Genomic DNA, 69,487 nt, shown 5'->3' with positions numbered 1-69,487 from the left:
CGTGTTGGAAGCAGCAGGGCCTTAGCCTGCACTTTACGTAGAGCTTGCAACTTGGCGTAGAGTCCGCCTTGGTTCTAAGTTCTTGCCTGAGCTGCGAACACGCTGCCGCTTATGAGGCTTCACCTGAAGAGCGAGGCTACCGTTTGGAAGCCTAATGGACTTGGCATGCACTTCACACAGAGAGTCCAAGTCGGCTTCAGGCCGCCCTTGTTCTCACTTCTTTCCTCACCTGCGAGAACACGGCCAGAAGGCGGTTGCGTCGTACGCGGCGCTTGGCGTTTTGGACGCAGAGGCGCATTGGCGAGCACTTCCCTCAGAGTCTCCAACCTGCCTTGGCGTCCGCCTTTGTTCTAACACCTTTCCGCAACTGGGAGAACACTGCCCTCTAGTAGTGTTCGTCTTCGCTGCGTTTGTAGGTTTGGGAAGCCTAAGGGCCTTCCCTGGAACTCAACTCGGTGTAGCCAACAGGCTTCTAGTCCGACCCTGTTCTAAGGTCTTTCCTCCCCTGGGATCTCACGGACCCCCCCCCCCAGGAGACGTCACCTGAGGAGCGATGATACGTTTTGGAAGCAAAAGGGGACCTGGGGTGCCCTGCCCTGAGAGTGTCCAACTTGCCTCCAGTGCGGCCTTGCTCTAACTTCTTTCCGCAGCAGGGAACACGCTGCCACATAGGAAACTTCACTTCAGGTCGAGTTTACGTTGTGGAAGCCTAAGGGTCTGGGCCTGCACTTAACTCGCAGTGTGCAACTTGCCTAGGCTGCGCCCCAGGTTCCAACTTCTTTCCACAGCCGGGAACAAACTGCCCCTTGGGAATCCTCCCTTTGAAGGTCGCGTTCACGTTTTGGAAGCCGCAGCGTCTTTGCGTGCCCTTAACTCGGAGTATCCAACAAGCTTCTAGTACGCCCTTCTTCTCAAGTCTTCCCTTCGCTTGGGAACACACTGCCACTGAGGAGACTTCACCTGAAGCGCGATGACACGCTTTGCAGCCCAAGGGACTGGACGGGCAACTTAACTCAGAAGCTCCAACTGCCTTCTAGTCGGCCTTGGTTCTAAGTTCTTTCCTTCCTGCAATGGGAACACACGGCCGCATAGGCCTCTTGGCCTTCGGAGCGTTTCTACGTGTTGGAAGCTGCAGGGCCTTAGCCTGCACTTTACGTAGAGCTTGCAACTTGGCGTAGAGTCCGCCTTGGTTCTAAGTTCTTGCCTGAGCTGCGAACACGCTGCCGCTTATGAGGCTTCACCTGAAGAGCGAGGCTACCTTTTGGAAGCCTAATGGACTTGGCGTGCACTTCACACAGAGAGTCCAAGTCGGCTTCAGGCCGCCCTTGTTCTCACTTCTTTCCTCACCTGCGAGAACACGGCCAGAAGGCGGTTGCGTCGTACGCGGCCCTTGGCGTTTTGGACGCAGAGGCGGATTGGCGAGCACTTCACTCAGAGTCTCCAACCTGCCTTGGCGTCCGCCTTTGTTCTAACACCTTTCTGCAACTGGGAGAACACTGCCCTCTAGTAGTGTTCGTCTTCGCTGCGTTTGTAGGTTTGGGAAGCCTAAGGGCCTTCCCTGGAACTCAACTCGGTGTAGCCAACAGGCTTCTAGTCCACCCCTGTTCTAAGGTCTTTCCTCCCCTGGGATATCACGCCCCCCCCCCAAGAGACGTCACCTGAGGAGCGATGATACGTTTTGGAATCAAAAGGGGACCTGGGGTGCCCTGCCCTGAGAGTGCCCAACTTGCCTCCAGTGCGGCCTTGCTCTAACTTCTTTCCGCAGCAGGGAACACGCTGCCACATAGGAAACTTCACTTCAGGTCGAGTTTACGTTGTGGAAGCCTAAGGGTCTGGGCCTGCACTTAACTCGCAGTGTGCAACTTGCCTAGGGTGCGCCCCAGGTTCCAACTTCTTTCCACAGCCGGGAGCAAACTGCCCCTTGGGAATCCTCCCTTTGAAGGTCGCGTTCACGTTTTGGAAGCCGCAGCATCTTTGAGTGCCCTTAACTCGGATTATCCAACAAGCTTCTAGTACGCCCTTCTTCTCAAGTCTTCCCTTCGCTTGGGAACACACTGCCACTGAGGAGACTTCACCTGAAGCGCGAAGACACGCTTTGCAGCCCAAGGGACTGGACGGGCAACTTAACTCAGAAGCTCCAACTGCCTTCTAGTCGGCCTTGGTTCTAAGTTCTTTCCTTCCTGCAATGGGAACACACGGCCGCATAGGCCTCTTGGCCTTCGGAGCGTTTCTACGTGTTGGAAGCAGCAGGGCCTTAGCCTGCACTTTACGTAGAGCTTGCAACTTGGCGTAGAGTCCGCCTTGGTTCTAAGTTCTTCCCTGAGCTGCGAACACGCTGCCGCTTATGAGGCTTCACCTGAAGAGCGAGGCTACCTTTTGGAAGCCTAATGGACTTGGCGTGCACTTCACACAGAGAGTCCAAGTCGGCTTCAGGCCGCCCTTGTTCTCACTTCTTTCCTCACCTGCGAGAACACGGCCAGAAGGCGGTTGCGTCGTACGCGGCGCTTGGCGTTTTGGACGCAGAGGCGCATTGGCGAGCACTTCCCTCAGAGTCTCCAACCTGCCTTGGCGTCCGCCTTTGTTCTAACACCTTTCCGCAACTGGGAGAACACTGCCCTCTAGTAGTGTTCGTCTTCGCTGCGTTTGTAGTTTTGGGAAGCCTAAGGGCCTTCCCTGGAACTCATCTCGGTGTAGCCAACAGGCTTCTAGTTCGCCCCTGTTCTAAGTTCTTTCCTCCCCTGGGATCTCACGGCCCCACCCACAGGAGACGTCACCTGAGGAGCGATGATACGTTTTGGAAGCAAAAGGGGACCTGGGGTGCCCTGCCCTGAGAGTTTCCAACTTGCCTCCAGTGCGGCCTTTCTCTAACTTCTTTCCGCAGCAGGGAACACGCTGCCACATAGGAAACTTCACTTCAGGTCGAGTTTACGTTGTGGAAGCCTAAGGGTCTGGGCCTGCACTTAACTCGCAGTGTGCAACTTGCCTAGGCTGCGCCCCAGGTTCCAACTTCTTTCCACAGCCGGGAGCAAACTGCCCCTTGGGAATCCTCCCCTGAAGGTCGCGTTCACGTTTTGGAAGCCGCAGCGTATTTGCGTGCCCTTAACTCGGAGTATCCAACAAGCTTCTAGTACGCCCTTCTTCTCAAGTCTTCCCTTCGCTTGGGAACACACTGCCACTGAGGAGACTTCACCTGAAGCGCGATGACACGCTTTGCAGCCCAAGGGACTGGACGGGCAACTTAACTCAGAAGCTCCAACTGCCTTCTAGTCGGCCTTGGTTCTAAGTTCTTTCCTTCCTGCAATGGGAACACACGGCCGCATAGGCCTCTTGGCCTTCGGAGCGTTTCTACGTGTTGGAAGCAGCAGGGCCTTAGCCTGCACTTTACGTAGAGCTTGCAACTTGGCGTAGAGTCCGCCTTGGTTCTAAGTTCTTGCCTGAGCTGCGAACACGCTGCCGCTTATGAGGCTTCACCTGCAGAGCGAGGCTACCGTTTGGAAGCCTAATGGACTTGGCATGCACTTCACACAGAGAGTCCAAGTCGGCTTCAGGCCGCCCTTGTTCTCACTTCTTTCCTCACCTGCGAGAACACGGCCAGAAGGCGGTTGCGTCGTACGCGGCGCTTGGCGTTTTGGACGCAGAGGCGCATTGGCGAGCACTTCCCTCAGAGTCTCCAACCTGCCTTGGCGTCCGCCTTTGTTCTAACACCTTTCCGCAACTGGGAGAACACTGCCCTCTAGTAGTGTTCGTCTTCGCTGCGTTTGTAGGTTTGGGAAGCCTAAGGGCCTTCCCTGGAACTCAACTCGGTGTAGCCAACAGGCTTCTAGTCCACCCCTGTTCTAAGGTCTTTCCTCCCCTGGGATATCACGCCCCCCCCCCAAGAGACGTCACCTGAGGAGCGATGATACGTTTTGGAATCAAAAGGGGACCTGGGGTGCCCTGCCCTGAGAGTGCCCAACTTGCCTCCAGTGCGGCCTTGCTCTAACTTCTTTCCGCAGCAGGGAACACGCTGCCACATAGGAAACTTCACTTCAGGTCGAGTTTACGTTGTGGAAGCCTAAGGGTCTGGGCCTGCACTTAACTCGCAGTGTGCAACTTGCCTAGGGTGCGCCCCAGGTTCCAACTTCTTTCCACAGCCGGGAGCAAACTGCCCCTTGGGAATCCTCCCTTTGAAGGTCGCGTTCACGTTTTGGAAGCCGCAGCGTCTTTGAGTGCCCTTAACTCGGATTATCCAACAAGCTTCTAGTACGCCCTTCTTCTCAAGTCTTCCCTTCGCTTGGGAACACACTGCCACTGAGGAGACTTCACCTGAAGCGCGAAGACACGCTTTGCAGCCCAAGGGACTGGACGGGCAACTTAACTCAGAAGCTCCAACTGCCTTCTAGTCGGCCTTGGTTCTAAGTTCTTTCCTTCCTGCAATGGGAACACACGGCCGCATAGGCCTCTTGGCCTTCGGAGCGTTTCTACGTGTTGGAAGCAGCAGGGCCTTAGCCTGCACTTTACGTAGAGCTTGCAACTTGGCGTAGAGTCCGCCTTGGTTCTAAGTTCTTGCCTGAGCTGCGAACACGCTGCCGCTTATGAGGCTTCACCTGAAGAGCGAGGCTACCTTTTGGAAGCCTAATGGACTTGGCGTGCACTTCACACAGAGAGTCCAAGTCGGCTTCAGGCCGCCCTTGTTCTCACTTCTTTCCTCACCTGCGAGAACACGGCCAGAAGGCGGTTGCGTCGTACGCGGCGCTTGGCGTTTTGGACGCAGAGGCGCATTGGCGAGCACTTCCCTCAGAGTCTCCAACCTGCCTTGGCGTCCGCCTTTGTTCTAACACCTTTCCGCAACTGGGAGAACACTGCCCTCTAGTAGTGTTCGTCTTCGCTGCGTTTGTAGGTTTGGGAAGCCTAAGGGCCTTCCCTGGAACTCAACTCGGTGTAGCCAACAGGCTTCTAGTCCGCCCCTGTTCTAAGTTCTTTCCTCCCCTGGGATCTCACGGCCCCACCCCCAGGAGACGTCACCTGAGGAGCGATGATACGTTTTGGAAGCAAAAGGGGACCTGGGGTGCCCTGCCCTGAGAGTGTCCAACTTGCCTCCAGTGCGGCCTTTCTCTAACTTCTTTCCGCAGCAGGGAACACGCTGCCACATAGGAAACTTCACTTCAGGTCGAGTTTACGTTGTGGAAGCCTAAGGGTCTGGGCCTGCACTTAACTCGCAGTGTGCAACTTGCCTAGGCTGCGCCCCAGGTTCCAACTTCTTTCCACAGCCGGGAGCAAACTGCCCCTTGGGAATCCTCCCCTGAAGGTCGCGTTCACGTTTTGGAAGCCGCAGCGTATTTGCGTGCCCTTAACTCGGAGTATCCAACAAGCTTCTAGTACGCCCTTCTTCTCAAGTCTTCCCTTCGCTTGGGAACACACTGCCACTGAGGAGACTTCACCTGAAGCGCGATGACACGCTTTGCAGCCCAAGGGACTGGACGGGCAACTTAACTCAGAAGCTCCAACTGCCTTCTAGTCGGCCTTGGTTCTAAGTTCTTTCCTTCCTGCAATGGGAACACACGGCCGCATAGGCCTCTTGGCCTTCGGAGCGTTTCTACGTGTTGGAAGCAGCAGGGCCTTAGCCTGCACTTTACGTAGAGCTTGCAACTTGGCGTAGAGTCCGCCTTGGTTCTAAGTTCTTGCCTGAGCTGCGAACACGCTGCCGCTTATGAGGCTTCACCTGAAGAGCGAGGCTACCTTTTGGAAGCCTAATGGACTTGGCGTGCACTTCACACAGAGAGTCCAAGTCGGCTTCAGGCCGCCCTTGTTCTCACTTCTTTCCTCACCTGCGAGAACACGGCCAGAAGGCGGTTGCGTCGTACGCGGCCCTTGGCGTTTTGGACGCAGAGGCGGATTGGCGAGCACTTCACTCAGAGTCTCCAACCTGCCTTGGCGTCCGCCTTTGTTCTAACACCTTTCCGCAACTGGGAGAACACTGCCCTCTAGTAGTGTTCGTCTTCGCTGCGTTTGTAGGTTTGGGAAGCCTAAGGGCCTTCCCTGGAACTCAACTCGGTGTAGCCAACAGGCTTCTAGTCCACCCCTGTTCTAAGGTCTTTCCTCCCCTGGGATATCACGCCCCCCCCCCAAGAGACGTCACCTGAGGAGCGATGATACGTTTTGGAAGCAAAAGGGGACCTGGGGTGCCCTGCCCTGAGAGTGCCCAACTTGCCTCCAGTGCGGCCTTACTCTAACTTCTTTCCGCAGCAGGGAACACGCTGCCACATAGGAAACTTCACTTCAGGTCGAGTTTACGTTGTGGAAGCCTAAGGGTCTGGGCCTGCACTTAACTCGCAGTGTGCAACTTGCCTAGGGTGCGCCCCAGGTTCCAACTTCTTTCCACAGCCGGGAGCAAACTGCCCCTTGGGAATCCTCCCTTTGAAGGTCGCGTTCACGTTTTGGAAGCCGCAGCGTCTTTGAGTGCCCTTAACTCGGATTATCCAACAAGCTTCTAGTACGCCCTTCTTCTCAAGTCTTCCCTTCGCTTGGGAACACACTGCCACTGAGGAGACTTCACCTGAAGCGCGATGACACGCTTTGCAGCCCAAGGGACTGGACGGGCAACTTAACTCAGAAGCTCCAACTGCCTTCTAGTCGGCCTTGGTTCTAAGTTCTTTCCTTCCTGCAATGGGAACACACGGCCGCATAGGCCTCTTGGCCTTCGGAGCGTTTCTACGTGTTGGAAGCAGCAGGGCCTTAGCCTGCACTTTCCGTAGAGCTTGCAACTTGGCGTAGAGTCCGCCTTGGTTCTAAGTTCTTGCCTGAGCTGCGAACACGCTGCCGCTTATGAGGCTTCACCTGAAGAGCGAGGCTACCTTTTGGAAGCCTAATGGACTTGGCGTGCACTTCACACAGAGAGTCCAAGTCGGCTTCAGGCCGCCCTTGTTCTCACTTCTTTCCTCACCTGCGAGAACACGGCCAGAAGGCGGTTGCGTCGTACGCGGCGCTTGGCGTTTTGGACGCAGAGGCGCATTGGCGAGCACTTCCCTCAGAGTCTCCAACCTGCCTTGGCGTCCGCCTTTGTTCTAACACCTTTCCCCAACTGGGAAAACACTGCCCTCTAGTAGTGTTCGTCTTCGCTGCGTTTGTAGGTTTGGGAAGCCTAAGGGCCTTCCCTGGAACTCAACTCGGTGTAGCCAACAGGCTTCTAGTCCGCCCCTGTTCTAAGTTCTTTCCTCCCCTGGGATCTCACGGCCCCACCCCCAGGAGACGTCACCTGAGGAGCGATGATACGTTTTGGAAGCAAAAGGGGACCTGGGGTGCCCTGCCCTGAGAGTGTCCAACTTGCCTCCAGTGCGGCCTTTCTCTAACTTCTTTCCGCAGCAGGGAACACGCTGCCACATAGGAAACTTCACTTCAGGTCGAGTTTACGTTGTGGAAGCCTAAGGGTCTGGGCCTGCACTTAACTCGCAGTGTGCAACTTGCCTAGGGTGCGCCCCAGGTTCCAACTTCTTTCCACAGCCGGGAGCAAACTGCCCCTTGGGAATCCTCCCCTGAAGGTCGCGTTCACGTTTTGGAAGCCGCAGCGCCTTTGCGTGCCCTTAACTCGGAGTATCCAACAAGCTTCTAGTACGCCCTTCTTCTCAAGTCTTCCCTTCGCTTGGGAACACACTGCCACTGAGGAGACTTCACCTGAAGCGCGATGACACGCTTTGCAGCCCAAGGGACTGGACGGGCAACTTAACTCAGAAGCTCCAACTGCCTTCTAGTCGGCCTTGGTTCTAATTTCTTTCCTTCCTGCAATGGGAACACACGGCCGCATAGGCCTCTTGGCCTTCGGAGCGTTTCTACGTGTTGGAAGCAGCAGGGCCTTAGCCTGCACTTTCCGTAGAGCTTGCAACTTGGCGTAGAGTCCGCCTTGGTTCTAAGTTCTTGCCTGAGCTGCGAACACGCTGCCGCTTATGAGGCTTCACCTGAAGAGCGAGGCTACCTTTTGGAAGCCTAATGGACTTGGCGTGCACTTCACACAGAGAGTCCAAGTCGGCTTCAGGCCGCCCTTGTTCTCACTTCTTTCCTCACCTGCGAGAACACGGCCAGAAGGCGGTTGCGTCGTACGCGGCCCTTGGCGTTTTGGACGCAGAGGCGGATTGGCGAGCACTTCACTCAGAGTCTCCAACCTGCCTTGGCGTCCGCCTTTGTTCTAACACCTTTCCGCAACTGGGAGAACACTGCCCTCTAGTAGTGTTCGTCTTCGCTGCGCTTGTAGGTTTGGGAAGCCTAAGGGCCTTCCCTGGAACTCAACTCGGTGTAGCCAACAGGCTTCTAGTCCGCCCCTGTTCTAAGGTCTTTCCTCCCCTGGGATCTCACGGCCCCACCCCCACGAGACGTCACCTGAGGAGCGATGATACGTTTTGGAAGCAAAAGGGGACCTGGGGTGCCCTGCCCTGAGAGTGTCCAACTTGCCTCCAGTGCGGCCTTTCTCTAACTTCTTTCCGCAGCAGGGAACACGCTGCCACATAGGAAACTTCACTTCAGGTCGAGTTTACGTTGTGGAAGCCTAAGGGTCTGGGCCTGCACTTAACTCGCAGTGTGCAACTTGCCTAGGCTGCGCCCCAGGTTCCAACTTCTTTCCACAGCCGGGAGCAAACTGCCCCTTGGGAATCCTCCCCTGAAGGTCGCGTTCACGTTTTGGAAGCCGCAGCGTATTTGCGTGCCCTTAACTCGGAGTATCCAACAAGCTTCTAGTACGCCCTTCTTCTCAAGTCTTCCCTTCGCTTGGGAACACACTGCCACTGAGGAGACTTCACCTGAAGCGCGATGACACGCTTTGCAGCCCAAGGGACTGGACGGGCAACTTAACTCAGAAGCTCCAACTGCCTTCTAGTCGGCCTTGGTTCTAAGTTCTTTCCTTCCTGCAATGGGAACACACGGCCGCATAGGCCTCTTGGCCTTCGGAGCGTTTCTACGTGTTGGAAGCAGCAGGGCCTTAGCCTGCACTTTACGTAGAGCTTGCAACTTGGCGTAGAGTCCGCCTTGGTTCTAAGTTCTTGCCTGAGCTGCGAACACGCTGCCGCTTATGAGGCTTCACCTGCAGAGCGAGGCTACCGTTTGGAAGCCTAATGGAATTGGCATGAACTTTACACAGAGAGTCCAAGTCGGCTTCAGGCCGCCCTTGTTCTCACTTCTTTCCTCACCTGCGAGAACACGGCCAGAAGGCGGTTGCGTCGTACGCGGCGCTTGGCGTTTTGGACGCAGAGGCGCATTGGCGAGCACTTCCCTCAGAGTCTCCAACCTGCCTTGGCGTCCGCCTTTGTTCTAACACCTTTCCGCAACTGGGAGAACACTGCCCTCTAGTAGTGTTCGTCTTCGCTGCGCTTGTAGGTTTGGGAAGCCTAAGGGCCTTCCCTGGAACTCAACTCAGTGTAGCCAACAGGCTTCTAGTCCGACCCTGTTCTAAGGTCTTTCCTCCCCTGGGATCTACGGACCCCCCCCCCCCCCCAGGAGACGTCACCTGAGGAGCGATGATACGTTTTGGAAGCAAAAGGGGACCTGGGGTGCCCTGCCCTGAGAGTGTCCAACTTGCCTCCAGTGCGGCCTTGCTCTAACTTCTTTCCGCAGCAGGGAACACGCTGCCACATAGGAAACTTCACTTCAGGTCGAGTTTACGTTGTGGAAGCCTAAGGGTCTGGGCCTGCACTTAACTCGCTGTGTGCAACTTGCCTAGGGTGCGCCCCAGGTTCCAACTTCTTTCCACAGCCGGGAACAAACTGCCCCTTGGGAATCCTCCGTTTGATGGTCGCGTTCACGTTTTGGAAGCCGCAGCGTCTTTGCGTGCCCTTAACTCGGAGTATCCAACAAGCTTCTAGTACGCCCTTCTTCTCAAGTCTTCCCTTCGCTTGGGAACACACTGCCACTGAGGAGACTTCACCTGAAGCGCGATGACACGCTTTGCAGCCCAAGGGACTGGACGGGCAACTTAACTCAGAAGCTCCAACTGCCTTCTAGTCGGCCTTGGTTCTAAGTTCTTTCCTTCCTGCAATGGGAACACACGGCCGCATAGGCCTCTTGGCCTTCGGAGCGTTTCTACGTGTTGGAAGCAGCAGGGCCTTAGCCTGCACTTTACGTAGAGCTTGCAACTTGGCGTAGAGTCCGCCTTGGTTCTAAGTTCTTGCCTGAGCTGCGAACACGCTGCCCCTTATGAGGCTTCACTTGAAGAGCGAGGCTACCTTTTGGAAGCCTAATGGACTTGGCGTGCACTTCACACAGAGAGTCCAAGTCGGCTTCAGGCCGCCCTTGTTCTCACTTCTTTCCTCACCTGCGAGAACACGGCCAGAAGGCGGTTGCGTCGTACGCGGCGCTTGGCGTTTTGGACGCAGAGGCGCATTGGCGAGCACTTCCCTCAGAGTCTCCAACCTGCCTTGGCGTCCGCCTTTGTTCTAACCCCTTTCCGCTACTGGGAGAACACTGCCCTCTAGTAGTGTTCGTCTTCGCTGCGTTTGTAGGTTTGGGAAGCCTAAGGGCCTTCCCTGGAACTCAACTCGGTGTAGCCAACAGGCTTCTAGTCCGCCCCTGTTCTAAGGTCTTTCCTCCCCTGAGATCTCACGCCACCGCCCCCCCGCAGGAGACGTCACCTTAGGAGCGATGATACGTTTTGGAAGCAAAAGGGGACCTGGGCTGCCCTGACCTGAGAGTGTCCAACTTGCCTCCAGTGCGGCCTTTCTCTAACTTCTTTCCGCAGCAGGGAACACGCTGCCACATAGGAAACTTCACTTCAGGTCGAGTTTACGTTGTGGAAGCCTAAGGGTCTGGGCCTGCACTTAACTCGCAGTGTGCAACTTGCCTAGGGTGCGCCCCAGGTTCCAACTTCTATCCTCAGCCGGGAGCAAACTGCCCCTTGGGAATCCTCCCTTTGAAGGTCGCGTTCACGTTTTGGAAGCCGCAGCGTCTTTGCGTGCCCTTCACTCGGAGTATCCAACAAGCTTCTAGTACGCCCTTCTTCTCAAGTCTTCCCTTCGCTTGGGAACACACTGCCACTGAGGAGACTTCACCTGAAGCGCGATGACACGCTTTGCAGCCCAAGGGACTGGACGGGCAACTTCACTGAGAAGCTCCAACTGCCTTCTAGTCGGCCTTGGTTCTAAGTTCTTTCCTTCCTGCAATGGGAACACACGGCCGCATAGGCCTCTTGGCCTTCGGAGCGTTTCTACGTGTTGGAAGCAGCAGGGCCTTAGCCTGCACTTTCCGTAGAGCTTGCAACTTGGCGTAGAGTCCGCCTTGGTTCTAAGTTCTTGCCTGAGCTGCGAACACGCTGCCGCTTATGAGGCTTCACCTGCAGAGCGAGGCTACCGTTTGGAAGCCTAATGGACTTGGCATGCACTTCACACAGAGAGTCCAAGTCGGCTTCAGGCCGCCCTTGTTCTCACTTCTTTCCTCACCTGCGAGAACACGGCCAGAAGGCGGTTGCGTCGTACGCGGCGCTTGGCGTTTTGGACGCAGAGGCGCATTGGCGAGCACTTCCCTCAGAGTCTCCAACCTGCCTTGGCGTCCGCCTTTGTTCTAACACCTTTCCGCAACTGGGAGAACACTGCCCTCTAGTAGTGTTCGTCTTCGCTGCGTTTGTAGGTTTGGGAAGCCTAAGGGCCTTCCCTGGAACTCAACTCGGTGTAGCCAACAGGCTTCTAGTCCGACCCTGTTCTAAGTTCTTTCCTCCCCTGGGATCTCACGGCCCCACCCCCAGGAGACGTCACCTGAGGAGCGATGATACGTTTTGGAAGCAAAAGGGGACCTGGGGTGCCCTGCCCTGAGAGTGTCCAACTTGCCTCCAGTGCGGCCTTTCTCTAACTTCTTTCCGCAGCAGGGAACACGCTGCCACATAGGAAACTTCACTTCAGGTCGAGTTTACGTTGTGGAAGCCTAAGGGTCTGGGCCTGCACTTAACTCGCAGTGTGCAACTTGCCTAGGCTGCGCCCCAGGTTCCAACTTCTTTCCACAGCCGGGAGCAAACTGCCCCTTGGGAATCCTCCCCTGAAGGTCGCGTTCACGTTTTGGAAGCCGCAGCGTATTTGCGTGCCCTTAACTCGGAGTATCCAACAAGCTTCTAGTACGCCCTTCTTCTCAAGTCTTCCCTTCGCTTGGGAACACACTGCCACTGAGGAGACTTCACCTGAAGCGCGATGACACGCTTTGCAGCCCAAGGGACTGGACGGGCAACTTAACTCAGAAGCTCCAACTGCCTTCTAGTCGGCCTTGGTTCTAAGTTCTTTCCTTCCTGCAATGGGAACACACGGCCGCATAGGCCTCTTGGCCTTCGGAGCGTTTCTACGTGTTGGAAGCAGCAGGGCCTTAGCCTGCACTTTCCGTAGAGCTTGCAACTTGGCGTAGAGTCCGCCTTGGTTCTAAGTTCTTGCCTGAGCTGCGAACACGCTGCCGCTTATGAGGCTTCACCTGAAGAGCGAGGCTACCTTTTGGAAGCCTAATGGACTTGGCGTGCACTTCACACAGAGAGTCCAAGTCGGCTTCAGGCCGCCCTTGTTCTCACTTCTTTCCTCACCTGCGAGAACACGGCCAGAAGGCGGTTGCGTCGTACGCGGCGCTTGGCGTTTTGGACGCAGAGGCGCATTGGCGAGCACTTCCCTCAGAGTCTCCAACCTGCCTTGGCGTCCGCCTTTGTTCTAACACCTTTCCGCAACTGGGCGAACACTGCCCTCTAGTAGTGTTCGTCTTCGCTGCGTCTGTAGGTTTGGGAAGCCTAAGGGCCTTCCCTGGAACTCAACTCGGTGTAGCCAACAGGCTTCTAGTCCGCCCCTGTTCTAAGGTCTTTCCTCCCCTGGGATCTCACGGGCCCCCCCCCCAAGGAGACGTCACCTGAGGAGAGATGATACGTTTTGGAAGCAAAAGGGGACCTGGGGTGCCCTGCCCTGAGAGTGTCCAACTTGCCTCCAGTGCGGCCTTGCTCTAACTTCTTTCCGCAGCAGGGAACACGCTGCCACATAGGAAACTTCACTTCAGGTCGAGTTTACATTGTGGAAGCCTAAGGGTCTGGGCCTGCACTTAACTCGCAGTGTGCAACTTGCCTAGGGTGCGCCCCAGGTTCCAACTTCTTTCCACAGCCGGGAGCAAACTGCCCCTTGGGAATCCTCCCTTTGAAGGTCGCGTTCACGTTTTGGAAGCCGCAGCGTCTTTGCGTGCCCTTAACTCGGAGTATCCAACAAGCTTCTAGTACGCCCTTCTTCTCAAGTCTTCCCTTCGCTTGGGAACACACTGCCACTGAGGAGACTTCACCTGAAGCGCGATGACACGCTTTGCAGCCCAAGGGACTGGACGGGCAACTTCACTGAGAAGCTCCAACTGCCTTCTAGTCGGCCTTGGTTCTAAGTTCTTTCCTTCCTGCAATGGGAACACACGGCCGCATAGGCCTCTTGGCCTTCGGAGCGTTTCTACGTGTTGGAAGCAGCAGGGCCTTAGCCTGCACTTTACGTAGAGCTTGCAACTTGGCGTAGAGTCCGCCTTGGTTCTAAGTTCTTGCCTGAGCTGCGAACACGCTGCCGCTTATGAGGCTTCACCTGCAGAGCGAGGCTACCGTTTGGAAGCCTAATGGACTTGGCATGCACTTCACACAGAGAGTCCAAGTCGGCTTCAGGCCGCCCTTGTTCTCACTTCTTTCCTCACCTGCGAGAACACGGCCAGAAGGCGGTTGCGTCGTACGCGGCGCTTGGCGTTTTGGACGCAGAGGCGCATTGGCGAGCACTTCCCTCAGAGTCTCCAACCTGCCTTGGCGTCCGCCTTTGTTCTAACACCTTTCCGCAACTGGGAGAACACTGCCCTCTAGTAGTGTTCGTCTTCGCTGCGTTTGTAGGTTTGGGAAGCCTAAGGGCCTTCCCTGGAACTCAACTCGGTGTAGCCAACAGGCTTCTAGTCCGACCCTGTTCTAAGTTCTTTCCTCCCCTGGGATCTCACGGCCCCACCCCCAGGAGACGTCACCTGAGGAGCGATGATACGTTTTGGAAGCAAAAGGGGACCTGGGGTGCCCTGCCCTGAGAGTGTCCAACTTGCCTCCAGTGCGGCCTTGCTCTAACTTCTTTCCGCAACAGGGAACACGCTGCCACATAGGAAACTTCACTTCAGGTCGAGTTTACGTTGTGGAAACCTAAGGGTCTGGGCCTGCACTTAACTCGCAGTGTGCAACTTGCCTAGGCTGCGCCCCAGGTTCCAACTTCTTTCCACAGCCGGGAGCAAACTGCCCCTTGGGAATCCTCCCTTTGAAGGTCGCGTTCACGTTTTGGAAGCCGCAGCGTCTTTGCGTGCCCTTAACTCGGAGTATCCAACAAGCTTCTAGTACGCCCTTCTTCTCAAGTCTTCCCTTCGCTTGGGAACACACTGCCACTGAGGAGACTTCACCTGAAGCGCGATGACACGCTTTGCAGCCCAAGGGACTGGACGGGCAACTTAACTCAGAAGCTCCAACTGCCTTCTAGTCGGCCTTGGTTCTAAGTTCTTTCCTTCCTGCAATGGGAACACACGGCCGCATAGGCCTCTTGGCCTTCGGAGCGTTTCTACGTGTTGGAAGCAGCAGGGCCTTAGCCTGCACTTTACGTAGAGCTTGCAACTTGGCGTAGAGTCCGCCTTGGTTCTAAGTTCTTGCCTGAGCTGCGAACACGCTGCCGCTTATGAGGCTTCACCTGAAGAGCGAGGCTACCTTTTGGAAGCCTAATGGACTTGGCGTGCACTTCACACAGAGAGTCCAAGTCGGCTTCAGGCCGCCCTTGTTCTCACTTCTTTCCTCACCTGCGAGAACACGGCCAGAAGGCGGTTGCGTCGTACGCGGCGCTTGGCGTTTTGGACGCAGAGGCGCATTGGCGAGCACTTCCCTCAGAGTCTCCAACCTGCCTTGGCGTCCGCCTTTGTTCTAACCCCTTTCCGCAACTGGGAGAACACTGCCCTCTAGTAGTGTTCGTCTTCGCTGCGTTTGTAGGTTTGGGAAGCCTAAGGGCCTTCCCTGGAACTCAACTCGGTGTAGCCAACAGGCTTCTAGTCCGCCCCTGTTCTAAGGTCTTTCCTCCCCTGGGACCTCACGCCCCCCCCCCCAGGAGACGTCACCTGAGGAGCGATGATACGTTTTGGAAGCAAAAGGGGACCTGGGGTGCCCTGCCCTGAGAGTGTCCAAATTGCCTCCAGTGCGGCCTTGCTCTAACTTCTTTCCGCAGCAGGGAACACGCTGCCACATAGGAAACTTCACTTCAGGTCGAGTTTACGTTGTGGAAGCCTAAGGTCTGGGCCTGCACTTAACTCGCAGTGTGCAACTTGCCTAGGCTGCGCCCCAGGTTCCAACTTCTTTCCACAGCCGGGAGCAAACTGCCCCTTGGGAATCCTCCCTTTGAAGGTCGCGTTCACGTTTTGGAAGCCGCAGCGTCTTTGCGTGCCCTTAACTCGGAGTATCCAACAAGCTTCTAGTACGCCCTTCTTCTCAAGTCTTCCCTCCGCTTGGGAACACACTGCCACTGAGGAGACTTCACCTGAAGCGCGATGACACGCTTTGCAGCCCAAGGGACTGGACGGGCAACTTAACTCAGAAGCTCCAACTGCCTTCTAGTCGGCCTTGGTTCTAAGTTCTTTCCTTCCTGCAATGGGAACACACGGCCGCATAGGCCTCTTGGCCTTCGGAGCGTTTCTACGTGTTGGAAGCAGCAGGGCCTTAGCCTGCACTTTACGTAGAGCTTGCAACTTGGCGTAGAGTCCGCCTTGGTTCTAAGTTCTTGCCTGAGCTGCGAACACGCTGCCGCTTATGAGGCTTCACCTGAAGAGCGAGGCTACCTTTTGGAAGCCTAATGGACTTGGCGTGCACTTCACACAGAGAGTCCAAGTCGGCTTCAGGCCGCCCTTGTTCTCACTTCTTTCCTCACCTGCGAGAACACGGCCAGAAGGCGGTTGCGTCGTACGCGGCGCTTGGCGTTTTGGACGCAGAGGCGCATTGGCGAGCACTTCACTCAGAGTCTCCAACCTGCCTTGGCGTCCGCCTTTGTTCTAACCCCTTTCCGCAACTGGGAGAACACTGCCCTCTAGTAGTGTTCGTCTTCGCTGCGTTTGTAGGTTTGGGAAGCCTAAGGGCCTTCCCTGGAACTCAACTCGGTGTAGCCAACAGGCTTCTAGTCCGCCCCTGTTCTAAGGTCTTTCCTCCCCTGGGATCTCACGGCCCCCCCCCCCCCCAGGAGACGTCACCTTAGGAGCGATGATACGTTTTAGAAGCAAAAGGGGACCTGGGGTGCCCTGCCCTGAGAGTGTCCAACTTGCATCCAGTGCGGCCTTGCTCTAACTTCTTTCCGCAGCAGGGAACACGCTGCCACATAGGAAACTTCACTTCAGGTCGAGTTTACGTTGTGGAAGCCTAAGGGTCTGGGCCTGCACTTAACTCGCAGTGTGCAACTTGCCTAGGCTGCGCCCCAGGTTCCAACTTCTTTCCACAGCCGGGAGCAAACTGCCCCTTGGGAATCCTCCCTTTGAAGGTCGCGTTCACGTTTTGGAAGCCGCAGCGTCTTTGCGTGCCCTTAACTTGGAGTATCCAACAAGCTTCTAGTACGCCCTTCTTCTCAAGTCTTCCCTTCGCTTGGGAACACACTGCCACTGAGGAGACTTCACCTGAAGCGCGATGACACGCTTTGCAGCCCAAGGGACTGGACGGGCAACTTAACTCAGAAGCTCCAACTGCCTTCTAGTCGGCCTTGGTTCTAAGTTCTTTCCTTCCTGCAATGGGAACACACGGCCGCATAGGCCTCTTGGCCTTCGGAGCGTTTCTACGTGTTGGAAGCAGCAGGGCCTTAGCCTGCACTTTACGTAGAGCTTGCAACTTGGCATAGAGTCCGCCTTGGTTCTAAGTTCTTGCCTGAGCTGCGAACACGCTGCCGCTTATGAGGCTTCACCTGAAGAGCGAGGCTACCTTTTGGAAGCCTAATGGACTTGGCGTGCACTTCACACAGAGAGTCCAAGTCGGCTTCAGGCCGCCCTTGTTCTCACTTCTTTCCTCACCTGCGAGAACACGGCCAGAAGGCGGTTGCGTCGTCCGCGGCGCTTGGCGTTTTGGACGCAGAGGCGCATTGGCGAGCACTTCCCTCAGAGTCTCCAACCTGCCTTGGCGTCCGCCTTTGTTCTAACACCTTTCCGCAACTGGGAGAACACTGCCCTCTAGTAGTGTTCGTCTTCGCTGCGTTTGTAGGTTTGGGAAGCCTAAGGGCCTTCCCTGGAACTCAACTCGGTGTAGCCAACAGGCTTCTAGTCCGCCCCTGTCCTAAGGTCTTTCCTCCCCTGGGATCTCACGCCCCCCCCCCCAGGAGACGTCACCTTAGGAGCGATGATACGTTTTGGAAGCAAAAGGGGACCTGGGATGCCCTGCCCTGAGAGTGTCCAACTTGCCCCAGTGCGGCCTTGCTCTAACTTCTTTCCGCAGCAGGGAACACGCTGCCACATAGGAAACTTCACTTCAGGTCGAGTTTACGTTGTGGAAGCCTAAGGGTCTGGGCCTGCACTTAACTCGCAGTGTGCAACTTGCCTAGGCTGCGCCCCAGGTTCCAACTTCTTTCCACAGCCGGGAGCAAACTGCCCCTTGGGAATCCTCCCTTTGAAGGTCGCGTTCACGTTTTGGAAGCCGCAGCGTCTTTGCGTGCCCTTAACTCGGAGTATCCAACAAGCTTCTAGTACGCCCTTCTTCTCAAGTCTTCCCTTGGCTTGGGAACACACTGCCACTGAGGAGACTTCACCTGAAGCGCGATGACACGCTTTGCAGCCCAAGGGACTGGACGGGCAACTTAACTCAGAAGCTCCAACTGCCTTCTAGTCGGCCTTGGTTCTAAGTTCTTTCCTTCCTGCAATGGGAACACACGGCCGCATAGGCCTCTTGGCCTTCGGAGCGTTTCTACGTGTTGGAAGCAGCAGGGCCTTAGCCTGCACTTTACGTAGAGCTTGCAACTTGGCGTAGAGTCCGCCTTGGTTCTAAGTTCTTGCCTGAGCTGCGAACACGCTGCCGCTTATGAGGCTTCACCTGAAGAGCGAGGCTAGCTTTTGGAAGCCTAATGGACTTGGCGTGCACTTCACACAGAGAGTCCAAGTCGGCTTCAGGCCGCCCTTGTTCTCACTTCTTTCCTCACCTGCGAGAACACGGCCAGAAGGCGGTTGCGTCGTACGCGGCGCTTGGCGTTTTGGACGCAGAGGCGCATTGGCGAGCACTTCACTCAGAGTCTCCAACCTGCCTTGGCGTCCGCCTTTGTTCTAACACCTTTCCGCAACTGGGAGAACACTGCCCTCTAGTAGTGTTCGTCTTCGCTGCGTTTGTAGGTTTGGGAAGCCTAAGGGCCTTCCCTGGAACTCAACTCGGTTTAGCCAACAGGCTTCTAGTCCGCCCCTGTTCTAAGGTCTTTCCTCCCCTGGGATCTCACGTCCCCCCCTCCGCAGGAGACGTCACCTTAGGAGCGATGATACGTTTTGGAAGCAAAAGGGGACCTGGGGTGCCCTGCCCTGAGAGTGTCCAACTTGCCTCCTGTGCGGCCTTGCTCTAACTTCTTTCCGCAGCAGGGAACACGCTGCCACATAGGAAACTTCACTTCAGGTCGAGTTTACGTTGTGGAAGCCTAAGGGTCTGGGCCTGCACTTAACTCGCAGTGTGCAACTTGCCTAGGCTGCGCCCCAGGTTCCAACTTCTTTCCACAGCCGGGAGCAAACTGCCCCTTGGGAATCCTCCCTTTGAAGGTCGCGTTCACGTTTTGGAAGCCGCAGCGTCTTTGCGTGCCCTTAACTCGGAGTATCCAACAAGCTTCTAGTACGCCCTTCTTCTCAAGTCTTCCCTTCGCTTGGGAACACACTGCCACTGAGGAGACTTCACCTGAAGCGCGATGACACGCTTTGCAGCCCAAGGGACTGGAAGGGCAACTTAACTCAGAAGCTCCAACTGCCTTCTAGTCGGCCTTGGTTCTAAGTTCTTTCCTTCCTGCAATGGGAACACACGGCCGCATAGGCCTCTTGGCCTTCGGAGCGTTTCTACGTGTTGGAAGCAGCAGGGCCTTAGCCTGCACTTTACGTAGAGCTTGCAACTTGGCGTAGAGTCCGCCTTGGTTCTAAGTTCTTGCCTGAGCTGCGAACACGCTGCCGCTTATGAGGCTTCACCTGAAGAGCGAGGCTACCTTTTGGAAGCCTAATGGACTTGGTGTGCAATTCACACAGAGAGTCCAAGTCGGCTTCAGGCCGCCCTTGTTCTCACTTCTTTCCTCACCTGCGAGAACACGGCCAGAAGGCGGTTGCGTCGTACGCAGCGCTTGGCGTTTTGGACGCAGAGGCGCATTGGCGAGCACTTCCCTCAGAGTCTCCAACCTGCCTTGGCGTCCGCCTTTGTTCTAACACCTTTCCGCAACTGGGAGAACACTGCCCTCTAGTAGTGTTCGTCTTCGCTGCGTTTGTAGGTTTGGGAAGCCTAAGGGCCTTCCCTGGAACTCAACTCGGTGTAGCCAACAGGCTTCTAGTCCGCCCCTGTTCTAAGGTCTTTCCTCCCCTGAGATCTCACGCCCCCCCCCCCCCGCAGGAGACGTCACCTTAGGAGCGATGATACGTTTTGGAAGCAAAAGCGGACCTGGGGTGCCCTGCCCTGAGAGTGTCCAACTTGCCTCCAGTGCGGCCTTGCTCTAACTTCTTTCCGCAGCAGGGAACACGCTGCCACATAGGAAACTTCACTTCAGGTCGAGTTTACGTTGTGGAAGCCTAAGGGTCTGGGCCTGCACTTAACTCGCAGTGTGCAACTTGCCTAGGCTGCGCCCCAGGTTCCAACTTCTTTCCACAGCCGGGAGCAAACTGCCCCTTGGGAATCCTCCCTTTGAAGGTCGCGTTCACGTTTTGGAAGCCGCAGCGTCTTTGCGTGCCCTTAACTCGGAGTATCCAACAAGCTTCTAGTACGCCCTTGTTCTCAAGTCTTCCCTCCGCTTGGGAACACACTGCCACTGATGAGACTTCACCTGAAGCGCGATGACACGCTTTGCAGCCCAAGGGACTGGACGGGCAACTTAACTCAGAAGCTCCAACTGCCTTCTAGTCGGCCTTGGTTCTAAGTTCTTTCCTTCCTGCAATGGGAACACACGGCCGCATAGGCCTCTTGGCCTTCGGAGCGTTTCTACGTGTTGGAAGCAGCAGGGCCTTAGCCTGCACTTTACGTAGAGCTTGCAACTTGGCGTAGAGTCCGCCTTGGTTCTAAGTTCTTGCCTGAGCTGCGAACACGCTGCCGCTTATGAGGCTTCACCTGAAGAGCGAGGCTACCTTTTGGAAGCCTAATGGACTTGGCGTGCACTTCACACAGAGAGTCCAAGTCGGCTTCAGGCCGCCCTTGTTCTCACTTCTTTCCTCACCTGCGAGAACACGGCCAGAAGGCGGTTGCGTCGTACGCGGCGCTTGGCGTTTTGGACGCAGAGGCGCATTGGCGAGCACTTCACTCAGAGTCTCCAACCTGCCTTGGCATCCGCCTTTGTTCTAACACCTTTCCGCAACTGGGAGAACACTGCCCTCTAGTAGTGTTCGTCTTCGCTGCGTTTGTAGGTTTGGGAAGCCTAAGGGCCTTCCCTGGAACTCAACTCGGTTTAGCCAACAGGCTTCTAGTCCGCCCCTGTTCTAAGGTCTTTCCTCCCCTGGGATCTCACGTCCCCCCTCCGCAGGAGACGTCACCTTAGGAGCGATGATACGTTTTGGAAGCAAAAGGGGACCTTGGGTGCCCTGCCCTGAGAGTGTCCAACTTGCCTCCTGTGCGGCCTTGCTCTAACTTCTTTCCGCAGCAGGGAACACGCTGCCACATAGGAAACTTCACTTCAGGTCGAGTTTACGTTGTGGAAGCCTAAGGGTCTGGGCCTGCACTTAACTCGCAGTGTGCAACTTGCCTAGGCTGCGCCCCAGGTTCCAACTTCTTTCCACAGCCGGGAGCAAACTGCCCCTTGGGAATCCTCCCTTTGAAGGTCGCGTTCACGTTTTGGAAGCCGCAGCGTCTTTGCGTGCCCTTAACTCGGAGTATCCAACAAGCTTCTAGTACGCCCTTCTTCTCAAGTCTTCCCTTGGCTTGGGAACACACTGCCACTGAGGAGACTTCACCTGAAGCGCGATGACACGCTTTGCAGCCCAAGGGACTGGACGGGCAACTTAACTCAGAAGCTCCAACTGCCTTCTAGTCGGCCTTGGTTCTAAGTTCTTTCCTTCCTGCAATGGGAACACACGGCCGCATAGGCCTCTTGGCCTTCGGAGCGTTTCTACGTGTTGGAAGCAGCAGGGCCTTAGCCTGCACTTTACGTAGAGCTTGCAACTTGGCGTAGAGTCCGCCTTGGTTCTAAGTTCTTGCCTGAGCTGCGAACACGCTGCCGCTTATGAGGCTTCACCTGAAGAGCGAGGCTAGCTTTTGGAAGCCTAATGGACTTGGCGTGCACTTCACACAGAGAGTCCAAGTCGGCTTCAGGCCGCCCTTGTTCTCACTTCTTTCCTCACCTGCGAGAACACGGCCAGAAGGCGGTTGCGTCGTACGCGACGCTTGGCGTTTTGGACGCAGAGGCGCATTGGCGAGCACTTCACTCAGAGTCTCCAACCTGCCTTGGCGTCCGCCTTTGTTCTAACACCTTTCCGCAACTGGGAGAACACTGCCCTCTAGTAGTGTTCGTCTTCGCTGCGTTTGTAGGTTTGGGAAGCCTAAGGGCCTTCCCTGGAACTCAACTCGGTTTAGCCAACAGGCTTCTAGTCCGCCCCTGTTCTAAGGTCTTTCCTCCCCTGGGATCTCACGTCCCCCCCTCCGCAGGAGACGTCACCTTAGGAGCGATGATACGTTTTGGAAGCAAAAGGGGACCTGGGGTGCCCTGCCCTGAGAGTGTCCAACTTGCCTCCTGTGCGGCCTTGCTCTAACTTCTTTCCGCAGCAGGGAAGACGCTGCCACATAGGAAACTTCACTTCAGGTCGAGTTTACGTTGTGGAAGCCTAAGGGTCTGGGCCCGCACTTAACTCGCAGTGTGCAACTTGCCTAGGCTGCGCCCCAGGTTCCAACTTCTTTCCACAGCCGGGAGCAAACTGCCCCTTGGGAATCCTCCCTTTGAAGGTCGCGTTCACGTTTTGGAAGCCGCAGCGTCTTTGCGTGCCCTTAACTCGGAGTATCCAACAAGCTTCTAGTACGCCCTTCTTCTCAAGTCTTCCCTTCGCTTGGGAACACACTGCCACTGAGGAGACTTCACCTGAAGCGCGATGACACGCTTTGCAGCCCAAGGGACTGGAAGGGCAACTTAACTCAGAAGCTCCAACTGCCTTCTAGTCGGCCTTGGTTCTAAGTTCTTTCCTTCCTGCAATGGGAACACACGGCCGCATAGGCCTCTTGGCCTTCGGAGCGTTTCTACGTGTTGGAAGCAGCAGGGCCTTAGCCTGCACTTTACGTAGAGCTTGCAACTTGGCGTAGAGTCCGCCTTGGTTCTAAGTTCTTGCCTGAGCTGCGAACACGCTGCCGCTTATGAGGCTTCACCTGAAGAGCGAGGCTACCTTTTGGAAGCCTAATGGACTTGGTGTGCAATTCACACAGAGAGTCCAACTCGGCTTCAGGCCGCCCTTGTTCTCACTTCTTTCCTCACCTGCGAGAACACGGCCAGAAGGCGGTTGCGTCGTACGCAGCGCTTGGCGTTTTGGACGCAGAGGCGCATTGGCGAGCACTTCCCTCAGAGTCTCCAACCTGCCTTGGCGTCCGCCTTTGTTCTAACACCTTTCCGCAACTGGGAGAACACTGCCCTCTAGTAGTGTTCGTCTTCGCTGCGTTTGTAGGTTTGGGAAGCCTAAGGGCCTTCCCTGGAACTCAACTCGGTGTAGCCAACAGGCTTCTAGTCCGCCCCTGTTCTAAGGTCTTTCCTCCCCTGAGATCTCACGCCCCCCCCCCCGCAGGAGACGTCACCTTAGGAGCGATGATACGTTTTGGAAGCAAAAGCGGACCTGGGGTGCCCTGCCCTGAGAGTGTCCAACTTGCCTCCAGTGCGGCCTTGCTCTAACTTCTTTCCGCAGCAGGGAACACGCTGCCACATAGGAAACTTCACTTCAGGTCGAGTTTACGTTGTAGAAGCCTAAGGGTCTGGGCCTGCACTTAACTCGCAGTGTGCAACTTGCCTAGGCTGCGCCCCAGGTTCCAACTTCTTTCCACAGCCGGGAGCAAACTGCCCCTTGGGAATCCTCCCTTTGAAGGTCGCGTTCACGTTTTGGAAGCCGCAGCGTCTTTGCGTGCCCTTAACTCGGAGTATCCAACAAGCTTCTAGTACGCCCTTCTTCTCAAGTCTTCCCTCCGCTTGGGAACACACTGCCACTGAGGAGACTTCACCTGAAGCGCGATGACACGCTTTGCAGCCCAAGGGACTGGACGGGCAACTTAACTCAGAAGCTCCAACTGCCTTCTAGTCGGCCTTGGTTCTAAGTTCTTTCCTTCCTGCAATGGGAACACACGGCCGCATAGGCCTCTTGGCCTTCGGAGCGTTTCTACGTGTTGGAAGCAGCAGGGCCTTAGCCTGCACTTTCCGTAGAGCTTGCAACTTGGCGTAGAGTCCGCCTTGGTTCTAAGTTCTTGCCTGAGCTGCGAACACGCTGCCGCTTATGAGGCTTCACCTGAAGAGCGAGGCTACCTTTTGGAAGCCTAATGGACTTGGCGTGCACTTCACACAGAGAGTCCAAGTCGGCTTCAGGCCGCCCTTGTTCTCACTTCTTTCCTCACCTGCGAGAACACGGCCAGAAGGCGGTTGCGTCGTACGCGGCGCTTGGCGTTTTGGACGCAGAGGCGCATTGGCGAGCACTTCACTCAGAGTCTCCAACCTGCCTTGGCATCCGCCTTTGTTCTAACACCTTTCCGCAACTGGGAGAACACTGCCCTCTAGTAGTGTTCGTCTTCGCTGCGTTTGTAGGTTTGGGAAGCCTAAGGGCCTTCCCTGGAACTCAACTCGGTTTAGCCAACAGGCTTCTAGTCCGCCCCTTTTCTAAGGTCTTTCCTCCCCTGGGATCTCACGTCCCCCCCTCCGCAGGAGACGTCACCTTAGGAGCGATGATACGTTTTGGAAGCAAAAGGGGACCTTGGGTGCCCTGCCCTGAGAGTGTCCAACTTGCCTCCTGTGCGGCCTTGCTCTAACTTCTTTCCGCAGCAGGGAACACGCTGCCACATAGGAAACTTCACTTCAGGTCGAGTTTACGTTGTGGAAGCCTAAGGGTCTGGGCCTGCACTTAACTCGCAGTGTGCAACTTGCCTAGGCTGCGCCCCAGATTCCAACTTCTTTCCACAGCCGGGAGCAAACTGCCCCTTGGGAATCCTCCCTTTGAAGGTCGCGTTCACGTTTTGGAAGCCGCAGCGTCTTTGCGTGCCCTTAACTCGGAGTATCCAACAAGCTTCTAGTACGCCCTTCTTCTCAAGTCTTCCCTTCGCTTGGGAACACACTGCCACTGAGGAGACTTCACCTGAAGCGCGATGACACGCTTTGCAGCCCAAGGGACTGGAAGGGCAACTTAACTCAGAAGCTCCAACTGCCTTCTAGTCGGCCTTGGTTCTAAGTTCTTTCCTTCCTGCAATGGGAACACACGGCCGCATAGGCCTCTTGGCCTTCGGAGCGTTTCTACGTGTTGGAAGCAGCAGGGCCTTAGCCTGCACTTTACGTAGAGCTTGCAACTTGGCGTAGAGTCCCCCTTGGTTCTAAGTTCTTGCCTGAGCTGCGAACACGCTGCCGCTTATGAGGCTTCACCTGAAGAGCGAGGCTACCTTTTGGAAGCCTAATGGACTTGGTGTGCAATTCACACAGAGAGTCCAAGTCGGCTTCAGGCCGCCCTTGTTCTCAATTCTTTCCTCACCTGCGAGAACACGGCCAGAAGGCGGTTGCGTCGTACGCAGCGCTTGGCGTTTTGGACGCAGAGGCGCATTGGCGAGCACTTCCCTCAGAGTCTCCAACCTGCCTTGGCGTCCGCCTTTGTTCTAACACCTTTCCGCAACTGGGAGAACACTGCCCTCTAGTAGTGTTCGTCTTCGCTGCGTTTGTAGGTTTGGGAAGCCTAAGGGCCTTCCCTGGAACTCAACTCGGTGTAGCCAACAGGCTTCTAGTCCGCCCCTGTTCTAAGGTCTTTCCTCCCCTGAGATCTCACGCCCCCCCCCCCCCGCAGGAGACGTCACCTTAGGAGCGATGATACGTTTTGGAAGCAAAAGGGGACCTGGGGTGCCCTGCCCTGAGAGTGTCCAACTTGCCTCCAGTGCGGCCTTGCTCTAACTTCTTTCCGCAGCAGGGAACACGCTGCCACATAGGAAACTTCACTTCAGGTCGAGTTTACGTTGTGGAAGCCTAAGGGTCTGGGCCTGCACTTAACTCGCAGTGTGCAACTTGCCTAGGCTGCGCCCCAGGTTCCAACTTCTTTCCACAGCCGGGAGCAAACTGCCCCTTGGGAATCCTCCCTTTGAAGGTCGCGTTCACGTTTTGGAAGCCGCAGCGTCTTTGCGTGCCCTTAACTCGGAGTATCCAACAAGCTTCTAGTACGCCCTTCTTCTCAAGTCTTCCCTTCGCTTGGGAACACACTGCCACTGAGGAGACTTCACCTGAAGCGCGATGACACGCTTTGCAGCCCAAGGGACTGGACGGGCAACTTAACTCAGAAGCTCCAACTGCCTTCTAGTCGGCCTTGGTTCTAAGTTCTTTCCTTCCTGCAATGGGAACACACGGCCGCATAGGCCTCTTGGCCTTCGGAGCGTTTCTACGTGTTGGAAGCAGCAGGGCCTTAGCCTGCACTTTCCGTAGAGCTTGCAACTTGGCGTAGAGTCCGCCTTGGTTCTAAGTTCTTGCCTGAGCTGCGAACACGCTGCCGCTTATGAGGCTTCACCTGAAGAGCGAGGCTACCTTTTGGAAGCCTAATGGACTTGGCGTGCACTTCACACAGAGAGTCCAAGTCGGCTTCAGGCCGCCCTTGTTCTCACTTCTTTCCTCACCTGCGAGAACACGGCCAGAAGGCGGTTGCGTCGTACGCGGCGCTTGGCGTTTTGGACGCAGAGGCGCATTGGCGAGCACTTCCCTCAGAGTCTCCAACCTGCCTTGGCGTCTGCCTTTGTTCTAACACCTTTCCGCAACTGGGAGAACACTGCCCTCTAGTAGTGTTCGTCTTCGCTGCGTTTGTAGGTTTGGGAAGCCTAAGGGCCTTCCCTGGAACTCAACTCGGTGTAGCCAACAGGCTTCTAGTCCGCCCCTGTTCTAAGGTCTTTCCTCCCCTGAGATCTCACGCCACTCCCCCCGCAGGAGACGACACCTTAGGAGCGATGATACGTTTTGGAAGCAAAAGGGGACCTGGGGTGCCCTGCCCTGAGAGTGTCCAACTTGCCTCCTGTGCGGCCTTGCTCTAACTTCTTTCCGCAGCAGGGAACACGCTGCCACATAGGAAACTTCACTTCAGGTCGAGTTTACGTTGTGGAAGCCTAAGGGTCTGGGCCTGCACTTAACTCGCAGTGTGCAACTTGCCTAGGGTGCGCCCCAGGTTCCAACTTCTTTCCACAGCCGGGAGCAAACTGCCCCTTGGGAATCCTCCCTTTGAAGGTCGCGTTCACGTTTTGGAAGCCGCAGCGTCTTTGCGTGCCCTTAACTCGGAGTATCCAACAAGCTTCTAGTACGCCCTTCTTCTCAAGTCTTCCCTTCGCTTGGGAACACACTGCCACTGAGGAGACTTCACCTGAAGCGCGATGACACGCTTTGCAGCCCAAGGGACTGGACGGGCAACTTAACTCAGAAGCTCCAACTGCCTTCTAGTCGGCCTTGGTTCTAAGTTCTTTCCTTCCTGCAATGGGAACACACGGCCGCATAGGCCTCTTGGCCTTCGGAGCGTTTCTACGTGTTGGAAGTAGCAGGGCCTTAGCCTGCACTTTCCGTAGAGCTTGCAACTTGGCGTAGAGTCCGCCTTGGTTCTAAGTTCTTGCCTGAGCTGCGAACACGCTGCCGCTTATGAGGCTTCACCTGAAGAGCGAGGCTACCTTTTGGAAGCCTAATGGACTTGGCGTGCACTTCACACAGAGAGTCCAAGTCGGCTTCAGGCCGCCCTTGTTCTCACTTCTTTCCTCACCTGCGAGAACACGGCCAGAAGGCGGTTGCGTCGTACGCGGCGCTTGTTGTTTTGGACGCAGAGGCGCATTGGCGAGCACTTCCCTCAGAGTCTCCAACCTGCCTTGGCGTCCGCCTTTGTTCTAACACCTTTCCGCAACTGGGAGAACACTGCCCTCTAGTAGTGTTCGTCTTCGCTGTGTTTGTAGGTTTGGGAAGCCTAAGGGCCTTCCCTGGAACTCAACTCGGTGTAGCCAACAGGCTTCTAGTCCGCCCCTGTTCTAAGGTCTTTCCTCCCCTGAGATCTCACGCCCCCACCCCCGCAGGGGACGTCACCTTAGGAGCGATGATACGTTTTGGAAGCAAAAGGGGACCTGGGGTGCCCTGCCCTGAGAGTGTCCAACTTGCCTCCAGTGCGGCCTTGCTCTAACTTCTTTCCGCAGCAGGGAACACGCTGCCACATAGGAAACTTCACTTCAGGTCGAGTTTACGTTGTGGAAGCCTAAGGGTCTGGGCCTGCACTTAACTCGCAGTGTGCAACTTGCCTAGGGTGCGCCCCAGGTTCCAACTTCTTTCCACAGCCGGGAGCAAACTGCCCCTTGGGAATCCTCCCTTTGAAGGTCGCGTTCACGTTTTGGAAGCCGCAGCGTCTTTGCGTGCCCTTAACTCGGAGTATCCAACAAGCTTCTAGTACGCCCTTCTTCTCAAGTCTTCCCTTCGCTTGGGAACACACTGCCACTGAGGAGACTTCACCTGAAGCGCGATGACACGCTTTGCAGCCCAAGGGACTGGACGGGCAACTTAACTCAGAAGCTCCAACTGCCTTCTAGTCGGCCTTGGTTCTAAGTTCTTTCCTTCCTGCAATGGGAACACACGGCCGCATAGGCCTCTTGGCCTTCGGAGCGTTTCTACGTGTTGGAAGCAGCAGGGCCTTAGACTGCACTTTACGTAGAGCTTGCAACTTGGCGTAGAGTCCGCCTTGGTTCTAAGTTCTTGCCTGAGCTGCGAACACGCTGCCGCTTATGAGGCTTCACCTGAAGAGCGAGGCTACCTTTTGGAAGCCTAATGGACTTGGCGTGCACTTCACACAGAGAGTCCAAGTCGGCTTCAGGCCGCCCTTGTTCTCACTTCTTTCCTCACCTGCGAGAACACGGCCAGAAGGCGGTTGCGTCGTACGCGGCGCTTGGCGTTTTGGACGCAGAGGCGCATTGGCGAGCACTTCCCTCAGAGTCTCCAACCTGCCTTGGCGTCCGCCTTTGTTCTAACACCTTTCCGCAACTGGGAGAACACTGCCCTCTAGTAGTGTTCATCTTCGCTGCGTCTGTAGGTTTGGGAAGCCTAAGGGCCTTCCCTGGAACTCAACTCGGTGTAGCCAACAGGCTTCTAGTCCGCCCCTGTTCTAAGGACTTTCCTCCCCTGGGATCTCACGGGCCCCCCCCCCAAGGAGACGTCACCTGAGGAGAGATGATACGTTTTGGAAGCAAAAGGGGACCTGGGGTGCCCTGCCCTGAGAGTGTCCAACTTGCCTCCAGTGCGGCCTTGCTCTAACTTCTTTCCGCAGCAGGGAACACGCTGCCACATAGGAAACTTCACTTCAGGTTGAGTTTACATTGTGGAAGCCTAAGGGTCTGGGCCTGCACTTAACTCGCAGTGTGCAACTTGCCTAGGCTGCGCCCCAGGTTCCAACTTCTTTCCACAGCCGGGAGCAAACTGCCCCTTGGGAATCCTCCCTTTGAAGGTCGCGTTCACGTTTTGGAAGCCGCAGCGTCTTTGCGTGCCCTTAACTCGGAGTATCCAACAAGCTTCTAGTACGCCCTTCTTCTCAAGTCTTCCCTTCGCTTGGGAACACACTGCCACTGAGGAGACTTCACCTGAAGCGCGATGACACGCTTTGCAGCCCAAGGGACTGGACGGGCAACTTAACTCAGAAGCTCCAACTGCCTTCTAGTCGGCCTTGGTTCTAAGTTCTTTCCTTCCTGCAATGGGAACACACGGCCGCATAGGCCTCTTGGCCTTCGGAGCGTTTCTACGTGTTGGAAGCAGCAGGGCCTTAGCCTGCACTTTACGTAGAGCTTGCAACTTGGCGTAGAGTCCGCCTTGGTTCTTAGTTCTTGCCTGAGCTGCGAACACGCTGCCGCTTATGAGGCTTCACCTGAAGAGCGAGGCTAACTTTTGGAAGCCTAATGGACTTGGCGTGCACTTCACACAGAGAGTCCAAGTCGGCTTCAGGCCGCCCTTGTTCTCACTTCTTTCCTCACCTGCGAGAACACGGCCAGAAGGCGGTTGCGTCGTACGCGGCGCTTGGCGTTTTGGACGCAGAGGCGCATTGGCGAGCACTTCCCTCAGAGTCTCCAACCTGCCTTGGCGTCCGCCTTTGTTCTAACCCCTTTCCGCAACTGGGAGAACACTGCCCTCTAGTAGTGTTCGTCTTCGCTGCGTTTGTAGGTTTGGGAAGCCTAAGGGCCTTCCCTGGAACTCAACTCGGTGTAGCCAACAGGCTTCTAGTCCGCCCCTGTTCTAAGGTCTTTCCTCCCCTGGGACCTCACGCCCCCCCCCCCAGGAGACGTCACCTGAGGAGCGATGATACGTTTTGGAAGCAAAAGGGGACCTGGGGTGCCCTGCCCTGAGAGTGTCCAACTTGCCTCCAGTGCGGCCTTGCTCTAACTTCTTTCCGCAGCAGGGAACACGCTGCCACATAGGAAACTTCACTTCAGGTCGAGTTTACGTTGTGGAAGCCTAAGGTCTGGGCCTGCACTTAACTCGCAGTGTGCAACTTGCCTAGGGTGCGCCCCAGGTTCCAACTTCTTTCCACAGCCGGGAGCAAACTGCCCCTTGGGAATCCTCCCTTTGAAGGTCGCGTTCACGTTTTGGAAGCCGCAGCGTCTTTGCGTGCCCTTAACTCGGAGTATCCAACAAGCTTCTAGTACGCCCTTCTTCTCAAGTCTTCCCTTCGCTTGGGAACACACTGCCACTGAGGAGACTTCACCTGAAGCGCGATGACACGCTTTGCAGCCCAAGGGACTGGACGGGCAACTTAACTCAGAAGCTCCAACTGCCTTCTAGTCGGCCTTGGTTCTAAGTTCTTTCCTTCCTGCAATGGGAACACACGGCCGCATAGGCCTCTTGGCCTTCGGAGCGTTTCTACGTGTTGGAAGCAGCAGGGCCTTAGCCTGCACTTTACGTAGAGCTTGCAACTTGGCGTAGAGTCCGCCTTGGTTCTAAGTTCTTGCCTGAGTTGCGAACACGCTGCCGCTTATGAGGCTTCACCTGAAGAGCGAGGCTACCTTTTGGAAGCCTAATGGACTTGGCGTGCACTTCACACAGAGAGTCCAAGTCGGCTTCAGGCCGCCCTTGTTCTCACTTCTTTCCTCACCTGCGAGAACACGGCCAGAAGGCGGTTGCGTCGTACGCGGCGCTTGGCGTTTTGGACGCAGAGGCGCATTGGCGAGCACTTCCCTCAGAGTCTCCAACCTGCCTTGGCGTCCGCCTTTGTTCTAACACCTTTCCGCAACTGGGAGAACACTGCCCTCTAGTAGTGTTCGTCTTCGCTGCGTTTGTAGGTTTGGGAAGCCTAAGGGCCTTCCCTGGAACTCAACTCGGTGTAGCCAACAGGCTAGTCCGCCCCTGTCCTAAGGTCTTTCCTCCCCTGGGATCTCACGCCCCCCCCCCCAGGAGACGTCACCTTAGGAGCGATGATACGTTTTGGAAGCAAAAGGGGACCTGGGATGCCCTGCCCTGAGAGTGTCCAACTTGCCTCCAGTGCGGCCTTGCTCTAACTTCTTTCTGCAGCAGGGAACACGCTGCCACATAGGAAACTTCACTTCAGGTCGAGTTTACGTTGTGGAAGCCTAAGGGTCTGGGCCTGCACTTAACTCGCAGTGTGCAACTTGCCTAGGCTGCGCCCCAGGTTCCAACTTCTTTCCACAGCCGGGAGCAAACTGCCCCTTGGGAATCCTCCCTTTGAAGGTCGCGTTCACGTTTTGGAAGCCGCAGCGTCTTTGCGTGCCCTTAACTCGGAGTATCCAACAAGCTTCTAGTACGCCCTTCTTCTCAAGTCTTCCCTTCGCTTGGGAACACACTGCCACTGAGGAGACTTCACCTGAAGCGCGATGACACGCTTTGCAGCCCAAGGGACTGGACGGGCAACTTAACTCAGAAGCTCCAACTGCCTTCTAGTCGGCCTTGGTTCTAAGTTCTTTCCTTCCTGCAATGGGAACACACGGCCGCATAGGCCTCTTGGCCTTCGGAGCGTTTCTACGTGTTGGAAGCAGCAGGGCCTTAGCCTGCACTTTACGTAGAGCTTGCAACTTGGCGTAGAGTCCGCCTTGGTTCTAAGTTCTTGCCTGAGCTGCGAACACGCTGCCGCTTATGAAGCTTCATCTGAAGAGCGAGGCTATCTTTTGGAAGCCTAATGGACTTGGCGTGCACTTCACACAGAGAGTCCAAGTCGGCTTCAGGCCGCCCTTGTTCTCACTTCTTTCCTCACCTGCTAGAACACGGCCAGAAGGCGGTTGCGTCGTACGCGGCGCTTGGCGTTTTGGACGCAGAGGCGCATTGGCGAGCACTTCCCTCAGAGTCTCCAACCTGCCTTGGCGTCCGCCTTTGTTCTAACACCTTTCCGCAACTGGGAGAACACTGCCCTCTAGTAGTGTTCGTCTTCGCTGCGTTTGTAGTTTTGGGAAGCCTAAGGGCCTTCCCTGGAACTCAACTCGGTTTAGCCAACAGGCTTCTAGTCCGCCCCTGTTCTAAGGTCTTTCCTCCCCTGGGATCTCACGTCCCCCCCTCCGCAGGAGACGTCACCTTAGGAGCGATGATACGTTTTGGAAGCAAAAGGGGACCTGGGGTGCCCTGCCCTGAGAGTGTCCAACTTGCCTCCTGTGCGGCCTTGCTCTAACTTCTTTCCGCAGCAGGGAACACGCTGCCACATAGGAAACTTCACTTCAGGTCGAGGTTACGTTGTGGAAGCCTAAGGGTCTGGGCCTGCACTTAACTCGCAGTGTGCAACTTGCCTAGGGTGCGCCCCAGGTTCCAACTTCTTTCCACAGCCGGGAGCAAACTGCCGTTGGGAATCCTCCCTTTGAAGGTCGCGTTCACGTTTTGGAAGCCGCAGCGTCTTTGCGTGCCCTTAACTCGGAGTATCCAACAAGCTTCTAGTACGCCCTTCTTCTCAAGTCTTCCCTTCGCTTGGGAACACACTGCCACTGAGGAGACTTCACCTGAAGCGCGATGACACGCTTTGCAGCCCAAGGGACTGGAAGGGCAACTTAACTCAGAAGCTCCAACTGCCTTCTAGTCGGCCTTGGTTCTAAGTTCTTTCCTTCCTGCAATGGGAACACACGGCCGCATAGGCCTCTTGGCCTTCGGAGCGTTTCTACGTGTTGGAAGCAGCAGGGCCTTAGCCTGCACTTTACGTAGAGCTTGCAACTTGGCGTAGAGTCCGCCTTGGTTCTAAGTTCTTGCCTGAGCTGCGAACACGCTGCCGCTTATGAGGCTTCACCTGAAGAGCGAGGCTAACTTTTGGAAGCCTAATGGACTTGGCGTGCCCTTCACACAGAGAGTCCAAGTCGGCTTCAGGCCGCCCTTGTTCTCACTTCTTTCCTCACCTGCGAGAACACGGCCAGAAGGCGGTTGCGTCGTACGCGGCGCCTGGCTTTGTGGACGCAGAGACGCATTGGCGAGCACTTCCCTCAGAGTCTCCAACCTGCCTTGGCGTCCGCCTTTGTTCTAACACCTTTCCGCAACTGGGAGAACACTGCCCTCTAGTAGTGTTCGTCTTCGCTGCGTTTGTAGGTTTGGGAAGCCTAAGGGCCTTCCCTGGAACTCAACTCGGTGTAGCCAACAGGCTTCTAGTCCGCCCCTGTTCTAAGGTCTTTCCTCCCCTGGGATCTCACGGCCCCCCCCCCAGGAGACGTCACCTTAGGAGCGATGATACGTTTTGGAAGCAAAAGTGGACCTGGGGTGCCCTGCCCTGAGAGTGTCCAACTTGCCTCCAGTGCGGCCTTGCTCTAACTTCTTTCCGCAGCAGGGAACACGCTGCCACATAGTAAAATTCACTTCAGGTCGAGTTTACGTTCTGGAAGCCTAAGGGTCTGGGCCTGCACTTAACTCGCAGTGTGCAACTTGCCTAGGGTGCGCCCCAGGTTCCAACTTCTTTCCACAGCCGGGAGCAAACTGCCCCTTGGGAATCCTCCCTTTAAGGGTCGCGTTCACGTTTTGGAAGCCGCAGCGTCTTTGCGTGCCCTTAACTCGGAGTATCCAACAAGCTTCTAGTATGCCCTTTTTCTCAAGTCTTCCCTTCGCTTGGGAACACACTGCCACTGAGGAGACTTCACCTGAAGCGCGATGACACGCTTGCAGCCCAAGGGACTGGACGGGCAACTTAACTCAGAAGCTCCAACTGCCTTCTAGTCGGCCTTGGTTCTAAGTTCTTTCCTTCCTGCAATGGGAACACACGGCCGCATAGGCCTCTTGGCCTTCGGAGCGTTTCTACGTGTTGGAAGCAGCAGGGCCTTAGCCTGCACTTTACGTAGAGCTTGCAACTTGGCGTAGAGTCCGTCTTGGTTCTAAGTTCTTGCCTGAGCTGCGAACACGCTGCCGCTTATGAGGCTTCACCTGAAGAGCGAGGCTACCTTTTGGAAGCCTAATGGACTTGGTGTGCAATTCACACAGAGAGTCCAAGTCGGCTTCAGGCCGCCCTTGTTCTCACTTCTTTCCTCACCTGCGAGAACACGGCCAGAAGGCGGTTGCGTCGTACGTGGCGCTTGGCGTTTTGGACGCAGAGGCGCATTGGCGAGCACTTCACTCAGAGTCTCCAACCTGCCTTGGCGTCCGCCTTTGTTCTAACACCTTTCCGGAACTGGGAGAACACTGCCCTCTAGTAGTGTTCGTCTTCGCTGCGTTTGTAGGTTTGGGAAGCCTAAGGGCCTTCCCTGGAACTCAACTCGGTGTAGCCAACAGGCTTCTAGTCCGCCCCTGTTCTAAGGTCTTTCCTCCCCTGAGATCTCACGCCCCCCCCCCCCGCAGGAGACGTCACCTTAGGAGCGATGATACGTTTTCGAAGCAAAAGGGGACCTGGGGTGCCCTGCCCTGAGAGTGTCCAACTTGCCTCCAGTGCGGCCTTGCTCTAACTTCTTTCCGCAGTAGGGAACACGCTGCCACATAGGAAACTTCACTTCAGGTCGAGTTTACGTTGTGGAAGCCTAAGGGTCTGGGCCTGCCCTTAACTCGCAGTGTGCAACTTGCCTAGGCTGCGCCCCAGGTTCCAACTTCTTTCCACAGCCAGGAGCAAACTGCCCCTTGGGAATCCTCCCTTTGAAGGTTGCGTTCACGTTTTGGAAGCCGCAGCGTCTTTGCGTGCCCTTAACTCGGAGTATCCAACAAGCTTCTAGTACGCCCTTCTTCTCAAGTCTTCCCTTCGCTTGGGAACACACTGCCACTGAGGAGACTTCACCTGAAGCGCGATGACACGCTTTGCAGCCCAAGGGACTGGACGGGCAACTTAACTCAGAAGCTCCAACTGCCTTCTAGTCGGCCTTGGTTCTAAGTTCTTTCCTTCCTGCAATGGGAACACACGGCCGCATAGGCCTCTTGGCCTTCGGAGCGTTTCTACGTGTTGGAAGCAGCAGGGCCTTAGCCTGCACTTTCCGTAGAGCTTGCAACTTGGCGTAGAGTCCGCCTTGGTTCTAAGTTCTTGCCTGAGCTGCGAACACGCTGCCGCTTATGAGGCTTCACCTGAAGAGCGAGGCTACCTTTTGGAAGCCTAATGGACTTGGCGTGCACTTCACACAGAGAGTCCAAGTCGGCTTCAGGCCGCCCTTGTTCTCACTTCTTTCCTCACCTGCGAGAACACGGCCAGAAGGCGGTTGCGTCGTACGCGGCGCTTGGCGTTTTGGACGCAGAGGCGCATTGGCGAGCACTTCCCTCAGAGTCTCCAACCAGCCTTGGCGTCCGCCTTTGTTCTAACACCTTTCCGCAACTGGGAGAACACTGCCCTCTAGTAGTGTTCGTCTTCGCTGTGTTTGTAGGTTTGGGAAGCCTAAGGGCCTTCCCTGGAACTCAACTCGGTGTAGCCAACAGGCTTCTAGTCCGCCCCTGTTCTAAGGTCTTTCCTCCCCTGAGATCTCACGCCCCCACCCCCGCAGGAGACGTCACCTTAGGAGCAATGATACGTTTTGGAAGCAAAAGGGGACCTGGGGTGCCCTGCCCTGAGAGTGTCCAACTTGCCTCCAGTGCGGCCTTGCTCTAACTTCTTTCCGCAGCAGGGAACACGCTGCCACATAGGAAACTTCACTTCAGGTCGAGTTTACGTTGTGGAAGCCTAAGGGTCTGGGCCTGCACTTAACTCGCAGTGTGCAACTTGCCTAGGGTGCGCCCCAGGTTCCAACTTCTTTCCACAGCCGGGAGCAAACTGCCCCTTGGGAATCCTCCCTTTGAAGGTCGCGTTCACGTTTTGGAAGCCGCAGCGTCTTTGCGTGCCCTTAACTCGGAGTATCCAACAAGCTTCTAGTATGCCCTTTTTCTCAAGTCTTCCCTTCGCTTGGGAACACACTGCCACTGAGGAGACTTCACCTGAAGCGCGATGACACGCTTGCAGCCCAAGGGACTGGACGGGCAACTTAACTCAGAAGCTCCAACTGCCTTCTAGTCGGCCTTGGTTCTAAGTTCTTTCCTTCCTGCAATGGGAACACACGGCCGCATAGGCCTCTTGGCCTTCGGAGCGTTTCTACGTGTTGGAAGCAGCAGGGCCTTAGCCTGCACTTTACGTAGAGCTTGCAACTTGGCGTAGAGTCCGCCTTGGTTCTAAGTTCTTGCCTGAGCTGCGAACACGCTGCCGCTTATGAGGCTTCACCTGAAGAGCGAGGCTACCTTTTGGAAGCCTAATGGACTTGGTGTGCAATTCACACAGAGAGTCCAAGTCGGCTTCAGGCCGCCCTTGTTCTCACTTCTTTCCTCACCTGCGAGAACACGGCCAGAAGGCGGTTGCGTCGTACGCGGCGCTTGGCGTTTTGGACGCAGAGGCGCATTGGCGAGCACTTCCCTCAGAGTCTCCAACCTGCCTTGGCGTCCGCCTTTGTTCTAACACCTTTCCGCAACTGGGAGAACACTGCCCTCTAGTAGTGTTCGTCTTCGCTGCGTTTGTAGGTTTGGGAAGCCTAAGGGCCTTCCCTGGAACTCAACTCGGTGTAGCCAACAGGCTTCTAGTCCGCCCCTGTTCTAATGTCTTTCCTCCCCTGAGATCTCACGCCCCCCCCCCCCCCGCAGGAGACGTCACCTTAGGAGCGATGATACGTTTTGGAAGCAAAAGGGGACCTGGGGTGCCCTGCCCTGAGAGTGTCCAACTTGCCTCCAGTGCGGCCTTGCTCTAACTTCTTTCCGCAGCAGGGAACACGCTGCCACATAGGAAACTTCACTTCAGGTCGAGTTTACGTTGTGGAAGCCTAAGGGTCTGGGCCTGCACTTAACTCGCAGTGTGCAACTTGCCTAGGCTGCGCCCCAGGTTTCAACTTCTTTCCACAGCCAGGAGCAAACTGCCCCTTGGGAATCCTCCCTTTGAAGGTCGCGTTCACGTTTTGGAAGCCGCAGCGTCTTTGCGTGCCCTTAACTCGGAGTATCCAACAAGCTTCTAGTACGCCCTTCTTCTCAAGTCTTCCCTTCGCTTGGGAACACACTGCCACTGAGGAGACTTCACCTGAAGCGCGATGACACGCTTTGCAGCCCAAGGGACTGGACGGGCAACTTAACTCAGAAGCTCCAACTGCCTTCTAGTCGGCCTTGGTTCTAAGTTCTTTCCTTCCTGCAATGGGAACACACGGCCGCATAGGCCTCTTGGCCTTCGGAGCGTTTCTACGTGTTGGAAGCAGCAGGGCCTTAGCCTGCACTTTACGTAGAGCTTGCAACTTGGCGTCGAGTCCGCCTTGGTTCTAAGTTCTTGCCTGAGCTGCGAACACGCTGCCGCTTATGAGGCTTCACCTGAAGAGCGAGGCTACCTTTTGGAAGCCTAATGGACTTGGCGTGCACTTCACACAGAGAGTCCAAGTCGGCTTCAGGCCGCCCTTGTTCTCACTTCTTTCCTCACCTGCGAGAACACGGCCAGAAGGCGGTTGCGTCGTACGCGGCGCTTGGCGTTTTGGACGCAGAGGCGCATTGGCGAGCACTTCCCTCAGAGTCTCCAACCTGCCTTGGCGTCCGCCTTTGTTCTAACACCTTTCCGCAACTGGGAGAACACTGCCCTCTAGTAGTGTTCGTCTTCGCTGCGTTTGTAGGTTTGGGAAGCCTAAGGGCCTTCCCTGGAACTCAACTCGGTGTAGCCAACAGGCTTCTAGTCCGCCCCTGTTCTAAGGTCTTTCCTCCCCTGAGATCTCACGCCCCTCCCCCCGCAGGAGACGACACCTTAGGAGCGATGATACGTTTTGGAAGCCTAAGGGGACCTGGGGTGCCCTGCCCTGAGAGTGTCCAACTTGCCTCCTGTGCGGCCTTGCTCTAACTTCTTTCCGCAGCAGGGAACACGCTGCCACATAGGAAACTTCACTTCAGGTCGAGTTTACGTTGTGGAAGCCTAAGGGTCTGGGCCTGCACTTAACTCGCAGTGTGCAACTTGCCTAGGGTGCGCCCCAGGTTCCAACTTCTTTCCACAGCCGGGAGCAAACTGCCCCTTGGGAATCCTCCCTTTGAAGGTCGCGTTCACGTTTTGGAAGCCGCAGCGTCTTTGCGTGCCCTTAACTCGGAGTATCCAACAAGCTTCTAGTACGCCCTTCTTCTCAAGTCTTCCCTTCGCTTGGGAACACACTGCCACTGAGGAGACTTCACCTGAAGCGCGATGACACGCTTTGCAGCCCAAGGGACTGGACGGGCAACTTAACTCAGAAGCTCCAACTGCCTTCTAGTCGGCCTTGGTTCTAAGTTCTTTCCTTCCTGCAATGGGAACACACGGCCGCATAGGCCTCTTGGCCTTCGGAGCGTTTCTACGTGTTGGAAGCAGCAGGGCCTTAGCCTGCACTTTCCGTAGAGCTTGCAACTTGGCGTAGAGTCCGCCTTGGTTCTAAGTTCTTGCCTGAGCTGCGAACACGCTGCCGCTTATGAGGCTTCACCTGAAGAGCGAGGCTACCTTTTGGAAGCCTAATGGACTTGGCGTGCACTTCACACAGAGAGTCCAAGTCGGCTTCAGGCCGCCCTTGTTCTCACTTCTTTCCTCACCTGCGAGAACACGGCCAGAAGGCGGTTGCGTCGTACGCGGCGCTTGGCGTTTTGGACGCAGAGGCGCATTGGCGAGCACTTCCCTCAGAGTCTCCAACCTGCCTTGGCGTCCGCCTTTGTTCTAACACCTTTCCGCAACTGGGAGAACACTGCCCTCTAGTAGTGTTCGTCTTCGCTGTGTTTGTAGGTTTGGGAAGCCTAAGGGAATTCCCTGGAACTCAACTCGGTGTAGCCAACAGGCTTCTAGTCCGCCCCTGTCCTAAGGTCTTTCCTCCCCTGGGATCTCACGCCCCCCCCCCCCCAGGAGACGTCACCTTAGGAGCGATGATACGTTTTGGAAGCAAAAGGGGACCTGGGATGCCCTGCCCTGAGAGTGTCCAACTTGCCTCCAGTGCGGCCTTGCTCTAACTTCTTTCCGCAGCAGGGAACACGCTGCCACATAGGAAACTTCACTTCAGGTCGAGTTTACGTTGTGGAAGCCTAAGGGTCTGGGCCTGCACTTAACTCGCAGTGTGCAACTTGCCTAGGCTGCGCCCCAGTTTCCAACTTCTTTCCACAGCCGGGAGCAAACTGCCCCTTGGGAATCCTCCCTTTGAAGGTCGCGTTCACGTTTTGGAAGCCGCAGCGTCTTTGCGTGCCCTTAACTCGGAGTATCCAACAAGCTTCTAGTACGCCCTTCTTCTCAAGTCTTCCCTCGGCTTGGGAACACACTGCCACTGAGGAGACTTCACCTGAAGCGCGATGACACGCTTTGCAGCCCAAGGGACTGGACGGGCAACTTAACTCAGAAGCTCCAACTGCCTTCTAGTCGGCCTTGGTTCTAAGTTCTTTCCTTCCTGCAATGGGAACACACGGCCGCATAGGCCTCTTGGCCTTCGGAGCGTTTCTACGTGTTGGAAGCAGCAGGGCCTTAGCCTGCACTTTACGTAGAGCTTGCAACTTGGCGTAGAGTCCGCCTTGGTTCTAAGTTCTTGCCTGAGCTGCGAACACGCTGCCGCTTATGAGGCTTCACCTGAAGAGCGAGGCTACCTTTTGGAAGCCTAATGGACTTGGCGTGCACTTCACACAGAGAGTCCAAGTCGGCTTCAGGCCGCCCTTGTTCTCACTTCTTTCCTCACCTGCGAGAACACGGCCAGAAGGCGGTTGCGTCGTACGCGTCGCTTGGCGTTTTGGACGCAGAGGCGCATTGGCGAGCACTTCACTCAGAGTCTCCAACCTGCCTTGGCGTCCGCCTTTGTTCTAACACCTTTCCGCAACTGGGAGAACACTGCCCTCTAGTAGTGTTCGTCTTCGCTGCGTTTGTAGGTTTGGGAAGCCTAAGGGCCTTCCCTGGACCTCAACTCGGTTTAGCCAACAGGCTTCTAGTCCGCCCCTGTTCTAAGGTCTTTCCTCCCCTGGGATCTCACGTCCCCCCCTCCGCAGGAGACGTCACCTTAGGAGCGATGATACGTTTTGGAAGCAAAAGGGGACCTGGGGTGCCCTGCCCTGAGAGTGTCCAACTTGCCTCCTGTGCGGCCTTGCTCTAACTTCTTTCCGCAGCAGGGAACACGCTGCCACATAGGAAACTTCACTTCAGGTCGAGTTTACGTTGTGGAAGCCTAAGGGTCTGGGCCTGCACTTAACTCGCAGTGTGCAACTTGCCTAGGCTGCGCCCCAGGTTCCAACTTCTTTCCACAGCCGGGAGCCAACTGCCCCTTGGGAATCCTCCCTTTGAAGGTCGCGTTCACGTTTTGGAAGCCGCAGCGTCTTTGCGTGCCCTTAACTCGGAGTATCCAACAAGCTTCTAGTACGCCCTTCTTCTCAAGTCTTCCCTTCGCTTGGGAACACACTGCCACTGAGGAGACTTCACCTGAAGCGCGATGACACGCTTTGCAGCCCAAGGGACTGGACGGGCAACTTAACTCAGAAGCTCCAACTGCCTTCTAGTCGGCCTTGGTTCTAAGTTCTTTCCTGCAATGGGAACACACGGCCGCATAGGCCTCTTGGCCTTCGGAGCGTTTCTACGTGTTGGAAGCAGCAGGGCCTTAGCCTGCACTTTACGTAGAGCTTGCAACTTGGCGTAGAGTCCGCCTTGGTTCTAAGTTCTTGCCTGAGCTGCGAACACGCTGCCGCTTATGAGGCTTCACCTGAAGAGCGAGGCTACCTTTTGGAAGCCTAATGGACTTGGTGTGCAATTCACACAGAGAGTCCAAGTCGGCTTCAGGCCGCCCTTGTTCTCACTTCTTTCCTCACCTGCGAGAACACGGCCAGAAGGCGGTTGCGTCGTACGCAGCGCTTGGCGTTTTGGACGCAGAGGCGCATTGGCGAGCACTTCCCTCAGAGTCTCCAACCTGCCTTGGCGTCCGCCTTTGTTCTAACACCTTTCCGCAACTGGGAGAACACTGCCCTCTAGTAGTGTTCGTCTTCGCTGCGTTTGTAGGTTTGGGAAGCCTAAGGGCCTTCCCTGGAACTCAACTCGGTGTAGCCAACAGGCTTCTAGTCCGCCCCTGTTCTAAGGTCTTTCCTCCCCTGGGACCTCACGCCCCCCCCCCAGAGACGTCACCTGAGGAGCGATGATACGTTTTGGAAGCAAAAGGGGACCTGGGGTGCCCTGCCCTGAGAGTGTCCAACTTGCCTCCAGTGCGGCCTTGCTCTAACTTCTTTCCGCAGCAGGGAACACGCTGCCACATAGGAAACTTCACTTCAGGTCGAGTTTACGTTGTGGAAGCCTAAGGTCTGGGCCTGCACTTAACTCGCAGTGTGCAACTTGCCTAGGCTGCGCCCCAGGTTCCAACTTCTTTCCACAGCCGGGAGCAAACTGCCCCTTGGGAATCCTCCCTTTGAAGGTCGCGTTCACGTTTTGGAAGCCGCAGCGTCTTTGCGTGCCCTTAACTCGGAGTATCCAACAAGCTTCTAGTACGCCCTTCTTCTCAAGTCTTCCCTCCGCTTGGGAACACACTGCCACTGAGGAGACTTCACCTGAAGCGCGATGACACGCTTTGCAGCCCAAGGGACTGGACGGGCAACTTAACTCAGAAGCTCCAACTGCCTTCTAGTCGGCCTTGGTTCTAAGTTCTTTCCTTCCTGCAATGGGAACACACGGCCGCATAGGCCTCTTGGCCTTCGGAGCGTTTCTACGTGTTGGAAGCAGCAGGGCCTTAGCCTGCACTTTACGTAGAGCTTGCAACTTGGCGTAGAGTCCGCCTTGGTTCTAAGTTCTTGCCTGAGCTGCGAACACGCTGCCGCTTATGAGGCTTCACCTGAAGAGCGAGGCTACCTTTTGGAAGCCTAATGGACTTGGCGTGCACTTCACACAGAGAGTCCAAGTCGGCTTCAGGCCGCCCTTGTTCTCACTTCTTTCCTCACCTGCGAGAACACGGCCAGAAGGCGGTTGCGTCGTACGCGGCGCTTGGCGTTTTGGACGCAGAGGCGCATTGGCGAGCACTTCCCTCAGAGTCTCCAACCTGCCTTGGCGTCCGCCTTTGTTCTAACACCTTTCCGCAACTGGGAGAACACTGCCCTCTAGTAGTGTTCGTCTTCGCTGCGTTTGTAGGTTTGGGAAGCCTAAGGGCCTTCCCTGGAACTCAACTCGGTGTAGCCAACAGGCTTCTAGTCCGCCCCTGTTCTACGGTCTTTACTCCCCTGGGATCTCACGCCCCCCTCCCCCAGGAGACATCACCTTAGGAGCGATGATACGTTTTGGAAGCAAAAGGGGACCTGGGGTGCCCTGCCCTGAGAGTGTCCAACTTGCCTCCAGTGCGGCCTTGCTCTAACTTCTTTCCGCAGCAGGGAACACGCTGCCACATAGGAAACTTCACTTCAGGTCGAGTTTACGTTGTGGAAGCCTAAGGGTCTGGGCCTGCACTTAACTCGCAGTGTGCAACTTGCCTAGGCTGCGCCCCAGGTTCCAAATTCTTTCCACAGCCGGGAGCAAACTGCCCCTTGGGAATCCTCCCTTTGAAGGTCGCGTTCACGTTTTGGAAGCCGCAGCGTCTTTGCGTGCCCTTAACTCGGAGTATCCAACAAGCTTCTAGTACGCCCTTCTTCTCAAGTCTTCCCTTCGCTTGGGAACACACTGCCACTGAGGAGACTTCACCTGAAGCGCGATGACACGCTTTGCAGCCCAAGGGACTGGACGGGCAACTTAACTCAGAAGCTCCAACTGCCTTCTAGTTGGCCTTGGTTCTAAGTTCTTTCCTTCCTGCAATGGGAACACACGGCCGCATAGGCCTCTTGGCCTTCCGAGCGTTTCTACGTGTTGGAAGCTGCAAGGCCTTAGCCTGCACTTTACGTAGAGCTTGCAACTTGGCGTAGAGTCCGCCTTGGTTCTAAGTTCTTGCCTGAGCTGCGAACACGCTGCCGCTTATGAGGCTTCACCTGAAGAGCGAGGCTACCTTTTGGAAGCCTAATGGACTTGGCGTGCACTTCACACAGAGAGTCCAAGTCGGCTTCAGGCCGCCCTTGTTCTCACTTCTTTCCTCACCTGCGAGAACACGGCCAGAAGGCGGTTGCGTCGTACGCGGCGCTTGGCGTTTTGGACGCAGAGGCGCATTGGCGAGCACTTCCCTCAGAGTCTCCAACCTGCCTTGGCGTCCGCCTTTGTTCTAACACCTTTCCGCAACTGGGAGAACACTGCCCTCTAGTAGTGTTCGTCTTCGCTGCGTTTGTAGGTTTGGGAAGCCTAAGGGCCCTCCCTGGAACTCAACTCGGTGTAGCCAACAGGCTTCTAGTCCCCCCCTGTTCTAAGGTCTTTCCTCCCCTGGGATCTCACGCCCCCCCACCCCGCAGGAGACGTCACCTTAGGAGCGATGATACGTTTTGGAAGCAAAAGGGGACCTGGGGTGCCCTGCCCTGAGAGTGTCCAACTTGCCTCCAGTGCGGCCTTGCTCTAACTTCTTTCCGCAACAGGGAACACGCTGCCACATAGGAAACTTCACTTCAGGTCGAGTTTACGTTGTGGAAACCTAAGGGTCTGGGCCTGCACTTAACTCGCAGTGTGCAACTTGCCTAGGCTGCGCCCCAGGTTCCAACTTCTTTCCACAGCCGGGAGCAAACTGCCCCTTGGGAATCCTCCCTTTGAAGGTCGCGTTCACGTTTTGGAAGCCGCAGCGTCTTTGCGTGCCCTTAACTCGGAGTATCCAACAAGCTTCTAGTACGCCCTTCTTCTCAAGTCTTCCCTTGGCTTGGGAACACACTGCCACTGAGGAGACTTCACCTGAAGCGCGATGACACGCTTTGCAGCCCAAGGGACTGGACGGGCAACTTAACTCAGAAGCTCCAACTGCCTTCTAGTCGGCCTTGGTTCTAAGTTCTTTCCTTCCTGCAATGGGAACACACGGCCGCATAGGCCTCTTGGCCTTCGGAGCGTTTCTACGTGTTGGAAGCAGCAGGGCCTTAGCCTGCACTTTACGTAGAGCTTGCAACTTGGCGTAGAGTCCGCCTTGGTTCTAAGTTCTTGCCTGAGCTGCGAACACGCTGCCGCTTATGAGGCTTCACCTGAAGAGCGAGGCTACCTTTTGGAAGCCTAATGGACTTGGCGTGCACTTCACACAGAGAGTCCAAGTCGGCTTCAGGCCGCCCTTGTTCTCACTTCTTTCCTCACCTGCGAGAACACGGCCAGAAGGCGGTTGCGTCGTACGCGGCGCTTGGCGTTTTGGACGCAGAGGCGCATTGGCGAGCACTTCCCTCAGAGTCTCCAACCTGCCTTGGCGTCCGCCTTTGCTCTAACACCTTTCCGCAACTGGGAGAACACTGCCCTCTAGTAGTGTTCGTCTTCGCTGCGTTTGTAGGTTTGGGAAGCCTAAGGGCCTTCCCTGGAACTCAACTCGGTGTAGCCAACAGGCTAGTCCGCCCCTGTCCTAAGGTCTTTCCTCCCCTGGGATCTCACGCCCCCCCCCCCAGGAGACGTCACCTTAGGAGCGATGATACGTTTTGGAAGCAAAAGGGGACCTGGGATGCCCTGCCCTGAGAGTGTCCAACTTGCCTCCAGTGCGGCCTTGCTCTAACTTCTTTCCGCAGCAGGGAACACGCTGCCACATAGGAAACTTCACTTCAGGTCGAGTTTACGTTGTGGAAGCCTAAGGGTCTGGGCCTGCACTTAACTCGCAGTGTGCAACTTGCCTAGGCTGCGCCCCAGGTTCCAACTTCTTTCCACAGCCGGGAGCAAACTGCCCCTTGGGAATCCTCCCTTTGAAGGTCGCGTTCACGTTTTGGAAGCCGCAGCGTCTTTGCGTGCCCTTAACTCGGAGTATCCAACAAGCTTCTAGTACGCCCTTCTTCTCAAGTCTTCCCTTCGCTTGGGAACACACTGCCACTGAGGAGACTTCACCTGAAGCGCGATGACACGCTTTGCAGCCCAAGGGACTGGACGGGCAACTTAACTCAGAAGCTCCAACTGCCTTCTAGTCGGCCTTGGTTCTAAGTTCTTTCCTTCCTGCAATGGGAACACACGGCCGCATAGGCCTCTTGGCCTTCGGAGCGTTTCTACGTGTTGGAAGCAGCAGGGCCTTAGCCTGCACTTTACGTAGAGCTTGCAACTTGGCGTAGAGTCCGCCTTGGTTCTAAGTTCTGGCCTGAGCTGCGAACACGCTGCCGCTTATGAAGCTTCATCTGAAGAGCGAGGCTATCTTTTGGAAGCCTAATGGACTTGGCATGCACTTCACACAGAGAGTCCAAGTCGGCTTCAGGCCGCCCTTGTTCTCACTTCTTTCCTCACCTGCGAGAACACGGCCAGAAGGCGGTTGCGTCGTACGCGGCGCTTGGCGTTTTGGACGCAGAGGCGCATTGGCGAGCACTTCACTCAGAGTCTCCAACCTGCCTTGGCGTCCGCCTTTGTTCTAACACCTTTCCGCAACTGGGAGAACACTGCCCTCTAGTAGTGTTCGTCTTCGCTGCGTTTGTAGGTTTGGGAAGCCTAAGGGCCTTCCCTGGAACTCAACTCGGTTTAGCCAACAGGCTTCTAGTCCGCCCCTGTTCTAAGGTCTTTCCTCCCCTGGGATCTCACGTCCCCCCCTCCGCAGGAGACGTCACCTTAGGAGCGATGATACGTTTTGGAAGCAAAAGGGGACCTGGGGTGCCCTGCCCTGAGAGTGTCCAACTTGCCTCCTGTGCGGCCTTGCTCTAACTTCTTTCCGCAGCAGGGAACACGCTGCCACATAGGAAACTTCACTTCAGGTCGAGTTTACGTTGTGGAAGCCTAAGGGTCTGGGCCTGCACTTAACTCGCAGTGTGCAACTTGCCTAGGGTGCGCCCCAGGTTCCAACTTCTTTCCACAGCCGGGAGCAAACTGCCGTTGGGAATCCTCCCTTTGAAGGTCGCGTTCACGTTTTGGAAGCCGCAGCGTCTTTGCGTGCCCTTAACTCGGAGTATCCAACAAGCTTCTAGTACGCCCTTCTTCTCAAGTCTTCCCTCCGCTTGGGAACACACTGCCACTGAGGAGACTTCACCTGAAGCGCGATGACACGCTTTGCAGCCCAAGGGACTGGACGGGCAACTTAACTCAGAAGCTCCAACTGCCTTCTAGTCGGCCTTGGTTCTAAGTTCTTTCCTTCCTGCAATGGGAACACACGGCCGCATAGGCCTCTTGGCCTTCGGAGCGTTTCTACGTGTTGGAAGCAGCAGGGCCTTAGCCTGCACTTTACGTAGAGCTTGCAACTTGGCGTAGAGTCCGCCTTGGTTCTAAGTTCTTGCCTGAGCTGCGAACACGCTGCCGCTTATGAGGCTTCACCTGAAGAGCGAGGCTACCTTTTGGAAGCCTAATGGACTTGGCGTGCACTTCACACAGAGAGTCCAAGTCGGCTTCAGGCCGCCCTTGTTCTCACTTCTTTCCTCACCTGCGAGAACACGGCCAGAAGGCGGTTGCGTCGTACGCGGCGCTTGGCGTTTTGGACGCAGAGGCGCATTGGCGAGCACTTCCCTCAGAGTCTCCAACCTGCCTTGGCGTCCGCCTTTGTTCTAACACCTTTCCGCAACTGGGAGAACACTGCCCTCTAGTAGTGTTCGTCTTCGCTGCGTTTGTAGGTTTGGGAAGCCTAAGGGCCTTCCCTGGAACTCAACTCGGTGTAGCCAACAGGCTTCTAGTCCGCCCCTGTTCTACGGTCTTTACTCCCCTGGGATCTCACGCCCCCCTCCCCCAGGAGACATCACCTTAGGAGCGATGATACGTTTTGGAAGCAAAAGGGGACCTGGGGTGCCCTGCCCTGAGAGTGTCCAACTTGCCTCCAGTGCGGCCTTGCTCTAACTTCTTTCCGCAGCAGGGAACACGCTGCCACATAGGAAACTTCACTTCAGGTCGAGTTTACGTTGTGGAAGCCTAAGGGTCTGGGCCTGCACTTAACTCGCAGTGTGCAACTTGCCTAGGCTGCGCCCCAGGTTCCAAATTCTTTCCACAGCCGGGAGCAAACTGCCCCTTGGGAATCCTCCCTTTGAAGGTCGCGTTCACGTTTTGGAAGCCGCAGCGTCTTTGCGTGCCCTTAACTCGGAGTATCCAACAAGCTTCTAGTACGCCCTTCTTCTCAAGTCTTCCCTTCGCTTGGGAACACACTGCCACTGAGGAGACTTCACCTGAAGCGCGATGACACGCTTTGCAGCCCAAGGGACTGGACGGGCAACTTAACTCAGAAGCTCCAACTGCCTTCTAGTTGGCCTTGGTTCTAAGTTCTTTCCTTCCTGCAATGGGAACACACGGCCGCATAGGCCTCTTGGCCTTCCGAGCGTTTCTACGTGTTGGAAGCTGCAGGGCCTTAGCCTGCACTTTACGTAGAGCTTGCAACTTGGCGTAGAGTCCGCCTTGGTTCTAAGTTCTTGCCTGAGCTGCGAACACGCTGCCGCTTATGAGGCTTCACCTGAAGAGCGAGGCTACCTTTTGGAAGCCTAATGGACTTGGCGTGCACTTCACACAGAGAGTCCAAGTCGGCTTCAGGCCGCCCTTGTTCTCACTTCTTTCCTCACCTGCGAGAACACGGCCAGAAGGCGGTTGCGTCGTACGCGGCGCTTGGCGTTTTGGACGCAGAGGCGCATTGGCGAGCACTTCCCTCAGAGTCTCCAACCTGCCTTGGCGTCCGCCTTTGTTCTAACACCTATCCGCAACTGGGAGAACACTGCCCTCTAGTAGTGTTCGTCTTCGCTGCGTTTGTAGGTTTGGGAAGCCTAAGGGCCCTCCCTGGAACTCAACTCGGTGTAGCCAACAGGCTTCTAGTCCCCCCCTGTTCTAAGGTCTTTCCTCCCCTGGGATCTCACGCCCCCCCACCCCGCAGGAGACGTCACCTTAGGAGCGATGATACGTTTTGGAAGCAAAAGGGGACCTGGGGTGCCCTGCCCTGAGAGTGTCCAACTTGCCTCCAGTGCGGCCTTGCTCTAACTTCTTTCCGCAACAGGGAACACGCTGCCACATAGGAAACTTCACTTCAGGTCGAGTTTACGTTGTGGAAACCTAAGGGTCTGGGCCTGCACTTAACTCGCAGTGTGCAACTTGCCTAGGCTGCGCCCCAGGTTCCAACTTCTTTCCACAGCCGGGAGCAAACTGCCCCTTGGGAATCCTCCCTTTGAAGGTCGCGTTCACGTTTTGGAAGCCGCAGCGTCTTTGCGTGCCCTTAACTCGGAGTATCCAACAAGCTTCTAGTACGCCCTTCTTCTCAAGTCTTCCCTTCGCTTGGGAACACACTGCCACTGAGGAAACTTCACCTGAAGCGCGATGACACGCTTTGCAGCCCAAGGGACTGGACGGGCAACTTAACTCAGAAGCTCCAACTGCCTTCTAGTCGGCCTTGGTTCTAAGTTCTTTCCTTCCTGCAATGGGAACACACGGCCGCATAGGCCTCTTGGCCTTCGGAGCGTTTCTACGTGTTGGAAGCAGCAGGGCCTTAGCCTGCACTTTACGTAGAGCTTGCAACTTGGCGTAGAGTCCGCCTTGGTTCTAAGTTCTTGCCTGAGCTGCGAACACGCTGCCGCTTATGAGGCTTCACCTGAAGAGCGAGGCTACCTTTTGGAAGCCTAATGGACTTGGCGTGCACTTCACACAGAGAGTCCAAGTCGGCTTCAGGCCGCCCTTGTTCTCACTTCTTTCCTCACCTGCGAGAACACGGCCAGAAGGCGGTTGCGTCGTACGCGGCGCTTGTTGTTTTGGACGCAGAGGCGCATTGGCGAGCACTTCCCTCAGAGTCTCCAACCTGCCTTGGCGTCCGCCTTTGTTCTAACACCTTTCCGCAACTGGGAGAACACTGCCCTCTAGTAGTGTTCGTCTTCGCTGCGTTTGTAGGTTTGGGAAGCCTAAGGGCCTTCCCTGGAACTCAACTCGGTGTAGCCAACAGGCTAGTCCGCCCCTGTCCTAAGGTCTTTCCTCCCCTGGGATCTCACGCCCCCCCCCCCAGGAGACGTCACCTTAGGAGCGATGATACGTTTTGGAAGCAAAAGGGGACCTGGGATGCCCTGCCCTGAGAGTGTCCAACTTGCCTCCAGTGCGGCCTTGCTCTAACTTCTTTCCGCAGCAGGGAACACGCTGCCACATAGGAAACTTCACTTCAGGTCGAGTTTACGTTGTGGAAGCCTAAGGGTCTGGGCCTGCACTTAACTCGCAGTGTGCAACTTGCCTAGGCTGCGCCCCAGGTTCCAACTTCTTTCCACAGCCGGGAGCAAACTGCCCCTTGGGAATCCTCCCTTTGAAGGTCGCGTTCACGTTTTGGAAGCCGCAGCGTCTTTGCGTGCCCTTAACTCGGAGTATCCAACAAGCTTCTAGTACGCCCTTCTTCTCAAGTCTTCCCTTCGCTTGGGAACACACTGCCACTGAGGAGACTTCACCTGAAGCGCGATGACACGCTTTGCAGCCCAAGGGACTGGACGGGCAACTTAACTCAGAAGCTCCAACTGCCTTCTAGTCGGCCTTGGTTCTAAGTTCTTTCCTTCCTGCAATGGGAACACACGGCCGCATAGGCCTCTTGGCCTTCGGAGCGTTTCTACGTGTTGGAAGCAGCAGGGCCTTAGCCTGCACTTTACGTAGAGCTTGCAACTTGGCGTAGAGTCCGCCTTGGTTCTAAGTTCTTGCCTGAGCTGCGAACACGCTGCCGCTTATGAAGCTTCATCTGAAGAGCGAGGCTATCTTTTGGAAGCCTAATGGACTTGGCGTGCACTTCACACAGAGAGTCCAAGTCGGCTTCAGGCCGCCCTTGTTCTCACTTCTTTCCTCACCTGCGAGAACACGGCCAGAAGGCGGTTGCGTCGTACGCGGCGCTTGGCGTTTTGGACGCAGAGGCGCATTGGCGAGCACTTCACTCAGAGTCTCCAACCTGCCTTGGCGTCCGCCTTTGTTCTAACACCTTTCCGCAACTGGGAGAACACTGCCCTCTAGTAGTGTTCGCCTTCGCTGCGTTTGTAGGTTTGGGAAGCCTAAGGGCCTTCCCTGGAACTCAACTCGGTGTAGCCAACAGGCTAGTCCGCCCCTGTCCTAAGGTCTTTCCTCCCCTGGGATCTCACGCCCCCCCCCCCCCAGGAGACGTCACCTTAGGAGCGATGATACGTTTTGGAAGCAAAAGGGGACCTGGGATGCCCTGCCCTGAGAGTGTCCAACTTGCCTCCAGTGCGGCCTTGCTCTAACTTCTTTCCGCAGCAGGGAACACGCTGCCACATAGGAAACTTCACTTCAGGTCGAGTTTACGTTGTGGAAGCCTAAGGGTCTGGGCCTGCACTTAACTCGCAGTGTGCAACTTGCCTAGGCTGCGCCCCAGGTTCCAACTTCTTTCCACAGCCGGGAGCAAACTGCCCCTTGGGAATCCTCCCTTTGAAGGTCGCGTTCACGTTTTGGAAGCCGCAGCGTCTTTGCGTGCCCTTAACTCGGAGTATCCAACAAGCTTCTAGTACGCCCTTCTTCTCAAGTCTTCCCTTCGCTTGGGAACACACTGCCACTGAGGAGACTTCACCTGAAGCGCGATGACACGCTTTGCAGCCCAAGGGACTGGACGGGCAACTTAACTCAGAAGCTCCAACTGCCTTCTAGTCGGCCTTGGTTCTAAGTTCTTTCCTTCCTGCAATGGGAACACACGGCCGCATAGGCCTCTTGGCCTTCGGAGCGTTTCTACGTGTTGGAAGCAGCAGGGCCTTAGCCTGCACTTTACGTAGAGCTTGCAACTTGGCGTAGAGTCCGCCTTGGTTCTAAGTTCTTGCCTGAGCTGCGAACACGCTGCCGCTTATGAAGCTTCATCTGAAGAGCGAGGCTATCTTTTGGAAGCCTAATGGACTTGGCGTGCACTTCACACAGAGAGTCCAAGTCGGCTTCAGGCCGCCCTTGTTCTCACTTCTTTCCTCACCTGCGAGAACACGGCCAGAAGGCGGTTGCGTCGTACGCGGCGCTTGGCGTTTTGGACGCAGAGGCGCATTGGCGAGCACTTCACTCAGAGTCTCCAACCTGCCTTGGCGTCCGCCTTTGTTCTAACACCTTTCCGCAACTGGGAGAACACTGCCCTCTAGTAGTGTTCGTCTTCGCTGCGTTTGTAGGTTTGGGAAGCCTAAGGGCCTTCCCTGGAACTCAACTCGGTTTAGCCAACAGGCTTCTAGTCCGCCCCTGTTCTAAGGTCTTTCCTCCCCTGGGATCTCACGTCCCCCCCTCCGCAGGAGACGTCACCTTAGGAGCGATGATACGTTTTGGAAGCAAAAGGGGACCTGGGGTGCCCTGCCCTGAGAGTGTCCAACTTGCCTCCTGTGCGGCCTTGCTCTAACTTCTTTCCGCAGCAGGGAACACGCTGCCACATAGGAAACTTCACTTCAGGTCGAGTTTACGTTGTGGAAGCCTAAGGGTCTGGGCCTGCACTTAACTCGCAGTGTGCAACTTGCCTAGGGTGCGCCCCAGGTTCCAACTTCTTTCCACAGCCGGGAGCAAACTGCCGTTGGGAATCCTCCCTTTGAAGGTCGCGTTCACGTTTTGGAAGCCGCAGCGTCTTTGCGTGCCCTTAACTCGGAGTATCCAACAAGCTTCTAGTACGCCCTTCTTCTCAAGTCTTCCCTTCGCTTGGGAACACACTGCCACTGAGGAGACTTCACCTGAAGCGCGATGACACGCTTTGCAGCCCAAGGGACTGGAAGGGCAACTTAACTCAGAAGCTCCAACTGCCTTCTAGTCGGCCTTGGTTCTAAGTTCTTTCCTTCCTGCAATGGGAACACACGGCCGCATAGGCCTCTTGGCCTTCGGAGCGTTTCTACGTGTTGGAAGCAGCAGGGCCTTAGCCTGCACTTTACGTAGAGCTTGCAACTTGGCGTAGAGTCCGCCTTGGTTCTAAGTTCTTGCCTGAGCTGCGAACACGCTGCCGCTTATGAGGCTTCACCTGAAGAGCGAGGCTACCTTTTGGAAGCCTAATGGACTTGGCGTGCCCTTCACACAGAGAGTCCAAGTCGGCTTCAGGCCGCCCTTGTTCTCACTTCTTTCCTCACCTGCGAGAACACGGCCAGAATGCGGTTGCGTCGTACGCGGCGCCTGGCGTTGTGGACGCAGAGACGCATTGGCGAGCACTTCCCTCAGAGTCTCCAACCTGCCTTGGCGTCCGCCTTTGTTCTAACACCTTTCCGCAACTGGGAGAACACTGCCCTCTAGTAGTGTTCGTCTTCGCTGCGTTTGTAGGTTTGGGAAGCCTAAGGGCCTTCCCTGGAACTCAACTCGGTGTAGCCAACAGGCTTCTAGTCCGCCCCTGTTCTAAGGTCTTTCCTCCCCTGGGATCTCACGGCCCCCCCCCCAGGAGACGTCACCTTAGGAGCGATGATACGTTTTGGAAGCAAAAGTGGACCTGGGGTGCCCTGCCCTGAGAGTGTCCAACTTGCCTCCAGTGCGGCCTTGCCCTAACTTCTTTCCGCAGCAGGGAACACGCTGCCACATAGTAAAATTCACTTCAGGTCGAGTTTACGTTGTGGAAGCCTAAGGGTCTGGGCCTGCACTTAACTCGCAGTGTGCAACTTGCCTAGGGTGCGCCCCAGGTTCCAACTTCTTTCCACAGCCGGGAGCAAACTGCCCCTTGGGAATCCTCCCTTTGAAGGTCGCGTTCACGTTTTGGAAGCCGCAGCGTCTTTGCGTGCCCTTAACTCGGAGTATCCAACAAGCTTCTAGTACGCCCTTCTTCTCAAGTCTTCCCTTCGCTTGGGAACACACTGCCACTGAGGAGACTTCACCTGAAGCGCGATGACACGCTTTGCAGCCCAAGGGACTGGACGGGCAACTTAACTCAGAAGCTCCAACTGCCTTCTAGTCGGCCTTGGTTCTAAGTTCTTTCCTTCCTGCAATGGGAACACACGGCCGCATTGGCCTCTTGGCCTTCGGAGCGTTTCTACGTGTTGGAAGCAGCAGGGCCTTAGCCTGCACTTTACGTAGAGCTTGCAACTTGGCGTAGAGTCCGCCTTGGTTCTAAGTTCTTGCCTGAGCTGCGAACACGCTGCCGCTTATGAGGCTTCACCTGAAGAGCGAGGCTACCTTTTGGAAGCCTAATGGACTTGGCGTGCACTTCACACAGAGAGTCCAAGTCGGCTTCAGGCCGCCCTTGTTCTCACTTCTTTCCTCATCTGCGAGAGCACGGCCAGAAGGCGGTTGCGTCGTACGCGGCGCTTGGCGTTTTGGACGCAGAGGCGCATTGGCGAGCACTTCCCTCAGAGTCTCCAACCTGCCTTGGCGTCCGCCTTTGTTCTAACACCTTTCCGCAACTGGGAGAACACTGCCCTCTAGTAGTGTTCGTCTTCGCTGCGTTTGTAGGTTTGGGAAGCCTAAGGGCCTTCCCTGGAACTCAACTCGGTGTAGCCAACAGGCTTCTAGTCCGCCCCTGTTCTACGGTCTTTCCTCCCCTGGGATCTCACGCCCCCCTCCCCCAGGAGACATCACCTTAGGAGCGATGATACGTTTTGGAAACAAAAGGGGACCTGGGGTGCCCTGCCCTGAGAGTGTCCAACTTGCCTCCAGTGCGGCCTTGCTCTAACTTCTTTCCGCAGCAGGGAACACGCTGCCACATAGGAAACTTCACTTCAGGTCGAGTTTACGTTGTGGAAGCCTAAGGGTCTGGGCCTGCACTTAACTCGCAGTGTGCAACTTGCCTAGGCTGCGCCCCAGTTTCCAACTTCTTTCCACAGCCGGGAGCAAACTGCCCCTTGGGAATCCTCCCTTTGAAGGTCGCGTTCACGTTTTGGAAGCCGCAGCGTCTTTGCGTGCCCTTAACTCGGAGTATCCAACAAGCTTCTAGTACGCCCTTCTTCTCAAGTCTTCCCTTCGCTTGGGAACACACTGCCACTGAGGAGACTTCACCTGAAGCGCGATGACACGCTTTGCAGCCCAAGGGACTGGACGGGCAACTTAACTCAGAAGCTCCAACTGCCTTCTAGTCGGCCTTGGTTCTAAGTTCTTTCCTTCCTGCAATGGGAACACACGGCCGCATAGGCCTCTTGGCCTTCGGAGCGTTTCTACGTGTTGGAAGCAGCAGGGCCTTAGCCTGCACTTTACGTAGAGCTTGCAACTTGGCGTAGAGTCCGCCTTGGTTCTAAGTTCTTGCCTGAGCTGCGAACACGCTGCCGCTTATGAGGCTTCACCTGAAGAGCGAGGCTACCTTTTGGAAGCCTAATGGACTTGGCGTGCACTTCACACAGAGAGTCCAAGTCGGCTTCAGGCCGCCCTTGTTCTCACTTCTTTCCTCACCTGCGAGAACACGGCCAGAAGGCGGTTGCGTCGTACGCGGCCCTTGGCGTTTTGGACGCAGAGGCGGATTGGCGAGCACTTCACTCAGAGTCTCCAACCTGCCTTGGCGTCCGCCTTTGTTCTAACACCTTTCCGCAACTGGGAGAACACTGCCCTCTAGTAGTGTTCGTCTTCGCTGCGTTTGTAGGTTTGGGAAGCCTAAGGGCCTTCCCTGGAACTCAACTCGGTGTAGCCAACAGGCTTCTAGTCCACCCCTGTTCTAAGGTCTTTCCTCCCCTGGGATATCACGCCCCCCCCCAAGAGACGTCACCTGAGGAGCGATGATACGTTTTGGAAGCAAAAGGGGACCTGGGGTGCCCTGCCCTGAGAGTGCCCAACTTGCCTCCAGTGCGGCCTTGCTCTAACTTCTTTCCGCAGCAGGGAACACGCTGCCACATAGGAAACTTCACTTCAGGTCGAGTTTACGTTGTGGAAGCCTAAGGGTCTGGGCCTGCACTTAACTCGCAGTGTGCAACTTGCCTAGGGTGCGCCCCAGGTTCCAACTTCTTTCCACAGCCGGGAGCAAACTGCCCCTTGGGAATCCTCCCTTTGAAGGTCGCGTTCACGTTTTGGAAGCCGCAGCGTCTTTGAGTGCCCTTAACTCGGATTATCCAGCAAGCTTCTAGTACGCCCTTCTTCTCAAGTCTTCCCTTCGCTTGGGAACACACTGCCACTGAGGAGACTTCACCTGAAGCGCGATGACACGCTTTGCAGCCCAAGGGACTGGACGGGCAACTTATCTCAGAAGCTCCAACTGCCTTCTAGTCGGCCTTGGTTCTAAGTTCTTTCCTTCCTGCAATGGGAACACACGGCCGCATAGGCCTCTTGGCCTTCGGAGCGTTTCTACGTGTTGGAAGCAGCAGGGCCTTAGCCTGCACTTTACGTAGAGCTTGCAACTTGGCGTAGAGTCCGCCTTGGTTCTAAGTTCTTGCCTGAGCTGCGAACACGCTGCCGCTTATGAGGCTTCACCTGAAGAGCGAGGCTACCTTTTGGAAGCCTAATGGACTTGGCGTGCACTTCACACAGAGAGTCCAAGTCGGCTTCAGGCCGCCCTTGTTCTCACTTCTTTCCTCACCTGCGAGAACACGGCCAGAAGGCGGTTGCGTCGTACGCGGCGCCTGGCGTTGTGGACGCAGAGACGCATTGGCGAGCACTTCCCTCAGAGTCTCCAACCTGCCTTGGCGTCCGCCTTTGTTCTAACACCTTTCCGCAACTGGGAGAACACTGCCCTCTAGTAGTGTTCGTCTTCGCTGCGTTTGTAGGTTTGGGAAGCCTAAGGGCCTTCCCTGGAACTCAACTCGGTGTAGCCAACAGGCTTCTAGTCCGCCCCTGTTCTAAGGTCTTTCCTCCCCTGGGATCTCACGGCCCCCCCCCCAGGAGACGTCACCTTAGGAGCGATGATACGTTTTGGAAGCAAAAGTGGACCTGGGGTGCCCTGCCCTGAGAGTGTCCAACTTGCCTCCAGTGCGGCCTTGCCCTAACTTCTTTCCGCAGCAGGGAACACGCTGCCACATAGTAAAATTCACTTCAGGTCGAGTTTACGTTGTGGAAGCCTAAGGGTCTGGGCCTGCACTTAACTCGCAGTGTGCAACTTGCCTAGGGTGCGCCCCAGGTTCCAACTTCTTTCCACAGCCGGGAGCAAACTGCCCCTTGGGAATCCTCCCTTTGAAGGTCGCGTTCACGTTTTGGAAGCCGCAGCGTCTTTGCGTGCCCTTAACTCGGAGTATCCAACAAGCTTCTAGTACGCCCTTCTTCTCAAGTCTTCCCTTCGCTTGGGAACACACTGCCACTGAGGAGACTTCACCTGAAGCGCGATGACACGCTTTGCAGCCCAAGGGACTGGACGGGCAACTTAACTCAGAAGCTCCAACTGCCTTCTAGTCGGCCTTGGTTCTAAGTTCTTTCCTTCCTGCAATGGGAACACACGGCCGCATTGGCCTCTTGGCCTTCGGAGCGTTTCTACGTGTTGGAAGCAGCAGGGCCTTAGCCTGCACTTTACGTAGAGCTTGCAACTTGGCGTAGAGTCCGCCTTGGTTCTAAGTTCTTGCCTGAGCTGCGAACACGCTGCCGCTTATGAGGCTTCACCTGAAGAGCGAGGCTACCTTTTGGAAGCCTAATGGACTTGGCGTGCACTTCACACAGAGAGTCCAAGTCGGCTTCAGGCCGCCCTTGTTCTCACTTCTTTCCTCATCTGCGAGAGCACGGCCAGAAGGCGGTCGCGTCGTACGCGGCGCTTGGCGTTTTGGACGCAGAGGCGCATTGGCGAGCACTTCCCTCAGAGTCTCCAACCTGCCTTGGCGTCCGCCTTTGTTCTAACACCTTTCCGCAACTGGGAGAACACTGCCCTCTAGTAGTGTTCGTCTTCGCTGCGTTTGTAGGTTTGGGAAGCCTAAGGGCCTTCCCTGGAACTCAACTCGGTGTAGCCAACAGGCTTCTAGTCCGCCCCTGTTCTACGGTCTTTCCTCCCCTGGGATCTCACGCCCCCCTCCCCCAGGAGACATCACCTTAGGAGCGATGATACGTTTTGGAAGCAAAAGGGGACCTGGGGTGCCCTGCCCTGAGAGTGTCCATCTTGCCTCCAGTGCGGCCTTGCTCTAACTTCTTTCCGCAGCAGGGAACACGCTGCCACATAGGAAACTTCACTTCAGGTCGAGTTTACGTTGTGGAAGCCTAAGGGTCTGGGCCTGCACTTAACTCGCAGTGTGCAACTTGCCTAGGCTGCGCCCCAGTTTCCAACTTCTTTCCACAGCCGGGAGCAAACTGCCCCTTGGGAATCCTCCCTTTGAAGGTCGCGTTCACGTTTTGGAAGCCGCAGCGTCTTTGCGTGCCCTTAACTCGGAGTATCCAACAAGCTTCTAGTACGCCCTTCTTCTCAAGTCTTCCCTTCGCTTGGGAACACACTGCCACTGAGGAGACTTCACCTGAAGCGCGATGACACGCTTTGCAGCCCAAGGGACTGGACGGGCAACTTAACTCAGAAGCTCCAACTGCCTTCTAGTCGGCCTTGGTTCTAAGTTCTTTCCTTCCTGCAATGGGAACACACGGCCGCATAGGCCTCTTGGCCTTCGGAGCGTTTCTACGTGTTGGAAGCAGCAGGGCCTTAGCCTGCACTTTACGTAGAGCTTGCAACTTGGCGTAGAGTCCGCCTTGGTTCTAAGTTCTTGCCTGAGCTGCGAACACGCTGCCGCTTATGAGGCTTCACCTGAAGAGCGAGGCTACCTTTTGGAAGCCTAATGGACTTGGCGTGCACTTCACACAGAGAGTCCAAGTCGGCTTCAGGCCGCCCTTGTTCTCACTTCTTTCCTCACCTGCGAGAACACGGCCAGAAGGCGGTTGCGTCGTACGCGGCCCTTGGCGTTTTGGACGCAGAGGCGGATTGGCGAGCACTTCACTCAGAGTCTCCAACCTGCCTTGGCGTCCGCCTTTGTTCTAACACCTTTCCGCAACTGGGAGAACACTGCCCTCTAGTAGTGTTCGTCTTCGCTGCGTTTGTAGGTTTGGGAAGCCTAAGGGCCTTCCCTGGAACTCAACTCGGTGTAGCCAACAGGCTTCTAGTCCACCCCTGTTCTAAGGTCTTTCCTCCCCTGGGATATCACGCCCCCCCCCAAGAGACGTCACCTGAGGAGCGATGATACGTTTTGGAAGCAAAAGGGGACCTGGGGTGCCCTGCCCTGAGAGTGCCCAACTTGCCTCCAGTGCGGCCTTGCTCTAACTTCTTTCCGCAGCAGGGAACACGCTGCCACATAGGAAACTTCACTTCAGGTCGAGTTTACGTTGTGGAAGCCTAAGGGTCTGGGCCTGCACTTAACTCGCAGTGTGCAACTTGCCTAGGGTGCGCCCCAGGTTCCAACTTCTTTCCACAGCCGGGAGCAAACTGCCCCTTGGGAATCCTCCCTTTGAAGGTCGCGTTCACGTTTTGGAAGCCGCAGCGTCTTTGAGTGCCCTTAACTCGGATTATCCAGCAAGCTTCTAGTACGCCCTTCTTCTCAAGTCTTCCCTTCGCTTGGGAACACACTGCCACTGAGGAGACTTCACCTGAAGCGCGATGACACGCTTTGCAGCCCAAGGGACTGGACGGGCAACTTATCTCAGAAGCTCCAACTGCCTTCTAGTCGGCCTTGGTTCTAAGTTCTTTCCTTCCTGCAATGGGAACACACGGCCGCATAGGCCTCTTGGCCTTCGGAGCGTTTCTACGTGTTGGAAGCAGCAGGGCCTTAGCCTGCACTTTACGTAGAGCTTGCAACTTGGCGTAGAGTCCGCCTTGGTTCTAAGTTCTTGCCTGAGCTGCGAACACGCTGCCGCTTATGAGGCTTCACCTGAAGAGCGAGGCTACCTTTTGGAAGCCTAATGGACTTGGCGTGCACTTCACACAGAGAGTCCAAGTCGGCTTCAGGCCGCCCTTGTTCTCACTTCTTTCCTCACCTGCGAGAACACGGCCAGAAGGCGGTTGCGTCGTACGCTGCGCTTGGCGTTTTGGACGCAGAGGCGCATTGGCGAGCACTTCCCTCAGTGTCTCCAACCTGCCTTGGCGTCCGCCTTTGTTCTAACACCTTTCCGCAACTGGGAGAACACTGCCCTCTAGTAGTGTTCGTCTTCGCTGCGTTTGTAGGTTTGGGAAGCCTAAGGGCCTTCCCTGGAACTCAACTCGGTGTAGCCAACAGGCTTCTAGTCCGCCCCTGTTCTAAGTTCTTTCCTCCCCTGGGATCTCACGGCCCCACCCCCAGGAGACGTCACCTGAGGAGCTATGATACGTTTTGGAAGCAAAAGGGGACCTGGGGTGCCCTGCCCTGAGAGTGTCCAACTTGCCTCCAGTGCGGCCTTTCTCTAACTTCTTTCCGCAGCAGGGAACACGCTGCCACATAGGAAACTTCACTTCAGGTCGAGTTTACGTTGTGGAAGCCTAAGGGTCTGGGCCTGCACTTAACTCGCAGTGTGCAACTTGCCTAGGCTGCGCCCCAGGTTCCAACTTCTTTCCACAGCCGGGAGCAAACTGCCCCTTGGGAATCCTCCCCTGAAGGTCGCGTTCACGTTTTGGAAGCCGCAGCGTCTTTGCGTGCCCTTAACTCGGAGTATCCAACAAGACTCTAGTACGCCCTTCTTCTCAAGTCTTCCCTTCGCTTGGGAACACACTGCCACTGAGGAGACTTCACCTGAAGCGCGATGACACGCTTTGCAGCCCAAGGGACTGGACGGGCAACTTAACTCAGAAGCTCCAACTGCCTTCTAGTCGGCCTTGGTTCTAAGTTCTTTCCTTCCTGCAATGGGAACACACGGCCGCATAGGCCTCTTGGCCTTCGGAGCGTTTCTACGTGTTGGAAGCAGCAGGGCCTTAGCCTGCACTTTATGTAGAGCTTGCAACTTGGCGTAGAGTCCGCCTTGGTTCTAAGTTCTTGCCTGAGCTGCGAACACGCTGCCGCTTATGAGGCTTCACCTGCAGAGCGAGGCTACCGTTTGGAAGCCTAATGGACTTGGCGTGCACTTCACACAGAGAGTCCAAGTCGGCTTCAGGCCGCCCTTGTTCTCACTTCTTTCCTCACCTGCGAGAACACGGCCAGAAGGCGGTTGCGTCGTACGCGGCGCTTGGCGTTTTGGACGCAGAGGCGTATTGGCGAGCACTTCCCTCAGAGTCTCCAACCTGCCTTGGCGTCCGCCTTTGTTCTAACACCTTTCCGCAACTGGGAGAACACTGCCCTCTAGTAGTGTTCGTCTTCGCTGCGTTTGTAGGTTTGGGAAGCCTAAGGGCCTTCCCTGGAACTCAACTCGGTGTAGCCAACAGGCTTCTAGTCCGACCCTGTTCTAACGTCTTTCCTCCCCTGGGATCTCACGGACCCCCCCCCCCCCAGGAGACGTCACCTTAGGAGCGATGATACATTTTGGAAGCAAAAGGGGACCTGGGGTGCCCTGCCCTGAGAGTGTCCAACTTGCCTCCAGTGCGGCCTTGCTCTAACTTCTTTCCGCAGCAGGGAACACGCTGCCACATAGGAAACTTCACTTCAGGTCGAGTTTACGTTGTGGAAGCCTAAGGGTCTGGGCCTGCACTTAACTCGCAGTGTGCAACTTGCCTAGGGTGCGCCCCAGGTTCCAACTTCTTTCCACAGCCGGGAACAAACTGCCCCTTGGGAATCCTCCCTTTGAAGGTCGCGTTCACGTTTTGGAAGCCGCAGCGTCTTTGCGTGCCCTTAACTCGGAGTATCCAACAAGCTTCTAGTACGCCCTTCTTCTCAAGTCTTCCCTTCGCTTGGGAACACACTGCCCCTGAGGAGACTTCACCTGAAGCGCGATGACACGCTTTGCAGCCCAAGGGACTGGACGGGCAACTTAACTCAGAAGCTCCAACTGCCTTCTAGTCGGCCTTGGTTCTAAGTTCTTTCCTTCCTGCAATGGGAACACACGGCCGCATAGGCCTCTTGGCCTTCGGAGCGTTTCTACGTGTTGGAAGCAGCAGGGCCTTAGCCTGCACTTTCCGTAGAGCTTGCAACTTGGCGTAGAGTCCGCCTTGGTTCTAAGTTCTTGCCTGAGCTGCGAACACGCTGCCGCTTATGAGGCTTCACCTGAAGAGCGAGGCTACCTTTTGGAAGCCTAATGGACTTGGCGTGCACTTCACACAGAGAGTCCAAGTCGGCTTCAGGCCGCCCTTGTTCTCACTTCTTTCCTCACCTGCGAGAACACGGCCAGAAGGCGGTTGCGTCGTACGCGGCGCTTGGCGTTTTGGACGCAGAGGCGCATTGGCGAGCACTTCCCTCAGAGTCTCCAACCTGCCTTGGCGTCCGCCTTTGTTCTAACACCTTTCCGCAACTGGGAGAACACTGCCCTCTAGTAGTGTTCGTCTTCGCTGCGTTTGTAGGTTTGGGAAGCCTAAGGGCCTTCCCTGGAACTCAACTCGGTGTAGCCAACAGGCTTCTAGTCCGCCCCTGTTCTAAGGTCTTTCCTCCCCTGAGATCTCACGTCCCCACCCCCGCAGGAGACGTCACCTTAGGAGCGATGATACGTTTTGGAAGCAAAAGGGGACCTGGGGTGCCCTGCCCTGAGAGTGTCCAACTTGCCTCCAGTGCGGCCTTGCTCTAACTTCTTTCCGCAGCAGGGAACACGCTGCCACATAGGAAACTTCACTTCAGGTCGAGTTTACGTTGTGGAAGCCTAAGGGTCTGGGCCTGCACTTAACTCGCAGTGTGCAACTTGCCTAGGGTGCGCCCCAGGTTCCAACTTCTTTCCACAGCCGGGAGCAAACTGCCCCTTGGGAATCCTCCCTTTGAAGGTCGCGTTCACGTTTTGGAAGCCGCAGCGTCTTTGCGTGCCCTTAACTCGGAGTATCCAACAAGCTTCTAGTACGCCCTTCTTCTCAAGTCTTCCCTTCGCTTGGGAACACACTGCCACTGAGGAGACTTCACCTGAAGCGCGATGACACGCTTTGCAGCCCAAGGGACTGGACGGGCAACTTCACTGAGAAGCTCCAACTGCCTTCTAGTCGGCCTTGGTTCTAAGTTCTTTCCTTCCTGCAATGGGAACACACGGCCGCATAGGCCTCTTGGCCTTCGGAGCGTTTCTACGTGTTGGAAGCAGCAGGGCCTTAGCCTGCACTTTACGTAGAGCTTGCAACTTGGCGTAGAGTCCGCCTTGGTTCTAAGTTCTTGCCTGAGCTGCGAACACGCTGCCGCTTATGAGGCTTCACCTGAAGAGCGAGGCTACCTTTTGGAAGCCTAATGGACTTGGCGTGCACTTCACACAGAGAGTCCAAGTCGGCTTCAGGCCGCCCTTGTTCTCACTTCTTTCCTCACCTGCGAGAACACGGCCAGAAGGCGGTTGCGTCGTACGCGGCGCTTGGCGTTTTGGACGCAGAGGCGCATTGGCGAGCACTTCCCTCAGAGTCTCCAACCTGCCTTGGCGTCCGCCTTTGTTCTAACACCTTTCCGCAACTGGGAGAACACTGCCCTCTAGTAGTGTTCGTCTTCGCTGCGTTTGTAGGTTTGGGAAGCCTAAGGGCCTTCCCTGGAACTCAACTCGGTGTAGCCAACAGGCTTCTAGTCCGCCCCTGTTCTAAGGTCTTTCCTCCCCTGAGATCTCACGCCCCTCCCCCCGCAGGAGACGACACCTTAGGAGCGATGATACGTTTTGGAAGCAAAAGGGGACCTGGGGTGCCCTGCCCTGAGAGTGTCCAACTTGCCTCCTGTGCGGCCTTGCTCTAACTTCTTTCCGCAGCAGGGAACACGCTGCCACATAGGAAACTTCACTTCAGGTCGAGTTTACGTTGTGGAAGCCTAAGGGTCTGGGCCTGCACTTAACTCGCAGTGTGCAACTTGCCTAGGGTGCGCCCCAGGTTCCAACTTCTTTCCACAGCCGGGAGCAAACTGCCCCTTGGGAATCCTCCCTTTGAAGGTCGCGTTCACGTTTTGGAAGCCGCAGCGTCTTTGCGTGCCCTTAACTCGGAGTATCCAACAAGCTTCTAGTACGCCCTTCTTCTCAAGTCTTCCCTTCGCTTGGGAACACACTGCCACTGAGGAGACTTCACCTGAAGCGCGATGACACGCTTTGCAGCCCAAGGGACTGGACGGGCAACTTAACTCAGAAGCTCCAACTGCCTTCTAGTCGGCCTTGGTTCTAAGTTCTTTCCTTCCTGCAATGGGAACACACGGCCGCATAGGCCTCTTGGCCTTCGGAGCGTTTCTACGTGTTGGAAGCAGCAGGGCCTTAGCCTGCACTTTCCGTAGAGCTTGCAACTTGGCGTAGAGTCCGCCTTGGTTCTAAGTTCTTGCCTGAGCTGCGAACACGCTGCCGCTTATGAGGCTTCACCTGAAGAGCGAGGCTACCTTTTGGAAGCCTAATGGACTTGGCGTACACTTCACACAGAGAGTCCAAGTCGGCTTCAGGCCGCCCTTGTTCTCACTTCTTTCCTCACCTGCGAGAACACGGCCAGAAGGCGGTTGCGTCGTACGCGGCGCTTGGCGTTTTGGACGCAGAGGCGCATTGGCGAGCACTTCCCTCAGAGTCTCCAACCTGCCTTGGCGTCCGCCTTTGTTCTAACACCTTTCCGCAACTGGGAGAACACTGCCCTCTAGTAGTGTTCGTCTTCGCTGCGTTTGTAGGTTTGGGAAGCCTAAGGGCCTTCCCTGGAACTCAACTCGGTGTAGCCAACAGGCTTCTAGTCCGCCCCTGTTCTAAGGTCTTTCCTCCCCTGAGATCTCACGCCCCCACCCCCGCAGGAGACGTCACCTTAGGAGCGATGATACGTTTTGGAAGCAAAAGGGGACCTGGGGTGCCCTGCCCTGAGAGTGTCCAACTTGCCTCCAGTGCGGCCTTGCTCTAACTTCTTTCCGCAGCAGGGAACACGCTGCCACATAGGAAACTTCACTTCAGGTCGAGTTTACGTTGTGGAAGCCTAAGGGTCTGGGCCTGCACTTAACTCGCAGTGTGCAACTTGCCTAGGGTGCGCCCCAGGTTCCAACTTCTTTCCACAGCCGGGAGCAAACTGCCCCTTGGGAATCCTCCCTTTGAAGGTCGCGTTCACGTTTTGGAAGCCGCAGCGTCTTTGCGTGCCCTTAACTCGGAGTATCCAACAAGCTTCTAGTACGCCCTTCTTCTCAAGTCTTCCCTTCGCTTGGGAACACACTGCCACTGAGGAGACTTCACCTGAAGCGCGATGACACGCTTTGCAGCCCAAGGGACTGGACGGGCAACTTCACTGAGAAGCTCCAACTGCCTTCTAGTCGGCCTTGGTTCTAAGTTCTTTCCTTCCTGCAATGGGAACACACGGCCGCATAGGCCTCTTGGCCTTCGGAGCGTTTCTACGTGTTGGAAGCAGCAGGGCCTTAGCCTGCACTTTCCGTAGAGCTTGCAACTTGGCGTAGAGTCCGCCTTGGTTCTAAGTTCTTGCCTGAGCTGCGAACACGCTGCCGCTTATGAGGCTTCACCTGAAGAGCGAGGCTATCTTTTGGAAGCCTAATGGACTTGGCGTGCACTTCACACAGAGAGTCCAAGTCGGCTTCAGGCCGCCCTTGTTCTCACTTCTTTCCTCACCTGCGAGAACACGGCCAGAAGGCGGTTGCGTCGTACGCGGCGCTTGGCGTTTTGGACGCAGAGGCGCATTGGCGAGCACTTCCCTCAGAGTCTCCAACCTGCCTTGGCGTCCGCCTTTGTTCTAACCCCTTTCCGCAACTGGGAGAACACTGCCCTCTAGTAGTGTTCGCCTTCGCTGCGTTTGTAGGTTTGGGAAGCCTAAGGGCCTTCCCTGGAACTCAACTCGGTGTAGCCAACAGGCTTCTAGTCCGCCCCTGTTCTAAGGTCTTTCCTCCCCTGAGATCTCACGCCCCTCCCCCCGCAGGAGACGACACCTTAGGAGCGATGATACGTTTTGGAAGCAAAAGGGGACCTGGGGTGCCCTGCCCTGAGAGTGTCCAACTTGCCTCCTGTGCGGCCTTGCTCTAACTTCTTTCCGCAGCAGGGAACACGCTGCCACATAGGAAACTTCACTTCAGGTCGAGTTTACGTTGTGGAAGCCTAAGGGTCTGGGCCTGCACTTAACTCGCAGTGTGCAACTTGCCTAGGGTGCGCCCCAGGTTCCAACTTCTTTCCACAGCCGGGAGCAAACTGCCCCTTGGGAATCCTCCCTTTGAAGGTCGCGTTCACGTTTTGGAAGCCGCAGCGTCTTTGCGTGCCCTTAACTCGGAGTATCCAACAAGCTTCTAGTACGCCCTTCTTCTCAAGTCTTCCCTTCGCTTGGGAACACACTGCCACTGAGGAGACTTCACCTGAAGCGCGATGACACGCTTTGCAGCCCAAGGGACTGGACGGGCAACTTAACTCAGAAGCTCCAACTGCCTTCTAGTCGGCCTTGGTTCTAAGTTCTTTCCTTCCTGCAATGGGAACACACGGCCACATAGGCCTCTTGGCCTTCGGAGCGTTTCTACGTGTTGGAAGCAGCAGGGCCTTAGCCTGCACTTTCCGTAGAGCTTGCAACTTGGCGTAGAGTCCGCCTTGGTTCTAAGTTCTTGCCTGAGCTGCGAACACGCTGCCGCTTATGAGGCTTCACCTGAAGAGCGAGGCTACCTTTTGGAAGCCTAATGGACTTGGCGTGCACTTCACACAGAGAGTCCAAGTCGGCTTCAGGCCGCCCTTGTTCTCACTTCTTTCCTCACCTGCGAGAACACGGCCAGAAGGCGGTTGCGTCGTACGCGGCGCTTGGCGTTTTGGACGCAGAGGCGCATTGGCGAGCACTTCCCTCAGAGTCTCCAACCTGCCTTGGCGTCCGCCTTTGTTCTAACACCTTTCCGCAACTGGGAGAACACTGCCCTCTAGTAGTGTTCGTCTTCGCTGCGTTTGTAGGTTTGGGAAGCCTAAGGGCCTTCCCTGGAACTCAACTCGGTGTAGCCAACAGGCTTCTAGTCCGCCCCTGTTCTAAGGTCTTTCCTCCCCTGAGATCTCACGCCCCCACCCCCGCAGGAGACGTCACCTTAGGAGCGATGATACGTTTTGGAAGCAAAAGGGGACCTGGGGTGCCCTGCCCTGAGAGTGTCCAACTTGCCTCCAGTGCGGCCTTGCTCTAACTTCTTTCCGCAGCAGGGAACACGCTGCCACATAGGAAACTTCACTTCAGGTCGAGTTTACGTTGTGGAAGCCTAAGGGTCTGGGCCTGCACTTAACTCGCAGTGTGCAACTTGCCTAGGGTGCGCCCCAGGTTCCAACTTCTTTCCACAGCCGGGAGCAAACTGCCCCTTGGGAATCCTCCCTTTGAAGGTCGCGTTCACGTTTTGGAAGCCGCAGCGTCTTTGCGTGCCCTTAACTCGGAGTATCCAACAAGCTTCTAGTACGCCCTTCTTCTCAAGTCTTCCCTTCGCTTGGGAACACACTGCCACTGAGGAGACTTCACCTGAAGCGCGATGACACGCTTTGCAGCCCAAGGGACTGGACGGGCAACTTAACTCAGAAGCTCCAACTGCCTTCTAGTCGGCCTTGGTTCTAAGTTCTTTCCTTCCTGCAATGGGAACACACGGCCGCATAGGCCTCTTGGCCTTCGGAGCGTTTCTACGTGTTGGAAGCAGCAGGGCCTTAGCCTGCACTTTCCGTAGAGCTTGCAACTTGGCGTAGAGTCCGCCTTGGTTCTAAGTTCTTGCCTGAGCTGCGAACACGCTGCCGCTTATGAGGCTTCACCTGAAGAGCGAGGCTACCTTTTGGAAGCCTAATGGACTTGGCGTGCACTTCACACAGAGAGTCCAAGTCGGCTTCAGGCCGCCCTTGTTCTCACTTCTTTCCTCACCTGCGAGAACACGGCCAGAAGGCGGTTGCGTCGTACGCGGCGCTTGGCGTTTTGGACGCAGAGGCGCATTGGCGAGCACTTCCCTCAGATTCTCCAACCTGCCTTGGCGTCCGCCTTTGTTCTAACACCTTTCCGCAACTGGGAGAACACTGCCCTCTAGTAGTGTTCGTCTTCGCTGCGTTTGTAGGTTTGGGAAGCCTAAGGGCCTTCCCTGGAACTCAACTCGGTGTAGCCAACAGGCTTCTAGTCCGCCCCTGTTCTAAGGTCTTTCCTCCCCTGAGATCTCACGCCCCCACCCCCGCAGGAGACGTCACCTTAGGAGCGATGATACGTTTTGGAAGCAAAAGGGGACCTGGGGTGCCCTGCCCTGAGAGTGTCCAACTTGCCTCCAGTGCGGCCTTGCTCTAACTTCTTTCCGCAGCAGGGAACACGCTGCCACATAGGAAACTTCACTTCAGGTCGAGTTTACGTTGTGGAAGCCTAAGGGTCTGGGCCTGCACTTAACTCGCAGTGTGCAACTTGCCTAGGGTGCGCCCCAGGTTCCAACTTCTTTCCACAGCCGGGAGCAAACTGCCCCTTGGGAATCCTCCCTTTGAAGGTCGCGTTCACGTTTTGGAAGCCGCAGCGTCTTTGCGTGCCCTTAACTCGGAGTATCCAACAAGCTTCTAGTACGCCCTTCTTCTCAAGTCTTCCCTTCGCTTGGGAACACACTGCCACTGAGGAGACTTCACCTGAAGCGCGATGACACGCTTTGCAGCCCAAGGGACTGGACGGGCAACTTCACTGAGAAGCTCCAACTGCCTTCTAGTCGGCCTTGGTTCTAAGTTCTTTCCTTCCTGCAATGGGAACACACGGCCGCATAGGCCTCTTGGCCTTCGGAGCGTTTCTACGTGTTGGAAGCAGCAGGGCCTTAGCCTGCACTTTCCGTAGAGCTTGCAACTTGGCGTAGAGTCCGCCTTGGTTCTAAGTTCTTGCCTGAGCTGCGAACACGCTGCCGCTTATGAGGCTTCACCTGAAGAGCGAGGCTACCTTTTGGAAGCCTAATGGACTTGGCGTGCACTTCACACAGAGAGTCCAAGTCGGCTTCAGACCGCCCTTGTTCTCACTTCTTTCCTCACCTGCGAGAACACGGCCAGAAGGCGGTTGCGTCGTACGCGGCGCTTGGCGTTTTGGACGCAGAGGCGCATTGGCGAGCACTTCCCTCAGAGTCTCCAACCTGCCTTGGCGTCCGCCTTTGTTCTAACCCCTTTCCGCAACTGGGAGAACACTGCCCTCTAGTAGTGTTCATCTTCGCTGCGTTTGTAGGTTTGGGAAGCCTAAGGGCCTTCCCTGGAACTCAACTCGGTGTAGCCAACAGGCTTCTAGTCCGCCCCTGTTCTAAGGTCTTTCCTCCCCTGAGATCTCACGCCCCTCCCCCCGCAGGAGACGACACCTTAGGAGCGATGATACGTTTTGGAAGCAAAAGGGGACCTGGGGTGCCCTGCCCTGAGAGTGTCCAACTTGCCTCCTGTGCGGCCTTGCTCTAACTTCTTTCCGCAGCAGGGAACACGCTGCCACATAGGAAACTTCACTTCAGGTCGAGTTTACGTTGTGGAAGCCTAAGGGTCTGGGCCTGCACTTAACTCGCAGTGTGCAACTTGCCTAGGGTGCGCCCCAGGTTCCAACTTTTTTCCACAGCCGGGAGCAAACTGCCCTTTGGGAATCCTCCCTTTGAAGGTCGCGTTCACGTTTTGGAAGCCGCAGCGTCTTTGCGTGCCCTTAACTCGGAGTATCCAACAAGCTTCTAGTACGCCCTTCTTCTCAAGTCTTCCCTTCGCTTGGGAACACACTGCCACTGAGGAGACTTCACCTGAAGCGCGATGACACGCTTTGCAGCCCAAGGGACTGGACGGGCAACTTAACTCAGAAGCTCCAACTGCCTTCTAGTCGGCCTTGGTTCTAAGTTCTTTCCTTCCTGCAATGGGAACACACGGCCGCATAGGCCTCTTGGCCTTCGGAGCGTTTCTACGTGTTGGAAGCAGCAGGGCCTTAGCCTGCACTTTCCGTAGAGCTTGCAACTTGGCGTAGAGTCCGCCTTGGTTCTAAGTTCTTGCCTGAGCTGCGAACACGCTGCCGCTTATGAGGCTTCACCTGAAGAGCGAGGCTACCTTTTGGAAGCCTAATGGACTTGGCGTGCACTTCACACAGAGAGTCCAAGTCGGCTTCAGGCCGCCCTTGTTCTCACTTCTTTCCTCACCTGCGAGAACACGGCCAGAAGGCGGTTGCGTCGTACGCGGCGCTTGGCGTTTTGGACGCAGAGGCGCATTGGCGAGCACTTCCCTCAGAGTCTCCAACCTGCCTTGGCGTCCGCCTTTGTTCTAACCCCTTTCCGCAACTGGGAGTACACTGCCCTCTAGTAGTGTTCGTCTTCGCTGCGTTTGTAGGTTTGGGAAGCCTAAGGGCCTTCCCTGGAACTCAACTCGGTGTAGCCAACAGGCTTCTAGTCCGCCCCTGTTCTAAGGTCTTTCCTCCCCTGAGATCTCACGCCCCCACCCCCGCAGGAGACGTCACCTTAGGAGCGATGATACGTTTTGGAAGCAAAAGGGGACCTGGGGTGCCCTGCCCTGAGAGTGTCCAACTTGCCTCCAGTGCGGCCTTGCTCTAACTTCTTTCCGCAGCAGGGAACACGCTGCCACATAGGAAACTTCACTTCAGGTCGAGTTTACGTTGTGGAAGCCTAAGGGTCTGGGCCTGCACTTAACTCGCATTGTGCAACTTGCCTAGGCTGCGCCCCAGGTTCCAACTTCTTTCCACAGCCGGGAGCAAACTGCCCCTTGGGAATCCTCCCTTTGAAGGTCGCGTTCACGTTTTGGAAGCCGCAGCGTCTTTGCGTGCCCTTAACTCGGAGTATCCAACAAGCTTCTAGTACGCCCTTCTTCTCAAGTCTTCCCTTCGCTTGGGAACACACTGCCACTGAGGAGACTTCACCTGAAGCGCGATGACACGCTTTGCAGCCCAAGGGACTGGACGGGCAACTTAACTCAGAAGCTCCAACTGCCTTCTAGTCGGCCTTGGTTCTAAGTTCTTTCCTTCCTGCAATGGGAACACACGGCCGCATAGGCCTCTTGGCCTTCGGAGCGTTTCTACGTGTTGGAAGCAGCAGGGCCTTAGCCTGCACTTTCCGTAGAGCTTGCAACTTGGCGTAGAGTCCGCCTTGGTTCTAAGTTCTTGCCTGAGCTGCGAACACGCTGCCGCTTATGAGGCTTCACCTGAAGAGCGAGGCTACCTTTTGGAAGCCTAATGGACTTGGCGTGCACTTCACACAGAGAGTCCAAGTCGGCTTCAGGCCGCCCTTGTTCTCACTTCTTTCCTCACCTGCGAGAACAC

Source organism: Meles meles, chromosome 9 (assembly GCF_922984935.1).
Source record: "Meles meles chromosome 9, mMelMel3.1 paternal haplotype, whole genome shotgun sequence".
Taxonomy (NCBI): Eukaryota; Metazoa; Chordata; class Mammalia; order Carnivora; family Mustelidae; genus Meles; species Meles meles.
The sequence above is the reverse complement of the archived record's forward strand: the minus strand, read 5'-3'. Positions refer to the sequence as shown.